This window comes from Dreissena polymorpha, chromosome 5 (genome assembly GCF_020536995.1).
Source record: "Dreissena polymorpha isolate Duluth1 chromosome 5, UMN_Dpol_1.0, whole genome shotgun sequence".
In the NCBI taxonomy this organism is placed as follows: domain Eukaryota; kingdom Metazoa; phylum Mollusca; class Bivalvia; order Myida; family Dreissenidae; genus Dreissena; species Dreissena polymorpha.
In genome coordinates this window covers 54611050-54683138 of record NC_068359.1, presented here as the reverse complement: position 1 = coordinate 54683138, position 72089 = coordinate 54611050, and the positions used below count along the sequence as shown (strand labels likewise).

The 72089-nt window shown below is 34.6% G+C and overlaps 3 protein-coding genes and 1 pseudogene across 4 annotated transcripts in view; 1 reads left to right on the top strand and 3 right to left on the bottom strand.

The window, feature by feature from the left end:
• Nucleotides 1–9715, bottom strand: part of LOC127881310 (uncharacterized) — a 17536-nt gene extending 7821 nt beyond the window's left edge. The window contains exons 1-2 of one of the 2 annotated variants that reach the window (XM_052429064.1): nt 9613–9715; nt 7103–7181 (exon numbers count right to left, since the gene is read on the bottom strand). In XM_052429064.1, the coding sequence (XP_052285024.1) occupies nt 7103–7181; nt 9613–9633 (100 nt within the window). In that variant the 5' untranslated portion in view covers nt 9634–9715. Of the gene's footprint in view, nt 1–7102; nt 7182–9600 lie in introns of both variants that reach the window. The other variant, XM_052429063.1, reaches the window with a different exon arrangement.
• Nucleotides 9716–27097: 17382 nt separating this feature from the next.
• On the bottom strand, nt 27098–27709 carry LOC127831236 (uncharacterized). The gene has a single exon (XM_052356221.1). It carries the CDS (start codon nt 27707–27709, stop codon nt 27098–27100), a length of 612 nt encoding a protein of 203 aa, XP_052212181.1.
• Nucleotides 27710–30034: 2325 nt separating this feature from the next.
• LOC127881319 (uncharacterized) lies at nt 30035–60413 on the top strand (annotated as a pseudogene).
• Nucleotides 35129–37120, bottom strand: LOC127881311 (uncharacterized). The gene is made up of 2 exons (XM_052429065.1): nt 36980–37120; nt 35129–36581 (listed from the first exon to the last, which is right to left on the bottom strand). The coding sequence occupies exons 1-2, from the start codon at nt 37108–37110 to the stop codon at nt 35144–35146; spliced, it is 1569 nt and encodes a 522-aa protein (XP_052285025.1). The 5' UTR covers nt 37111–37120; the 3' UTR covers nt 35129–35143.
• Nucleotides 60414–72089: the final 11676 nt, after the last annotated feature.

Sequence of the window (72089 nt, the reverse complement as noted above, 5' to 3'; positions counted from 1 at the left end):
TCATTATTTGCTGAGAAATAGCCCGGACAAGCATTGCACTATATGTACAGTTAATAGAAAATTTCAAAGGGCCATAACTCTGTTAAAAATCATCCGACCAGAACCCGCTGATAATATGCACATCTCCTCTTGGTAGTGAAGCTTCCCATAAAGTTTCATTGCATTCCGGTTGCTAAGAAATGGCCCGGACAAAAATTGTGCACGGACGGACACACGGACAGACGAAGCGGCGACTTTATGCCCCCCCCCCCAAATTTTTGGGGGAGCACAATAAACCTACATAATTTACCCTAGTATAAATGGAGCTGTAAATGGAATCCCTCCATTAATCTACTCTTGGAGACGTTTCTAACGCAACACTTCTCAAACTTGAATATCTCAGTTATTAGTTAAGAGTTTGATTACAATTTTACATTTGATCATTTTACTACATTTTGAGTAAGTTCACGAAAACATCATTCATCCTTGAAGATAAGACGCTTTAGCCCGTGGGGTGTGAATAGTTTCATCTGTTTTCACGTTGAAATTGTGAATCCCAATATTATTTGAATTTTATTTTAATTTCATCATTTTTGGTGGGTTCATACACCAGGATAACAAAACTTGTTTTTAAAAATGTATTACTCATATGAATATTTAAGAGCGCAACAGCGCATTTTTGCAAATTGCAGGTTATCTGCAAGAGTATTGGAGAATTTTCTAACGCAACACTTTTCAAACTTTAATATCTCTCTTATAAGAAAAATTTTTCATTCAAAATTTTAGATGTGATCATTATTCTTTATTCGGTGAATGATTACGATACAATAATTCATCCGTGACGATCGGACGCTTTATCACGAGGGGTGGGTAGCATGCGATTAGCCAAAATGCGCGGTTGCGCTTGTGAATATTCATATAAGTCATACATTTTAAAAATGAAGTATATGTTTTCTTGGTGTAAGAATCCACCTTTAATGATGAAATTGAAATGAAGTTATAATAATATTGCGTTATTTAAAAGTTACCAATTGAACAGTCTATAGACATGAGTACGGAAGCCCTGGAGTGACATTTTTTGTTACGTGTTATGAGTAATGTGTTATTACTTATTTGTTATTACTTATTAGATATGCTCGATTGGTCATTATCGGCTCGGGTACTACTTGCATGTACCCCGGGTACTCTTAAGTATACTTACATGTATTCCGGGTACGGTAATTATCTTTAAACGTACCCGGTCGATATTAGACTGTACCCGAGTTGTTTTTCTGCCCTAAATCCGATGTTTTAAATTTAACTACCAATTTCCACTGTGAGAATGTAAAAACGTCTAGATTGGCCAGCGCGTATATTTACATCTTGCAATGTTTTACATTTGCATCGTTGTAAAGTCTGTAATCTATACGCGGTGGAAGCGACACAATTATTTTTCGTCTTAGCGAGGAACAAATGCTGTGCTTACAGGCCGGAAACCATTGTGATATTACTCACACGAAATTTAATCCTAGATAAAATGTCTGGGTAACAAACTGTTGACTACCGGTTAAATGTAAATATTGGTTCTTCTGGTGCAATAACGAAAATAGTCAACTTCGGTGAATAAAGTATGTATCAAAAAAGATATTTGTATCATAAACTGTGGAATATTTTACCGAAATTACATTAAATTTGTTGTATTTCTCAAGTAATTTTCATAATATGGGTTTTCACCTGATTTTGACTTTTCAGGACACATTCTTTCCAGCGTTGCTAGTTTTTCATAGTTTTCCTAGTTTGTCCTAGTATTTTTTAAAGTTTCCTTTTTCCTAGTTTTTACAATTTGTGTTAATTTAATATCACCTGGATATGTTTACATGTATTCATAGTGTTTTAAATATATTTGGGTTTGCTGTCAGGGTTTTTTTTTACTAAGAAAGTGACGCCGATATTCGGCGTCTTCCCCTACCAGAATTTTTCCCCTTAAAATACAATTTCCCCACCAAAAATATCATTTTTCACCAAAATATAATATTTTCTCTCAAAGAAATGTTTATTTTTCCTTGGGGCATTCGACAATTATCCAATTTGCACCATGTACAACGAATTCGCGCTCTCTCTCTCCAGACGAACACACAACATCTGGGAATCCCAGTTATTCTAAATAAAGCTCTTAAATAACGTCATGTAAACTGGGCAACTAATCGTAATAATCATGTGACTATTTTACTGGATACCGGTCTTGCGCGAGAAGGGTGTTTCGTCAATTAATTACCGGAAACCAGTCGAATTTTCATCCGGGCTATGTGCAAGCCGAGGTATAAACGTGAAAACAGAAAAAAATGTCTCACAATTAGCGTTCTTACACAAACAAAATAAAACATTCGAACTCGGAAGATACTGAACGCATCGAGGCATTTTTTAAGAAAGAATCATCGAAAACCGTTATAACCCAGCAGGATTCCGAGGTAATCAACATCGAACATTGTGAAAGTGAAAGTAGACAATCGGCAGCTGCCGCTCCTTTCCCTTCCAATACTGTAGCAAATCAAGATCGTCAACTCATTCATCATGAAATTGAAATCACAAAATTGACATCGTCCCCCGGCCCCAGTACAAAAATATAGTTGAAAACATTTCCCATTATTAGATCTACACCTGCAACTTTATTAAGGACTTTGACTTTAATACCTGTTCAATGTGTTTAAGAACAAAAAGGACAAAGACAAGTCTCTTTTGATGAGTTATAGACATTGAAATGAACAGTTTTTATTTTTTCCCCTAATATCTCTCTTTCGCACTCTTTTTTTCCCCTTTCACCCAGCGTCCAGCGTCTTCCCCTTTCTCTAAAAAAAACCCCTGGCTGTAGGTATGCATTAATGGTTTATTTTCCTAGATATATTTTCTTGGCTAGAAAAGATAGACAATAATCACGATCCCCTGTCAAAATGGTGTTAGATCCCCTGCCAAAATTGTGTAAGGCAGATTCTGGGAACTGCTTTGCTGTGTATTGCTTTGTGTGTTGTTACAGCATATCATTTTCAAATTCTGGCCTGTTTCAGTTACTGGGCCATGCAGATGGATCAAAACATAAGAAATTGGTAAAATTACGCAAAGATAAAGGCCAGAAACAACTATTTAATTCACCAGGCAGTCAACAAGAAGGTAATGATACTGAAAGGAAGGGGCATACTGTCTTTCTAAAGCCTTTATCAATTAACGATCAAAACGCAAAAGCAGAGGCATAATGGGCAATGAAAGTGGCATCAGAAGGATATTCCTACTCATAATGTGATGAAATAAGCAACCTGTTGAAGGCGGTGTTGTCTGGATCATTTTCTGAACAATTCATAATGAGCAAATATAAGGTGTCATATCTAATATCAGATGGTCTTGGTCCTTAGAAGGGGTATTGTGAAAAGGTACAAGTATCAAAGAGTCAATTTTCAATACAATATGATGAAACAGGCAATGCACAGGACGAAAAGCAATGTGATGTTCATAATAGAGTTTGGAATGAGGAGAAGGGAGAAGTTAATGTTATGTTCCTGAAAAGCCTCGTGTTTCGACAGGCTAAAGGCGAAATGTTATTGCCCTATTTCTTTTATACTATAGAAGCTAGAGACTTGAAACTTCATAAATGAAGATTTTTTTTAGATGTAGTGCAGTGTGCATAAAATGTTACTCTGCACCTGTTATTATTTAAGTTATTGCCCTTTTTAATGTTTATACTTGATTCTTATCAGGTTTTTCTCCTATGTACTATAAAAGCTAGAGACTTGAAAATAGAAATTTAGATAGATATCAATGAGAGAAAGTGAAGTATGCAAAAGATGTTACTCCGCATCTATTTTTCTTGTCACTACAAAGTCGCTTGGACACTTCTCCGTCGTCCGTCTGTCTGTCCGTCACAAATCGTCTCCGGAGCAAAACTCCTTTAGTATTGAAGGTATTGACTTCAAACTTTATACAGTGATACAGTTCATTGAGGAAAACGCTGTGACAAGAAGCCATAACTCTGGGTGGTCCCATGTTTGAGTTGTCTCTGTTTTGAGTTATCTCCCTTCGTTTAAAAACCGGAGCATTTCTGGAGCATAACTCCTATAGTATTGAAGGTATCGACTTCAAACTTTATGCAATGACAAGCGACACATGTGATAACTAATCGCTCTTATTTTTTTTATTATTTATTTCCCTTTGTTAATTTTCATAGTTTATATTTGTCCGGGCTATTTCTCCTATATTATACGATCTTTAAACTTGAAACTTCATTATGTAGACAGATGTTATTGAGAAGAAGAACAGTGCACAATAACTGGAACTCTGGTTCTCATATAATTTAGGTTATTGCCCTTAATTTCTTTACTATTGTTAAGGCCATATTTATTTTACTTTGCAAGCTATGTACTTGAAACCGGAGGGGACTTAATGGTTTGCGCTCTGTGTGTGAGTCTGTCACACTTGTCTGTATCCTGCGATAACTTAAAAATTTCTTCATTTTTTTGTTCATGAAACCTAAAACATGGACAGATGGCAATATGGAAATTATGCACGTCATTTCATTGTGTTCCTACGTCATGAATTCTAGTTGTTATGGCAACAAATAGAAATATTGCAGAAAATGGTGGATCCTGCGATAACTTATTTTTTCATGCAACCTGAAACATGGATAGATGGAAATATGGAGATTCATTTCATTTTGTTCCTACGTCAAGAATTCTGGTTGCTATGGCAACAAATAAACTAGAAATATTGCTGAAAAGGTAGGTGACCATATTGCTTGATAATAGTCTTGTTATATGGCAGATTTTTTGGGTAAGAAGTGCACTGTTAAGAACTGTTAATCTGCATATAATGTTCATTTAATTTTGTTCAACTTGTTAACAAGTTCAACTTCTGAAACACCGTTAGCTTCAGTTCAAATGCATCTTCACCTGAAAGATCATAACTGTTGACAAATATTATAACAATCTTACACTGGCTTCCTGTACATACCAGGTAAATCTTGCTCGTGGTATACTGTTTAAGGCGGTAACGAGGCTCTCCCGAGAGCTAGATTTTCCTGGTATGTACCGCAAATAGTGTTTGAATGCTTTTCTTGCATATTGTTCAAACACGCATTCATTCATAAATGTTCATTTGATGTCATAAACGTGCGATATGTGACGTCATAAGAATATTTATGAATACATGAATAACGTCATTTAACGCGCAAGACTGAAGAGTATTCTTACAACAGCGGAATGTAAGATGGGGTTTTCTAGCACTGGTGAAAACGGCAGATAACCCGGTCTGAAATGCAAGAAATATTCGTTCTTTGCTACACATCCGACTCGCGGAGGTCATGTTAGTTGGTTTCAGGTCAACCGGTAACATGCATCATCCATCGGTAATCCAGGTTTAATTATTACATGTACATTTGATGAAATGTAGGAACGGAATGCAGAAGCACATTGGCTGCACATGGTATTGTGAAGTGATTTTTTTTCCATAATTTTCTTCTGCCTTAAGACGCCATTTTGTTTGACTCGCATGTGTTATCATCTAAACGCTTGGTAAATACTTTGCCAAATAAGCAAGCGCTTTTCGATTAAGACTCGAGTCAAAACGGCCTAAACAAAACAGGATTTTTCATTACGCATAGAAGACGGCTTGAATTGGGTATCGGCGATTTGTTTTGCGTCCCGGTACGCACAGCTTTTGAAAAAATGCGTATCGACCTAATTTTTTTGCGTATTTACGCAAATACGCATCTTATCTGTAGCTCTGAGTGTACTACTGACTTACGAAATTCGGCGAAAATGAACTTTTTATATTCGGAAATATCATAATTCGGTTATCACGAAATAATGTTGTTGTAAAAACTGCAAGTGGGTAACAATTTTTGAAAGCAAAAGTAACCGGACAGTAAGTCCGACGATATTGCATATCAACGTCAGCCTTTTTAATTGTTCATCGGCAATGTCCGACGGGCCGACGGGCTTTCGCCATGTCTGGGTCACGAAGTGTCATTGAGATGAAGCAATACATATGGTTTCCAGAGTATTTAGAAGCTTTTTCTTTGATTTGACAAAGTGACCTAGTATTTAAACCCTCGTTTGGAATTTACCAAGATATCAATTTGACAAATGACCCAGTTTAATAAAGATTGGACGAAAAATGTGGTTTCTAGAGTGTTCACAGACTTTTCTTTAAATTGGCTTAGTGACCAAGTTGTTGATCCCATATCAGCCTATATCTAATAGGGACAACGTTTCACAGGATTTTCATAAAATTTGAAACAAGAAAAGTGTCCACACCACACGGATACCCCCAACTGTAATTGTGTCACTACATAAAAGCATAACTGTGTAAATGTTTTTGAGATATACATCGCATTTTGCATGCACATAACATGAATGCACGTATCTTCTTGTCAACTGCAGAAAAAAACATAATGGTTACTCTTTGAAATAGAGAGCATACACCATGTTGAATGTTTAAAACCTAGTTTTTGGCACGCATGGCCTGTGTTCGAACTTGGCCTAAAGATCATCTAGATAAAACTTGTAACCAAATACATCAATAAAACTCACTTATGTATGTTTATATGTGTAAATATTTTCCCCTAACTGAAACATACACTTTATTTATTTCTTTGAATCATGCTGTTCACACTTTATTTGCCCTTTCATAAATGTATGAAATGTATGTATATTATGTATGTATATTATCATGTGTGTGTGTGTGCGTGTGTGTGTGCGTGCGTGCGTGCGTGTGTGTGTGTGTGTGAATACAATAACATGAAGACCGTTATGCTTCAAATAAACTGCCTTATATATCTAGGACATGACAGCATGAAGTTACTTTTTACCTTAGGATTGTGCAAATAAGGCCATACAAGCTCCGGATTAATGTAAAAAAAAATCCCCAATACCTCCTATGAATATACAATACCATTGAGCCATTGATATTTCTAGGATTATGAGATAACATAAAGTATACATCACGAGGATTATGGAAACCACTGACTAACTTTAAAATATCTGAAAAAAGTCTTCGTATAATAGCTCACCGGAAACGCGATTTAATACTTTCAAAATCCTCTCTTTTGTTGTCAGTGGAGTGACATTTTCGGTAGAAACCGCACGATTAGCTCACTTACCGTGTTTACGAAGCGTAACTTTGTCGTTTTCAAACTTGTCTGTTGACAAAGTAGAGAGTCCTCTGGTTGTTGGAGAGTCCTGTAAATAATATAGGCACTCAAGATTACGGGTTATGTTACTACTACACATGCTAGAAGCTGATGTTGAATTGAATACAAAATGCCAAGTATTGCGTTCAATAATCTAATCCAGCCCCTTACAGTCTATTGACTACAACTAAAATAATTAATGATTATGCAGCATTAATTTAAGTAAAATGAAATTTTAATCAAAATACTTTCTGCAAAGATTTCATTAATATTATCAATTGCTTCGAACTAGGTTAAATATTGATCTGTAAGATATATTAACATTTTAATAAAGATGCCGGTCATATCTTAATATTTATATTAATTTAAATCATGGTATATAATAAATATGCACTGCGCGATAGCAATGAATTTAAATATATGCTTCACATAGTGCATAAGATAGATTTCTAAGGATAGTTACTTTAGTTTCGTTTGCATCAAGTTAATATCGTGTCTTCCTAAATAGATATATAGAGGATATTTGTTGGATTCGGTGGAATATCGATTTTATTTCACGAGTGATCATAGAAAACAATATTTTCACGAGTGGCGAAGCCACGAGTGAAAATATATAGTTTCTATGATCACGAGTGAAATAAAATCCATATTCCATCGAATCCAACACATTTTCTTTTTATTTTATGCTTTTTTCACCGTTTATTTACATTGTAAATGAGTTTAACAGTATTATTTCGCTGGATTAATGACGTAATTTCGTCTAAAAAATGACGTCATTTCACAGTAAAACAGTGTTTTTCACTGTTATTTTTCACTGTTTAAAAACTGTGGAATACCAATTTTATTTCACTGATATTTCTCTATAAACCACCGGACAGCATAAAATAAACATATATACATCATATATTTACGTGTTACTAGACGAGGAGATTACACCAAGTAATTGCCAATTGCTTGTTTCACTAATTAGTCATCTCTTGGGTAGGCGTGTGAAGCCCATTAATTGTTGTACAATTTCATGTAAATGACAGTCTACCGTTCATGTACGTCCGTTGCATATGTCTTATTACGTCGTGACCTTTAGACACGCGATTGTGCACATTCTTCCGTCGGAAATTGCACACGTCACGATTGAGTGTTTCAATGTATATTAATATATGCATTTCAGTAGGGGATCAGTTCACGTTAGACAACCGACCAGATAGGTCCCAGTTACTTCTTGTCGCGGGGCCGTTAGGCCGCCGCATAGATCTTGTTCATGATATTTTACGGATATTGGAAAACGTTAGAGTTTATAACAAAACAAAAATAAATCGCAATAAAACTTGAAATGGACTTGTGTTCGTTATTGTGTTACACCGATTATGCGACATATGTTATCACTATAAAATTAATCCTGCATTTCTCAAAAAGGATAGAGCTATATGTAACGGATAAGTGTGTATAACGCTTAAATACTAAATATTATTTTCCAATACCACCATAGACAACAGTCGTGCAAAAACAGTATTAATTGACACATGTGTTTTAGGGGGGGGGGGGGCACACAAACGACTAAGAAAGTGTACCTGTTAAGAAAACTTTGATCGTTTAAGAAAGAAATCTGCATTTTGAAACAGGAATTGATTTTCCTTTATTAAAATTAACGTGGGGAACATCAAGGCCCATAATTCTGGCCTAAATTGACTCTCAGATACTAAAGTGATCTGAGCTGGAATATAATTTTTCAAGATTATACTGGTGCAAAGAGTAAACCGTGTTGTTATAGACAGAAGTCATCATGGATGATTTTGATGATTTCTTTATCTGCTTCAAACAAAAACTTTAGATTAACCCTTTGAGCTCATTTAAGGGTACTTATAGTTTTAATAGTAGTTGATCTTATTTATTAAGCAACAGTTATATTACAGCAATAAGTATGTTCAGATTGAATAATGCACTACCAATTTTAGCACTCAGTATATCGAAATATTGAGAAAAAAAAGCGACAAGTATATGAACTTCACTGAAACACAAATTATACTAGAGACCTTATGTATGACTAGTGAGCCGTGACTTGAACGAATATGATATGATTACTTGTATAAGGTCTGGTATCTATGTTGTCTTTTATTAATCATATGTCTGATACCTTGATATGAGAACATATATGACATCAGTTAATTGTAGCTTGTGTATGTTACATGTATGCTTTTGGGTAAATATCATTATCATAGTTGACACAAATTAGTTTACAATGTGCAGATTAAAAGCTTATGCATCGCCGCTTTTTGGAACGGTTCATGATTTAAAGATAGGGGTCAATTATTTCGTATTTAAGTTACAAAAGAATCCTTTAAAAGTTAATTAAACGTTTTCACAATATTAAACAAGAGAAAGCTATAATGCGGGTACAAAGCATTATTGAATGGAAAACTATTGCAATTTACTAATTAGCTGTTGGAACATAACACATTTTAAATATTTACCGTCATATTCACCTCATTACCGCTCAACAGCATTTCTTGGTCATTAAGATCTTTTTGAATCTCATCATATTCTTGTTCCAATTGCGCTTTTTTTTCAATCAACAGCTCAAGTTGGTGACTGAAAACGCAACAAAACCTTTTCGATAGTTGTCAATACTTATCAAGCATAAACTTATATATTTCCATGTGGGGAAAAATGTCATAGATGTGTATGTACTTGAGTGTGATGCGAGGTCATTCTGTTTATAAATATATACGTTTATTATACAAGGTTATCTATTCGCTTAAAATGCTGTTCATTGTTTTTGTCGATCTACATCTTATTGTTCGATATAGGATGCAGATCTATGTAACGTTTGAACTCTTAAAAGGTAAAACATATTTGTAAAGGTTCTAACTCACAAACGGTCACGAATCACGCTAAAAATTCCAAATTACTTATGTTTGGCAAAATATGTGGTTTTTTAATCCCTTTAAACGTAGATACGTTTGGGTTTCTTACTTATAATCAAATATAAGCAGTTTATTTAATTAATTCACTGGCTGCGCTTCAATGCACAGGCAACTTAAGCTTCGCTTTTTTTATTGTATCCACTTAAGCAGGACTATCAATAGTTAATATATACTGATGGCGGAAAAAATGTACACCCATGTTCTAAATCGACATATTGCTGACACCATAATATCCATTGTCTGTACCATAATTGTGTTAACCTTTACCTTGCTAATCAGCTGAGTCAAGCGAGAGGGTATCGCGTTGTATGTTTCAGCTATTTTCCATTAAACATAAATTGAATTATTGTGTAATATCAACATTCTCAAGTAATTATTTTTCGGTAAACATTATAACTGAGTTAATGTCGAAATGTATGAAAACTATACTTTATAAATATACATGTTAGAATAAAAGTTAGGTTTTAATGGTCAAATTAAAACTTTGATGAGAATCTCTTTTTGTAATGCAACAGCGATTCCAATAGTGAACGTTTGAAACAAAAGAAGGAACAAACCTGGGTTCACTTCTGACGCCTAAGGTCACAGCAGACTTACGTCTCAGTACCTCGACAATTTCGTTCAATGTGCTGCAATGATACAACAGTTGGGGAGTATTGTATTCATATGTTTTCGTTTATTGCAGGTTTAAACGTTGTTTATTAATTTTTAGAAAATTCGGGTTCGATACAAAAGCGCATCAGTTTGTTGTAAATAGAGACGATATTATGAAATCTTACTTCACTCTGTTTTGCAGTACTTTTTCCTTCTTCTTCAGGATGATACTGTGTTCTTCTTGTGTTTCAATTCTGTATAAATTTGATAATAAATGACATGCATCACGTGCAGATAAAAAACTTTTAAATATTAATGTTACCGTAAATGGTTCAAATATGGTAATATGGTAATGTTCTTAAACTTTTATTTGTTTAAAATGTCTAATATAATAATGCAATATAGAGCTAAACCATCACATTTCGCGATTTAAAAAACTGTTACAAGAAATATTCAAGCAATTGTTTATTTATGATAATGCCAAAATTTTAAAGCGTTATGATATTAATACAGTATTTTCATGCGATATTTACTGTCGTTGCAATTTGTTTCTTTCCTCTTTACTGAAAGACTTCACGGACCTAGAAATGTAAAGAATAAATAACACAAATATTAGTAATTATTATGTTTATAATTAAAATTCGTTATTAGAATAATAATAATAATAATAATTATTATTATTATTATCCTTCTTCTTCTTCTTCTTCTACTTCTTCGTCTTCTTCTTTTCCTCCTCCTCCTCCTCATCATCATCACCATCATCACCATCATCATCGTCATCATCATCATCATCATTATCATCATCATCATCATCATCATAATCATCATCACCATCATCAAAATCACCATCATCAAATATAACATAAAATTGAAGACATAACTCTTTCAAAACATTTCAAACTGTATCAAACTGTTGATAAACAAGACAAATGCTGTACTTTTATGTAAAAAGAAAAGGCATTACACTTTATTATTAGTTTTACTCAACGTACTGCAAATTTAGTTTTTTAATATCTTCTTCTCTGCGTGCTATGTCCATTTCCTTCACAGAAGCTTCAAATTGTTGTAGGTGGGTCAGTTTCTTCACAAAAGTTTCCTTGTTTTTCACACTGATCTTTCTCATGTCTTCTAATGATTTTGCTATCGGTAGAAGTTCCCTAAAATCAATAATAACCACCATGAACATAGAAAAAGATTTTGATCATACGTTGCATCTGCACCAATGTTCAATCAGACTCTTATGCAAATGGTTTTGCTTATTTTAGCAACTCGATAGGATACATTAAACTTATAAATGTAATTTATTTGTACTTACAATAGAAAAACTCAAAGTTTTCGTTAAATGAAAACTTTTGGTATTGAAAATAAACCGCGTATATTAAGAAATACATGTAATGCATACTTTCAAATTCTACTTAAATTTGTTTAAGATCATTTTCCAGTTTAAATAATTGAAACTAAAACACGAGAAAGTTGAGTTTGGTGAGCCTTGGCCGAAAGCTTGGTCGCAAAAAAATTGGGAAAAGGTTTTGCCTCTTAGAAAGATGTCATTAAATTACAAGCGCAATCATTTTCCTCTACTAGTATGTTGCACATTTTATTAATAGGCGTCAAATGAAGTTTTTTAACTGGGTATGTATTTTTTTTAAATGTGTGTGTAAGTTCTTATTTATAAATTTAAATTTAAACTAATTATGTAACACAATAAAATTTAAAGCCACCATATTTCGATTCAAGATACCAGGTATCAAAAATTTCAGTTATTTCAGAAGTTATCAATGAATCTTTTAGCTAATTACTGATGTATAAATTATTTATATAAACAATTAAAAAATCAACGCCAGCATCTATTTTTGTTAAACACAGGAAAATATCGATTTCCCGCCATACCATGGTATAACCAGTCTATATCATATATAAAGAAGTGAAACTCCAGCTGCTGGAGCAGTATTGAATTTTCATTAAAAACAATTAGTTGGTCCTTTATTTAAGGCAAGTGACCGATTGCCCAAACAGTACATAACAGCACAATACAGCACAATACAAACCAACATAAACACAAAATATGAATAAAGCTGGGGTCACCGCCTTGGAACGGTCAATGCAAAGCATTGGGGGTTTAAACCTGGTTATAGAGCGCTCAACCTCACACTTGGCCCAGCAATATTCATAATACATTCAAGTGTAAATAAAATTTAACGTCATAGCATTGTAACTCAAATTAAACAATAATAAAAGGGAATTAAAACGCATTCAATTTAATTACTATTTAATTACTCAATTGCATTGAAGATACAAGAGTAACAGAATTACAACTTTTTGACGAACGATCAAATAAAACTATTAACAATTGTCAACTACATTCCTTCTTTATAGAAAAGATTTGAGAATGTAGAATCATAGAGTTAATATCTCAGATAATCATCGCGCAAATACAGGAAGAAGCAGCAATAATGGGTGTACAAATTCCATATTACATAGCTTGGTTGTTTATGTGACTGCTAAACAAATTAAAAATAATTAAATCAAACAAGAAACGCCTATCAGAGAGAAAATATAAATAAAATGGAACGTTATAAACCCAATGACCTATGCATGTAGATTACAACTGGGAAAGTCGGTCGTATGACGTCACAAAAATCCATAATGACATAATGACGTGAACAAATTCCAAGGGCAGTACTAAATAAAAATATTAATCGGGCTGTGCTACTAATAAAACAAGTTTACGTGATTTAATATTAAGAAGCAAATGAATACAAATGGTAATTCCATTAAAGCGACATTAATGGAATCAAACAGTATATAGGTGTTTTGACAACTGAAGACAGAAATGATTTGATGTACGATTTGAGTCCAAATGTAGTTTACATGCAGATTTGTTCATACGACACAATGACACAATTTTATTCAACAGTGACAAATGCCTATAATGTAGTATTCATGCAGATTTGTTCATACGACACAATGACACAATTTTATTCAACAGTGAAAAATGCCTATAATATCACTAATGATTCCAAATTTTAAGGGAAGAAAGATATAGTGAATCGAAAACCATCAAACACGTGTTTTAAGTACATAAGCATCGTATCCTTTTGATAAAAACAAGTTAATTAAATTGAAAAGTTTAATATGAACATTTGGTTTAACATATTTTAATTTGCGGACACGCTTCAAAACATCTCCGTAAAATGATGGATGGGAGATTCCATTATTTAAATGCCATTTTAAAGAAACATTATATTTTGAAATTAAATCACCATACTTGGAGTAAAATCTAGCAAATTTAGTTCTTAAGTTATGATACAAAAAGCCTTGTTTTAGCAATTTTTTAGTTAATATTAGATTACGATCATTAAAATCTTTAATACACGAACATGCTCTGGCATAACGTACCAACTGCGAAATGTAAATACCATAGGAAGGTCCTTTAGGTATGTTGCCATCTAGAAACGGAAAATTCACAATTTCAAAGTTAAAATCGTCCCGTTTGTCGTATAAACTAGTTTTGATCAAATTATTATTAATAGTTAAATGTAAGTCTAAATACGCAGCGTCTGTATTGGATATACACGATCTATTTAAGACTAGTTCTTTTGGGTAGATTTTGTGAATATATTGTTCAAATAATGGATTATCTAAATTAAGTATGCCATCAATGTACCTACTAGTAAGGTTAAAACAATTAATCAAATCTACTTGCTTAGTTTCAGATAATTCTAACATAAATTCGCTTTCATAACAATATAAAACAAGAGCACCGCTTTGCGGGTGCAGACCGCTCATCTATTTTCTTTTTAAAGGTGAAGGGACTCTCATTTTCAATCACAAAGGAGGGAGGAGTGGAGTGAAGAGGGGTGTATAGTGTGGGGGTGTGGACATTTATTACATTATCTTCCAAAAAAGCGAAAAAAATAAAATAAAAAAAAATCGGGGGGGGGGGTTTGGGTGCGATGGTTGGACGGTATTTCAAACATAACCGTTTTAAAAAAAAATGGGGGGGGGGTATAGTGTGAGGGTGTGGTGATAATTTGTGAGATGATCTTAAAAAAAAAAAAATTCAAAAAAAAAATTGGGGGTGGGGGGTGGGGTGGGGGGGGTGGGGGGGGGTGGGGTGGGGGTATAGTGTGAGGGTGTGGTGGTCATTTGTGAGATGATCTTAAAAAAAAAAAAAAAAAAAATAAAAAAAAAATACGGGGGGGGGGGTTTGGGTGCGATGGTTGGACGGTATTTCAAACATAACCGTTTTAAAAAAAAAATGGGGGGGGTATAGTGTGAGGGTGTGGTGATAATTTGTGAGATGATCTTAAAAAAAAAAAAAATCAAAAAAAAAATTGGGGGGGGGGGTGGGGGGGTGGGGTGGGGGGGTGGGGTGGGGGTATAGTGTGAGGGTGTGGTGGTCATTTGTGAGATGATCTTAAAAAAAAATAAAAAAAAAATAAAAAAAATTAGGGGGGGAGGGGGGGAGGGGGGGGGGGGAGGGCACGGGGGATGGTTTGGGTGAAGTCTATTGTGGTATGTCAGGTAAGAGTAGTTTCATCAAAGTATCAATCAAATCTAATCATAAATAAAGAAGTTATGGCAATTTTAGCAAAATTTAATAATTTGACCTTGAGAGTCAAGGTCATACAAAGGTCAAAGTAAAATTCAAGTTGCCAGGTACAGTAACCTCATGATAGCATGCAAGTATTTGAAGTTTGAAAGCAATAGCCTTGATACTTCGAGTGGATCGAAACACAAAATTTAACCATATATTAAAAGTTACTAAGTCAAAAAAGGGCCATAATTCCGTAACAATGACAACCAGAGTTATGCAACTTGTCCTTTTACTGTACCCTTATGATAGTTTGTGAGTATTCCAAGCATGAAAGCAATATCTATGATACTTTAGGGGTAAAGTGGACCAAAACATAAATCTTAAGCAAATTTTCAATTTTCTAAGTATAAAGGGCCCATAATTCCGTCCAAATGCCAGTCAGAGTTACATAACTTTGCCTGCACCGTCCCCTTGTGATAGTTCATAAATCTTGCAAGTATGAAAGCAATAGCTTTGATACTGTAGGAATAAAGTGGACCTAAACACAAAACTTAATCAAATTTTCAATTTTCTAAGTATAAAAAGGGCACATAATTCTGTCAAAATGCCAGTCAGAGTTACATTATTTTGCCTGCACAGTCCCCTTATGATAGTTAGTAAGTGTTGCAAGTATGAAAACAATAGCTTTGATGCTTAAGGAATAAAATGGACCTAAACACAAAACTTAACCAAAATTGTCAATTTTCTAAGTATAAAAAGGGCACATAATTCTGTCAAAATGCATGCCAGAGTTATCTAACTTTGCCTGCCCAGTCCCCTCATGATAGTAAGTAAGTGTACCAAGTTTGAATGCAATAGCATTGATACTTACTGAGAAAAGTGGAACTAAACGCAAAACTTAACCAAAATTTTCAATTTTTTAAGTATAAAAAGGGCACATAATTCTGTCAAAATGCACGCCAGAGTTATCTAACTTTGCCTGCCCAGTCCCCTCATGATAGTAAGTAAGTGTACCAAGTTTGAATGCAATAGCATTGATACTTTCTGAGAAAAGTGGACCTAAACGCAAAACTTAACCGGACGCCGACGCCAACGCCGACGCCAAGGTGATGACAATAGCTCATAATTTTTTTTCAAAAAATAGATGAGCTAAAAAGGTCAGCTATAAGTGGCGCACAATTAGTACCCATAGGAACGCCAATAATTTGTTTAAATATTTTACCATTAAATTCAACAAACAAGTTATCCAAAAGAAAAGTAAGTGCTGCACAAAAGTCCAGACCAGTCCAAATGATGTAATTATCTAATATCTGATTAGTAAAAAAAGCTGTTTTAGTGTTTAAAGCTAGATACAAACATTTCTCTCTAGCAAAAGTTTTTTCAATCAAAGAAACAAGTTTGGATTTTATTAAAGCGTGAGGAAGCGTTGTATATAGTGTCGAAAAATCATAAGTACTTACCTGCGACACCTTATATTTTTTATTTTCAATTTTATCAATAACTTCTAAGGTGTTTTTTATTGACCAAAATAGGTTAATATTACTATTTTCATAAACTTTATTACAAAATTTAGCTATATGATATCTAATAGCACTCAATGCAGATGTAAGATACACTGATAATTGTTTGGTGGTACAAGACACTGAATTAGCGATAAAACGACTTTTATATGGCGTCTTATGTAATTTAGGTATCCAGTAAAGTGATGGCAATTTCTTGTCGGTAATATTGACTATTACATTTAACTTTATGCATTGGGCAATATGGTCGGTAATAATTTCATTAGGTAGCTTATTGTACTCACAATATGATGTAGTTTGTGAAAGTTCTTGTGAAATAGTTTGAACATAAAACACTCGTCATATTATGATAACATTATTAGCAGCTTTATCAGCAGGAACTAAGACGAATTTAGATTTTAAGTCTTCAAGCAATTTACAGAGATTTTGTTTATTAAATTTAGGTGAATGTGGTAGGGCCAAAGGATGTGTATCATAAAAACATATTTTATTCATGGCCATACTAAATATTTTTGTTTTCCAATCATTGAGTGCAGTAATTTCAGCATTTTCCTTCCTGCACCATTTAGTGCAATAATCATGTAAGGAAGTTACGATATTCTTAATGCAGTCATCAAAATCAACAGGAATAGGCAGTCTGTACTTAGGGCCTCTGCGTAGCAAATTTCTAAGGTTTTTATTTTGAATGAAATTAAGGTCCCCAGTAATAACATGTCCAACTGGACCATATATATATTTAGAACTAGTACAGTCACATAATATGTCTTTTTTATATATAACAGCCGATAATTGGAGAACTTACCTACAATGGTCTGTGGATATTTGAGATTTTAAAATTTCACATTCCTTCATTTTCTCTTCATGTAAGTCCCGTTTCATTTGAATTGTTTCTTTCTGAAACAAGTGCCACATATATAGCCATTATTTGCTGTTGATATAATAGGTATAGAATAAAGGAGGCGCCAATGTTCTCGCACATGCATCATCGAATTAACGGAAGAAAACGTGCATCTTATGTCTTTTCTATATTGATAAATTTATAAATTTCATTCTAGTAGTCGTCCAAACTGATATGAAAGGCATAATATTGCCGTATGAGGTGTCCGCCTAGCGACCAGGAGGTCCCGGGTTTGATCCTTACGCACGTAATCTCCCCCTAAATATCGCATGTTGTGGTTGTACTAAGGAAACGGAATAGAGAGCGCCTCAACAAGCCTTGGTCTTTGGATGCAGTCGAACCAAAAATTTGTGAGTTAAATATTAAATGAATAAATAACACACTTTTTGTTGATGTACTTGTTTCACAAATTTGATGACACAATTGCCGTAGCTGAGTGGAGTTAAGCGATCTTGATACGGAATCTAAAATATTAGTCGTCACGATTTTTAAACGGTTCATGAACAACGATAAGTGTCGGGTTAGTTTTGACGAGCTATAACAATTGTTTTTTTGTACAGATGTGTCTATCTACCTGGCTAGCATTAAAAGCTGCTTCCAGAATACAGCTCCTTTCACACAGACGTCGGTAATGAAAATCCTGATCTTTGAACATCTTTTCCGCTTGTCTCAATGATGACTCAAACATCGCTGTTTTTTCCTCAAGCGAACGCATATCACTTGGTTCCTTAGAACGTATATAAAAATGACATGACACGTGTCCGTGTGTCCATTTGTCAACTTTATATGAATAAGAAATTTCCTAAATTCGTTTTGGTCCGTTGATTTCTTCAGCCATGCGGCCTTTTGAAGTGTTTTTAACTAAACAATCTCATCTGAAACCCCATGGTGTTAATGTTTAATATTTTGTTTGTACCATAGTTGTGTAGCATCTTCAAAGCTGATTAAAATTATGCTCCCAAGAGCAAAAACGAGCTCAGCCCCGAAGATCACCTCTTAAATATACACTTATACAAATATATGGAATGTCTTTAAATTTTCATTTTCAGAACCTTAAAGGCTAAAGGATTTAATGCTCAGTGTGTAGCATCATCTAAAAGCCATGAAAAAGTGTTTTCAAATTATGTCCCAAAATGTCAAAACTGTTCACGCGATTAGATTCACCAGTTTTCAGTTTTCGTGTATATATAAAACCCTGTAAAATCGTCATACCTCAAAGCGCAAATCACAGGTCTTTCATATTTGGTATGTAGCATCTTCTATAGGTATTCCACAAAAAATGTTCATAAAATATATCCCTAGATCCCTCTTTGAAAACCTTTAAAAATCAACATGTCTAAGATCTCAACGCCATGGCTTTAATATTCAATATAAAACAAAAATATACAGGTCGGCTACACAGTTTGTAAAAAATGACTTTGGGTACACTCCGGTTCACACAAGAAAACTTTACCGGGAAAAGCGGGGGGTTAAATTATGACAGTTATACAGCAAAATACTTATTTTAAATGAATGCGACATTTACCGTTGTGTTGGGACACATAGCGGCATTAAAATTTGGCGACATTAGTACGGCCAATGCGTCAATGCGGCAGTATGTTTTGCGATATTTAGCGTTGGACGTGACCTTGAGCATCAGCCTTGTGATGTATAACGCTAAGAGCGCCATTAAGCGAGTGTGGAATATTTGACGTTGCTAAACATAAACAATACACTGTAAGGCGTAAGATTGATAGAACATTAGTAGTATTTCACGATAATGAAGAAAGGCTGTATTATATGGCGATGGTCAACAGATTAATTAGTAACATTTCAAACAAGGGCTGTTTGTAAAACATGCATGCCCCCATATGGGCTCTCAGTTGTAGTGACAGCCATTTTGTAAATATGTTTTTTTTCACTGTGACCTTGACCTTTGACCTAGTGACCTGAAAATCAATAGGAGTCATCTGCGAGTCATGATCAATGTACCTATGAAGTTTCATGATCCTAGGCATAAACGTTCTTGAGTTATCATCCGGAAACCATTTTACTATTTCGGATCACCGTGACCTTGACCTTTGACCTAGTGACCTCAAAATCAATAGGGGTCATCTGCGAGTCATGATCAATGTACCTATCAAGTTTCATGATCCTAGGCATAAGCGTTCTTGAGTTATCATCCGGAAACCATTTTACTATTTCGGGTCACCGTGACCTTGACCTTTGATCTAGTGACCTGAAAATCTATAGGTGTCATCTGCGAGTCATGATCAATCTACCTATGAAGTTTCATGATCCTAGGCCTAAGCGTTCTTGAGTTATCATCCGGAAACCACCTGGTGGACGGACCGACCGACCGACCGACAGACCGACCGACAAACCGACCGACATGTGCAAAGCAATATACCCCCTCTTCTTCGAAGGATGGCATAATAATAAAGCCTTACCGTTAATGTTGTGTCCGAGCTTTGTTCGCGGAGAGCAGACATCTTTTGTCCAATCGCGTTGTGACTATCCGACAGTGTTTGACACTAACGGTGTCCGGTAGTCCTAGACTCCTTAAAATGAAACTCGGACTCCTTGTTTTGTGTCAAGGAAGTCGGTTTGACTCCTTCAAAATCATCTTTGAATCATAAAAAAAAATCCCTTCGTTTACTTATTCGTTTCGCAAAATCAGAATGCCTTCACAAATGACATCTTACTAAGAATAGTCATAGTGGAACACTGTCTATAAAATCTTTAAGCTGCAATTGTTTATGGTCACAATAAATTTCACATTGTACATTTTGCACAAGGCAGATTTTAATAACAAGTAATTTCCGCACACTTCAACCAATACGCGAGAAGCGGAAGAGTTGTTCTTAACAAGGAAGATTATAGACAGCTGGGGACCGTTTCTTAAAACTACGTACATTCAAAAATCATGCGTAAGTGCAAAACGTTCAGTTAGTAGCGTTTCTATAAACTTCGTAAAATTACGTGTGCTCAAAGGCTCACGTAACTCAGTAATTTAGCGTAAATATGGCGGCGTATGCACCGATATTTCGGAGAACCGAACGTAGACTACAAAATCTACGAGCGCAACATCATTTTAGTTAATTTAAACCTTTATCTATATTAAGCTCTTGTTAAGGCATGGGAAGATACTGTAACGGAAATCCTGCGTTGATTGTGCAGGATCTATTGTGTACGATTGTGGATTGGAGTTTTGCTAAGAGGAAATTTTACATGTTCGAATCGATTGTTGTTATGATTTGTTCGATTTTCCTTTTGACAATTTATTCAACTTTCGTTTTGAACAAGGCTTTATCCATCACAAGACGCCAAGTTGAACTCAACAAATGTGACGTTTGCTGAGTGATAGAATTGATTCCGGGATTAGTCTATAACGATGCGTATTTACACAGTTTTAACAGCACGCATATTTATAAACCAAAATCGTATTCACCTCAATAAACACGACTATAGAGTACGAATTAAGATTAAGCGTTCATGTCAGGCTTCGAAATATGTTGACTATAGATAAATCGAGCGTGAATCACGTTACATATAATTAAATAATGTTTCGTATCAACAAGAGTCAAATTTTAATTTATATAAAATATAAATAAAAACAATAACAAATTAACCCGCGTTTTGTTGCATTGCCATAATAGTTCCGATATGCATTTAAGATTTTAATAAAGTGAACAGTATATTCTAATCCATGAATAAAAGTTAGATATACAGAATACCTTACTAATATTTATATAATAGCGTAAATCTTACCTCTAGTTTCACTGCTAATATGATTTTCAATTTCTCCCGAGCTATCTTAACTTGCGATTTGGATCAATAATAAAACACACACATAACTGGCTAAATTAAAGTCGGCATAATTATCGCCGATTATCACTAGGAATTGTCCGTTTAAGAAAATAAGATTTTCTTTGAACTTGCTGTTTGCATCTAAAAGTGTAACACATTAGTAATGAAGGTGTTGTAAACTACGTGGCGGCCATATATATATAAGATCCAGAATTATTGAGAAATATATAACCCGTTCATGTGTCAGAGTGGATAATAGTAGTTGCTTTTTTATTCGTTAAATTGGAAAGTATACCGGACTTTTTTTGGCGTTTGAAATATAGTGTTTTATATCGTGTAAATACGTATTTCTTCACGAGTGTTAATTTCTTGTGTGTTGACATTAATTCTTTGAGTGTTGTGGTATGGCCTCCTATCCTTGTGTAGGATGCGTATTAGGAGGTGCGGCCCCGCCAGCATGCAGTTGAGTGCGACTGGTGCAACCGATGGCAACACCGCAAACGTGGCACAGGTAACGTTTTCCAAATGTACTATATGCAATTGATGTTTACCATAATTATAAGGGTTTATGGACGTTTCGTGCCACTACCAGTTCGTGCCACTGATATTTGTGTTGAAAAGGGGTAGACGTTTCGTCCCACTGATAACATATAGGCGGATAGGTGTGAATAATGCCGTAATATTCATAGAATGATACTCATTTATCACAATAATAGTTTTGTTATAAAAATAAGTTTATTCATAATAACAATAATAGTTATAATAATGGTATTAATAATAATTATTACAAATAACATTTTATTACATTTTAATTTTATTTTGAGGGTTGACGTCGCATTCATCGGCGACGATTTCCTGGTTGACGACGTGCGGGTGGGTGATGCGCGTCACATCATCTTCGCGACGTCCAATCAGCTGAATCAGCTGAAGGAAGCCCGAAGATGGTTTATCGACGGGACTTTCAAGTTGGTATAGACCCCCTTTTACCAGCTGTTCACGATACACGCCTTCGTGAGGAAGGGTGACGACACCGAACAAGTGCCGTTGGTGTACGTGCTGATGTCCAGGCGTACGAAGGAAGACTATGTTAGTGCGCTGACATCCATCCACCAACGCCTGGAAAATCTACTGTCGAGTGGGTCATGCTTGACTTTGAAGCAGGTAATTTGATGAGTATTATATGAGTACCTTAATTTTTTGAAATCACGACAATATTAAGTCCATCGATTTTAATTGATTTTAAACTTATCAAGTGATGTATGACCTATACTATTTGTATGATTTCACACCTATACGGTATTATTCACACCTACCCGCCTATATATTATTCAGTGGGACGAAACGTCCAATGCCCTCCTACACAAATTTCAGTGGCACGAACTGGTAGTGGCACGAAACATCCAGCACCCATTATAAGATACCAAATAATATGTCAAAACGTCTATTTTTAAGAGAAAAATCATTTATATTTTACTTAGCTTCTGTCGTTGTGTAAAACTGCGATTCATGCGATTTGCCAATCCAAAGTTTGTCAATACATAATGTATTGAATTGTAACGTGAGTGTCTTATTATGTGCATTGATGCGTAGGCATTCACAATAAGTTGAAAGAATTGAAAAGAAATCGTGTTGAATTTCAAGGATCTAAATGCAGCTCTTTAATACGATGTGGAAATAAACTGCAAGCAACAGTGAGAGCCCACGTCACCGCAAGGTATGACACAAGACAGCAGAACTATATATAAGTACCAATACTAACACTATGTACTAATATGTCCTCCGCGAGGGACGTTAAACGGGGGTGCAGTGTATCGGTGCTATACACCGGGCACTTAAAAGAACCAGGGGCAACTCTGGAATCGGGGCGTTTCCTGTATCCTGCTCGAACCCCCACTAACACCTCTCCTGGGGCGGAGAGCACAACAACCACACTTGGGTAAATGAAAGCTAGAATACAGGCCATAAACTATAATACTATGAGTTTTACAACATAATATAAAACATAAATAAATCATATGATATAACAATGGCATTCTTAGATCATTTATTTACTTTACCTATCCAATTATAATAGCAAATATAACATAACTACAAAATAAATACATCCCAGCTTGATACATGGTCTGGATGTTAGGCAGGCGGGTGGGAAAGAACGATGGTGACTCCGGGTGGGGCTTTGGGGGGCTCCATGGTTGGTTCTTGGCTGATCTGTTGTCGCGCGCAGCGAGAGGGTGGATGAGGGTGCTTGTCTCGAGGGTCTTCAGCGGTTGGGGGCTTGGGCCGGGGCCGTATGCGGGCGGGGGAGGGGGGGCTCGGGCTCGCTCGGCGTGGGTGCGCTCGTGCGGGGGTGGCGTGTTCTGCGATCTGGGAACTGCAACGATATACAGTCCTTCACGACTGACCGATGACCGTAAATAACCGACAGACACCTCCTCTTCCGCTCCAGACAAATGCACAACAATCACATACCCCATACTATACACAACCATACACAGATCACTATCAAGGGAACCGGAACACACGGTCGTGGCACTCTCATACACATCACTCGCTATGAGTGGGGGTGTGTGAGAGTGTTATGTGTGTGTATTCCGGGTCTTACTTACCGGGTGGTGATGGGATGTGGGTCGCGTTGAGTGTCTTGTACATTAGTAGTGTGCGGGACACTCTGCGGGATCCGCACCTCATCACCACCATACGGTAGAGAGCACATTGAGGTCTCATTGGCCAACGTGCACGAAACTCTCTTAAAAATAAAAATCATTTGGCGTACACCCGGGCAGACGGGGTAAATTTGACCTATTCTGGCTCAAAATTAACCTTTATCCCCTGATAGGTCACAGGGGCAGGTCGGGCTATAATAACCCAAAGACCTATAGATAACACAGATTGGAAACTTCGCGCCTTATCGGGCTATCTCTCGGCGGGGTCACGTGGTCGAGAAACCGATAAGAACACTGAGGATCAGCAGACGATTTATTCCATGAATCAATCGAAGTAGTCCGGAGATAGCCGGTGTATCACGATTGCGATAAGATAGCGACGCGCCAGTAGCAACGGCTACGATTATCGAGCAAAGTTATGCGAAAATTTTACGGCGCTATGAAAGGCGGTTGTAACTTGGTAAATAATGATCTGATCATTATAAAATAAAGTTTCATAGAAACATGAGTAATTGTGTTGTTTTTTTTAAATAAAATCTCGATTTTATTTACCTACAATAAGAATTTATAATGCCGCGATCGTTGAAGAAATAGCGCTAAGAACTTCCAAATCGCGGCAAGAATGCTGTTGAATAGTTTATTTGAAAGGCTTTTGCTGATAAAATATTCTTGTATAATTTGGTATTTCAAACAGTTAAAACCTTATACAATATTATTATTTCAAAACGGATAGATATATGTGGACACATAGATCTATGTCTCTGATTAAAACAACATTACAGTATAATAAATGCTATGATCGTTCGATCCAAAAACGGTTTCAGTTAGACTTATTTCAATATTGATTGTGTAGATTAGTTCAATTGTTTAATTCTCTTTTTATTTAGATCTTATTCATGAGTTATAGGTTATTAAAGTTTTGTTTGTAATCCAGGTTTTTTTTCTTTTGGTAATTAAATTAAGCTTTCAGTATCGTGGGCTAGGATTTCGCGAAAAGAAAAAAACAACATTTCACGCGCGTGTTAATCGTCGGATCAATTAGCGAACTGAAGAAGATGCTTTGTGTGTTTTTTTCTTTATTCTTGAGAATTAATTAAAAGAAGGGATCCTAACTTCAATTATCAGTTTGCGTTGTTGATTGATTTTAATTGTGTGATCAGTGGCCGCGGCCGGCGAATTATAGTCATCTCACAGCTTTTGTTTGTGTTTTAATAGTAATCTCACAGCTATCTGTTAAAATATGTTTGTATATTAACTTGCATGTTTAACATTGACAGGAAAACTGGTAATACTAATAAAAGATATTAAATGAGAATTTAAACCCATACATTGTACTTTTATCTTGTTTTTTATTCATACCAAGATAAACATATTACCCAGAATAAAAATCTTATTTCTTCGATTTGAGGTGAATAATGACGAAGTTTTTCACAATGAATCAAAGCACCTTTGACGACATGTGTGTATAATAGGGTAAAAGAGCTTAAAATTGTACCATCTTTGTATAAGGCCAAAATCCTTTAAAATGAACATTTTCCTCCAGATTAGTTTATTCATACCTAGATTAACATATCACCAAGCATAAAAATCTGACTTAAACTATGTTGGAAGAAAAATGAAAAAGTTTATCAAAAAGAACTAAAACACGTTTGACAGCAATCTTGTACAACAGAAGAAAAGAGCTTAAAATTGTACCAACATTGTATATGGCCAAATACTTTAAACTGATTATTTTCTTCTGGTTTGTTTAAATCTATACTTAGATTAACATCTTGCCTAGCATAAAAATCTTACTTCAACGATATGGGATGAGAAATAGAAAAGTTTGTCAAAAAGAAACAAACCACTTTGGCGACAGGTGTGAAAAATGATTGAACGGAATAACAGTATAAAATAGTACAAATTGTACAAAGGCAAAATCCTTTAAAATACCTCATTTTCGTCTACTTTTTATAAATCATACATAGATTAATATCTCACCTAGCATAACAATCTTACGTTATCAATATGTGATGCTTAATGAAGATGTTTAAAAAAAATGCTTCGGGCCTTTCAATTCTTTTTAAACGTGTGTGAAAGCCTTCCACATCGTTGTTGGTTCTGACATGTAACCCGTATATACACCAACTCTGTATTGGGAAGGTCAAAGACTGAATCCAGGTTGAGTCAATGTAATTGACAAGTTTCCTCAGAGGTTCTGTGTTTGCACGCTGCGCGAGGTTCCTGAAAAGAGGTTCGATCTGACTAGACGGCACACCCCTGGTCATTACACCCACCAAGCCTGGTCATTACACCCACTAAGCCTGGACATTACACCCACCAAGATATTGATTAGATTAGAAAGGTGTTATCAACTTATGAACCACTAATTGGATTCGTCATGTAAGATGACACTGATGAGATTAATGGTTGCTCAAATTATTTAATGACTGTAACAATATGCATCTAAATAATAAATACTTTTTTTCAAGAATATACAGACAGAAAAAACTTGAAGAAATAAAAATAAAGATAAATAAAATAAATATTTAGAATAAACAAAACACAATCTTAATTCATATACATTTATTTTTATTTCACCATAATGTAATAATATGCATCTACATCATAAATAATTTTTTCAAGAATATACAGACAGAAAAAACTTTGAAAACAAAATAAAATAATGATAAATACAATAATTATTTAGAATAAACAAAACACAATCTTAATTCATATACATTTATTTTTATTTTACCATAATGTTATAATATGCATCTAAATCATAAATAGTTTTTTCAAGAATAATCAGACAGAAAAAACTTTGAAAATAAATTTCAAAAAATTATAAATAAAAAAAATATTAAGAATAAAAAAAACACAATCTTAAATTTATACATTTCTTTTTATTTCACCAAAATGTAATAATATGCATCTAAATCATTAATACTTTTTTTCAGGAATATACAGACAGAAATAACAAAACTAAAATAATATTGCCAAGAAATCCCATTTCACTTTAAACAGTATATACACTTCCTACTAGTGAGATTTCACGATTCTAGACAACACTATTATCAACCAGCTGGTCAATGTCCAACTCAGCCTCCAGTGCTTGTTTTCTGAGTGCAGGTACAAGTTTGTAGAATGTCAGTGATCTACCACCAGAAACGCCATTCAAACGTGTGTGAAAGCCTTCCACATCGTTGTTGGTTCTGACATGTAACCCGTATATACACCAACTCTGTATTGGGAAGGTCAAAGACTGAATCCAGGTTGAGTCAATGTAATTGACAAGTTTCCTCAGAGGTTCTGTGTTTGCACGCTGCGCGAGGTTCCTGAAAAGAGGTTCGATCTGACTAGACGGCACAAAAGGAAGCACAAGTAACTTGCGGACATAATCCCACAGGTCCTTGCGCTCCATATAGGCTGGACCAAGCCCCACTGCTTGTACATGGCGCCACACAGACTGTGCCCAGTGGAATACGCATCCTTTAATTTCAACGCGTGGAAAGACATGTCTTATCGCTCCCCAGGATCCTGCCTCGAAGTCGACCACAAAGCCTTCCACTGAATAGGCCCCCAGAATTGATTTGATCTCACCCAGTACCGCCACATAATCTTCTTTCTTTCGCCGAGACATGAGAGCAAACAGGAGTGGAATCTGTTTCATCTTTCCATCAAATTGGATGAACCCATGGATTGACATCAGCTGCCCTCCGCGAAATGGTCTGTCTACAATATGTGGAGGACAATATGACAATATTAAAGTATCATACATTAAAATTGAATTGTGTATCGTAATCAAGATGCATTTTTCAAGCTTAATCATCTTTTATCCTTTTATTAATTTAAGATGTGTGATGTCATAACAGCTTTCCTGCCTCAATTATAAAACATACTAGTAGTTAAATAAAATAATTGCCATATGTATTGGTACTATTAAAATCCCCAAAGCCTGGAAGAGAATATACAATTAAATAAACACTTACTTTAAAGGTCCCGTCCATAAACCAGCGCTGGGTTGACCGTAGTATTTCCAGTTGCCTTGGTGTGGAAAAGAGGATGTGAAATAGAAGTAACATATTGTCACAGTATGATATATAAAATTTTACTGCATACTTTAAAGTGACAGTTGTTTTATTAATTATAATATCATTAAACTTTAAAGTCAGAATTGATAATGAGGGATCATTGAAGAAATCCTTTTTTATATTGAAACACAATTAACAGGAATCTGTCACTTACTGTAGCAATCAAAGCATGTTTTCACAGTTTATGGGAGGGCCCTAATTGGCAATAGTCAGTGTATCTTTTATGGCCCCTAATAAACAGTTAGAGGGTCTTTGTCTGGCCCTAATGTGGCCCAAATAGGTACAATGTTTATCTAAGTGGCCCAGTGTTTGGCCCAGTGTTACTGTTAGTTTTACAAACTGTGTTTCATAAATGATGACACAAAACTGTGTCAATGATTTAAAACACTAAATTGGGGCATGAGTCTTAATGCAACATAAGATAAACTTAATTATTTGTATGACAACAAAAATATATATTACATGTATAATCCCTCATGTCTCTACCCATTTCCTTTTTCCTGCATAAATACCATTCTGTTACATATCATATCATATTTTTAGAAAAATTATATTTTTGTTAATAAAATGTAAATCATAAGACCATTACATTGAATTTTATTTATGTAAAAATAAGAAAGTATTAAATTAGGATTCCAAACTTTCCACATGATGTAGTTGGTTAAAATGTAACAAATAGTTTCTAATTACTAATAATCAATGGATATGTTTTTATAGAGACTAATAATTATATAAGTTATATAAACAGATAAAACACAGATACCAAGTTATACCCAGTAATGTCCATAAGACCATTAAATTGAATTTCATTTATGTAAAAATAAGAAAGTATTATTAGGATTCCAAACTTTCCACATGATGTAGTTGATTAAAATGTAACAAATAGTTATCTAATTATTAAAAATTAATGGATATGTTTTTATAGAGACTAATAATTATATAACTTATATAATTGTGTAGGTTAAAGTTTATAAATGAGTATTAACAAAAATAAATTGGTCAAGAATGGGGCAGCTAATAAGCTTAAACCAAGTTGGTGTTTTAAATTATTTATCAGTTACAAGACCATTTGATAAAAACGGAAAATGCCCTAAGGTCCAAAATCGCATGATGTCATGGAGCTCAAATGATCTAGAATGTTTATAATAGGAAGAAGAAAATGACTTACCAGTATCACCACATCTAATATGCTGCCATAATCCACAATTATCACATGAAACAGCAAAATCAGAACTATTAACACGCTTTTTTTTACAATTTGAATCAATACACCAAAATATTTGTTTTGGGGGCATTTTGACAGAGTAACAATATATACCTATAGTATGATATTCTCTAAAATTGTTCTGGTATATATGGGGACAATGAGTAAAAACAATTTGCATTGAGTATTTGTCTTATTAACTTTGTTACGTTTGATGTTTTGATATTCTTTTGCCACGACATAAAGATGCAATATTCTTTAGAATTCATAAAATCAAACAACAACATCTTCAAATGAATTTTAATAATAATGGTGTGAACAAACTCCTTTAATTTTAGGTGTTATTATTACACTTTGATAATTAACAAATTATTTGAAAAGATCAAATAAAAATGTTTTTCACACCAAAAAATTGTTATTTCCCAATTAACACTGCACATCAATAAGACAGACATTCAGACAAACAAACAATAAAAAACACTTGGACAGACCCCCATTGGACACACATTAAAGCAGAAACATCATTAATCAAGTGAAGTGTGCCCCATGGTAGGTGTGATCACACCTGAGGAACCTAATCAATTATGTTTACATCTTGGTGGGTGTAATGTCCAGGCTTGGTGGGTGTAATGACCAGGCTTGGTGGGTGTAATGACCAGGGGTGTAACGTCCAGGGGGTGTAATGACTGGACACCGATGACGTAGGGCAAACAACACAATTTCCTCGTAAACAAAGAAAGCCAACATGAGTTTGGTAAGATATTTTTGTGTTGTACAATATTTGTTTTTACATGGAATTGCATCATGCATACTTGCTTTAGTTTATGTTTCATTTTCTTGATTAAACTTTTGCCTTGATTGTAATTGCGACTTTGCGACATACTAATTTTAAAGAAACCTATTGCAACTGTCAATTCAAGTTAGTGTCCATATATTTTCGGACATTGAATTTTAAAAAACTGTTCTTATGTCTAGAAAAATGCTTCTTCATAGGCATCGTCGAATTTAGCGGTTGTATAAATCATTTATATACCCGTAAAATAGAGCAAGTTGGTAATTAATAATTGTCGAATTTATCCGTTGTATAAATCGTTTATATACCCGCAAAGTAGAGCAAGTTGGTAATTTATAAATATGGTTTCATGAATTTGGTGCAATTAAATATCTGTTTTGAATAAGTATGTTCATGTACAACTAGAAGTGCTGTCAGACGAACCATGCATTCTACAAATACAAGTGCCACAAAGTTTGGTCACCTGATTCAGATGGGATTAAAATGTGTTATCTTTCAATATTCACTTTAGACGTCATCATCAAGCTCAAACAGCATTATTGACAGTCCTGTGCGTCTAGGAAAAAGGAGAGCCTCCCAAAAAAGAGCATCCCCAAGCACAAGTGCCACAGAGAGCCCAATTCGACCAGGTCTATATAGGTAGCTGCTTAAAAAACTTGGCGATGGGCCCTTTTTGTCAATTTTATGGACAATACACGGATTAACAGTTTCCAGGAAGCCTTAAACGGCTGATTGCAAGTGCCCGGATGTACGCGTAAAAATTATCGATCCGCCATCTTTGCAATACGCTAATCTGTTAAAAGTTGTTTCCAAAGATAAATAATGCGTGTCAGACGGCACAAATTGCAATTAAAATGGATGATTTGAATAACATGACACTTGAGAATTTTAGATTATGGTCTTTGAAGGCTTTAAAAGTGTATTTGTCGCACAGAAACCTGTCGGTGAATGGAATGTCGACGAACTGTCAGCGAGGTAAACAAAAACAACCGTGTTTTTTAGACTTATTTTCGGTATGCTAATGATTTCTATTAAGTATTTAGACCTTTGTTGATACATAATATTGATATATGTGATAACTTTTAGCCGCTATTTAAGTGTGAATGCTTAAATCTGACTCGGTCAACCCATACACTACAGTATGATGATACTGGTTGTAAACAGAAGTTGGACACTGGAAACATTTGTTTTTTGTCACGCTTTGCAGCATTTCTGTGCTTGATTATTTCCTGCTATGAAGTAAAAGACTTAAAGCTATTAAAAACTCTGCAACTTGCTTATTCAGCTTTGTTGGTGTGTTATTTATTTATTTATTTTTTTAATTATGTCTTTGGTATAAATATACAATGAATTTTGCTCTTTTACAGAGCATTTTGCGCATGGGAACAGAATCTGCCGGTGAACGAACAAGCTGAACAGGCTGAGCAACGTCTTCTTCAAGAGTACAAGCACAAGCTTTTGGTGGAAGATGATGTTTTACCAGACCCATTCTCACTCCACACAGGTTGGCAAGGAGAGAAGACAGCTATCCACAAGTGGCCATCCGTGTATCTGGTAGACATTGCTAAGTACCTGAACAATGAAACTCACAAAGAAATTTTTGATCGGCTTCTTAATGAGTATAAGGAAGGAAAAGCTCAAGCTACTTCCATAACAAATGGGTGCAGGAAGTGTTTTACCATGAGATACGGCCAAACAGTGACAAGTGTATACTAAAAGCAAAAGTGTGTGCCATCCATGTCAGTAAACAGTAAGAAATATGATGTCTGGGTTGTTGTTAGAAAGGACAAAGATGATGGAGAGTCAGGAGGAGAAATAGTGTCTGCCTACTGTACCTGCACGGCGGGAATGCATGGTACTTGCAATCACATTGCCGGTGTATTGTTCCGGATGGAAAATGCTGTGAAAACCGGAGAGACCAAGACATCTAGTATGAAGTCTAGATGGAATGTGCCATCCGGTAAACCTCAAACTAAGGATGCAGTTGCTGTAATGGATGTGACATGGAAAAAGGGCCATTACAGAAAAAATCCAGCCGAGGTTGAAGACGAGAGGCGAAAACATTCCCTAAAACTGAACTTCACTCCGCTCAACAGGAGACAAACTGAAGAAGTCAAGAACATTACAAAATTAAAGAATGACTTATACAATTTAGTAAAAGAAGATGTCCCAAACTCCTGTTTCATATTAACAATTGAAAAGCGGCACATAACAGCTAAGGTAGACCCACAAATGCCCCACTCTTTGGGTGAGATTGCCAACAGGCTTGACCCAGAGGCATCAGATCTAAGGGGAGAATTCCTGCAAAGAATAGCAATAAGCAAAGAACAATGTGGTGTTTTGTCAGAGGCTACCGTCGAACAGTGGAACTCAAAGGCATGGAATGAGCACCGCAAAGGACGGGTAACAGCTAGTTTGTTTCACCGAATCAGCAGCAGAGTTGACACATTACTTAAAGATAGCTCGGCTGACCCGACTAAGTTAGTTGATGCTATACTTCGTCAAAAAGAAAGTCATCCAACCACTGCCATGAAACACGGTCTGTCCTTAGAACCCCATGCCAAGAAAGCCTACACGCAAGTGATGAGAAAAAATCACAAGAAATTCAAATCGAAGAATACGGGACTGCTTGTTTCCTCTGCCAACCCATATATGGTTGCAAGTGCAGATTTGGAGATTGAGTGCCAGTGTTGCGGAAAAGGTCTTTGTGAGATAAAGTGTCCAGAGTCCATTAAAGACACTGCTCCAAGCTCTTCAAATCAAGCATACTTAATTGAAGAAAGTGGGAAAGTCCAGGTCAGTAAGAACCATGCGTACTTCTACCAAATTCAGGGACAAACGGCAAAACATGGTAGACAGTATTGTGACTTGTTTGTGTACACATATCATGGAAGTGTCACTCTACGTGTTATGTTTGAAAAAGAATTCTGGGATGTTTTGGAGGAGAAGTTGTCCTGGTTTTGGTTATCACATGTCTTGCCAGCCTTGTTGAATTAGAATTGCAACGACAACAAGACAACAGACAATACTAAGGAAAACCCTAAAACCCCAACGAAGATTCAGACACTTAGTTGCTCTCACGCCGTCTGCATGGCACTTGAACCATTATCCCCAAAAGACAACAGTAAGAACATCCAGCAGCCTAAGAAGCGCCGTAGACTGAACAAAGTTCCCATATATCTTTGTGGTATGTGCGGTCTTGACTGTGTAGATGAGCCTCAGTCTGAAGCAGACCAGTCAGTCAGTTGTGATGTTTGTGGAGTTTGGGTGCACTATATTTGTGCACAGGTTACTGACACCCATCTTGAAACTGTTGATTTGTGGTCATGTGGAAAATGCTCAAAATAATGATGGCCAGTACTAATTATTGATGACAAGTGAAATGTAACGCGTTCTGGAGTGGTGTTCCATAAACATCTAAGTCATATCTTAAATAACGTCGGGTCAAAATTACAATGTTGTGTATTTCTTTACTAAATAATGAAACACACGTTTTTTTAATATAAAAAATGATGTTATTTTCATGTAAATCTTGATGCCAAACTATTGCAATATGAAATGAAAGACTTAAAAAAAATTCCCAATTTAAGGATAAGAATAAAATTTGACTTGAGATGCTTCTGGAATACGACCCCAGAGATAGATTGAAGATGATAAGTGTATGATAGAGACTGTTTTAATACCTGTTCAGTTATAGATATTGATAATAATTGTGTAGTAAAAGATGCTGTTAATAGATTGTCCAGTTATATACTAATAACACATTTCAATTCAAAGATGGTGATCATATAATATTTATGTCTTGTCAAAGATATTGATACTTTTTGTAGAAAGCTTAGATACTGATCATACATGTAGATTGTCTGGTCCAAGATGCTGATAGCAGTTTTTTAGTCAAAGATGATGAATTGATTACATTAAGTCAAAGATGCAGATAATAGAATATTGATGTCTAGTCAAAGATTCTAAAAATATATTTACATTTGTAGATTTGTCTAATTAAAGATTATGATCTTATATTGTCTAGTCGAAGATGCTGATAGTTGTTTTTGAGTTAAAGATGTTGATAACAGATTGTCTAGTCAAAGATGCCGATAATATCAGCCGCGTTCTGAGAAAACTGGGCATACTGCATGTGCGTTAAGTGTTGTCCCAGATTAGCCTGTGCAGTACGCACAGGCTATTCTAATCAGGGACGACACTTTCTGCTTTCATGGTTTTTTTAGTTTCAAGGGAGTCCATCTTTACCGAAAATCAAGTTTAGGAGGAAATTGTCGTCCCTGATTATCCTGTGCGAACTGCACAGGCTAATCTGGGACGACACTTTACGCACATGTAGTATGCCCAGTTTTCTCAGAACACGACTCATACATGTATATTGTAGAATGTCTAATCGTTTGAGCTGTTACTTGTTTTTATTGATATTCATAGTAACTACAGTGCTTGTAAGTACATTTACATATAGCACAGTAATTCAAACTGTCATAACTTGTTCGATTTTTATCAGTATTTGTGCTTGATGTTTATTGTTTTTTTAAAAATAAAGTTATTTCAAGTGTCATTGAACTGAGTTGATTCGGTTTTCACATCCTCACACATGTAGATAATGCGTTAAAATGAATTGTTTGATTAAAAAAAATAAGAAGGATAGGTTGGCCTAATTTTTTCTTGATACAAGATTGTAGCCTTTTAATTTTTTTAACAGGGGTTTAGGGTGGGAAGGAAAAACTAGGTAGGGTCGGGTTACAGGAAACAAACAACTTTTTTTATACGCCTAAGTGCTGAAGATTATTTCATTATCAATTTTCGCAAGGTGTGTTGAGCTACAAATAAAGATGTAAGCAAAAAAACAACGCTGTATGTTCAGTCTTTTACGCTTTTATAAAGACAATGCTATAAGATACTGACATAGTAGTTCATCAAAATTAAAGTAGACAATTGTTGCACAACTATACATTTACAACTTCACTATTGTAATTTACACATACAATATCTCATTTTCTGTCTCTTAACATTTTAACTTTTATAGATGGGTTCTTTGAGGTTGTACAAGGCCACACATACTGTCACAATATCATCAACATGTGACAGTAAAGAAATTTGAATTTCATTGGCTAGGATTTTAAAAGTCTTCATTCTTCTGATAACTTGTTCAATGAGAATTCGATGATTCGCAATATGCTTAGTTTTTGCAACACATGCACTGGACATTTGTGACTTTCCCCTTCTTCCAGGGGGAACATGTAGTGATATACTTCTATCGGCACACTCATTGCTAATGTTAAAACCTTTATCTGCCATTATCGTTTTGTTCATCGGCACCAAGTTCAAAAATCCACTGTCTAATGTGAAGGCTTTGTCTGAAATTCTCCCCAAGTATGCCTTTGAGACAAATATAATTGTACTGTTTGGTGCACAAGCAACTAACAATTTCACTGTATTGTGATGTTTATAATCAGACCATGAATTAGATTGCAGAAACAAATCTTTTGGTGTCTCAATAAACAACTCTGTACAGTCAATGATTGAATGTAGGTCAGGATATTTCCGGAAGCGTTGGGGTTTTGAGCTGATCAGTTCCTCTTCCTCAGGCATGAAGATCATTGACTTCAATATAGAACTTGCACACCGAAGCCAAGCGAAAAATATCCTTGAACATAGAGTTTCAGAAATATCAAATCTCTTTGCTAGGTCCTTATTTAGCAGCCCAAGTCGTAATTTTATTAATACCATCAAGAACTCACCTTTTGATGATACTTTTCTGGATGGACCAAAACGGGCTGACAATGTGGATTTGAATTTTCTGACATTTTTGGCCATAGACATAACACCAGTCCACCTTCTTGTAACAAATGGTGAAATAAACCCATGTAATTTGTTAAACAGAGACTTGTTTGCTAAACCAGTGTAAAACTGAACATCATCGTCGGTCTTAAGTATTTTCTCACTGTACACAGTGTTCTTCAGCCTGTCTATTTTTTGTCTATGTATGCACACCTCAGCTTTCAACTTGGCAATCTGCTTGTTCTGTTCACTAATTTGTAAACACAGAGCTACAAACACAGCCAGAAAATTAACAAACCATGGAAGTTTGTAAGTGTGGGAAAGTAATTCAACCTCTGGGTCATCATAAATAGGTGTTGCAACAAGATTTTCCCCAGACACATGATCATTGTCTTTTGAACAAATTTTTCTACGCCTTTTCGTATGTTTTGTGCTAGTCGCCTCAAACTGTATCATTCTCTTCGCTCGTTTCTCTGCTTCGTCATATCCCATGCTGACAGTGGGCAATGGATTGTTTTTGGTTGGTTCTCCATCTGTGAAATGATCCGAACAAACTCGACTGTCTTTGCCTGGTGACCAGAGTTGTCCACTGCCCTGACGTCTTCCTACCAGCTGTTTCCATTTTTCCCTTTGCTCTGGATTCTTTTTCTTTGTTAGGAAAGTGAATAGTCTGAAATTGAATTTAATATAAATTTAACTAATAGGCACAGACAATTTTAATAGTTGGCCTGCCAGCAACAGACCTATTTTTATGCGTTTCAATACATTCAAGATCTGCATGGATTCAAATGAGTGCATTCCTCATAACACAGTCTGTATATAGTACAACTACCTTTGGTCAAGTCATCATTTATCAACTGTATACGTACGAGTATCACCCTGTAAAATGGCGAGATAGTCATACTTCTGCTGTTAAATGAACTTGCTTTTGCTATATTGTAAAACATGTGAGATTAATGCTCTTAATTTAATGACTGCCTATTCTATAACATGCCTGAAAAAATCGTAGAAATCTTACCCCACCCACATTTTCTGAAAACGATACATCAGCTCTTAATCGTTTATTACCTGAATGGCGGATCGCATTTACAGTCTCTCTCTTTGTGCAAACATCCACAGACGTCACACAGTTTTTTCTTCCATTTATTTAACCAGTATGCTCCTTTAGAGCAGTTTTGAACGCAACATGTTAAAGCCATAACGATATCCAACAATATTTTTACTCGCAATTCAGGCGGAGTAACTCTTCAAGGCAAGTTGGTTTTGCGCATGCGCATTGCGAAACTGTTAATCCGTGTATAACAGGGATTTCAATTGAAGCAGAATCCTGCGTTTTGATGCAAGTAAGCTGCAGTTTTTTTCCGTTTTTAATCCTGCACAAAAATAGCTTTACATCATTTTACTTCCAAAAGAAAAAAAAAAGATCTTTGTTGCTACAAATAATGCTTTTTATTAACCAGGTTTTCCGAAGGAAAAAACTGGTTATTAGATTGGCGAATGCGGGCGGGCTGGCTGGCTGGCGGCTGGCTGGCGGGCTGGCGGAATAAGCTTGTCCGGGCCATAACTATGTCGTTCATTGTCAGATTTTAAAATCATTTGGCACATTTGTTCACCATCATTGGACGGTGTGTCGCGCGAAATAATTACGTCGATATCTCCAAGGTCAAGGTCACACTTTGAGTTCAAAGGTCAAAAATGGCCATAAATGAGCTTGTCCGAGCCAAAACTATGTCGTTCATCTTCAGATTTTAAAATCATTTGGCACATTTGTTCACCATCATTGGACGGTGTGTCGCGCGAAATAATTACGTCGATATCTCCAAGGTCAAGGTCACACTTTGAGTTCAAAGGTCAAAAATGGCCATAAATGAGCTTGTCCTGGCCATAACTATGTCATTCATTGTGAGATTTTAAAATCATTTGGCACATTTGTTCACCATCATGGGACGGTGTGTCCCACGAAAGAATCACGTCAATATCTCCAATGTCAAGGTCGCCACGACTAAAAATAGATTTAAAAAAAAAAAAACTAACAAAGGGGGTTAATTTTTTTTGGTCATTTCAAAAGTTCAGTTTGAGTTTTCTCCCTTTATCAGATTTTTTTTTCACAATGAAAACCTGGTTTTGTGACAATTTTGTCCCTTGTTTGAAATTGTTTTAACCATGAATATGACAAATAAGCTATTACAAAATATTAAACTTTCAGAAAATAACACATTCAAAATTACTTGAGTGTTTTGACCCTAAGCATTTTCATTTTGACCCCTTATAGTTGGCAAAGGCAGGTCATTTCGACTTCTGGTAAAATATTTAAAAATATTTTGTACAAATGCCTTTTGACTTTTTCAAACTTTATTCAAAAGCAGTGAATTATTATTGCTACATGCATCTTATTCATTTGTAAAAAAAAAATTACTATACAACTAAGTTTTTTTTTTGTAGGTGAAAACTTAAATTTAAAGAAAATTTAAGGTACTTTTAAATACATAAATCATACATAGTAGTATGTCAATTGGTACGAAAAAGAAAACACCACAAAATCAAGTAATATGTTCATTCATTTATTTTTTTAAGGAAGGGGCAGAGGAAAGGGCAAAGGTCCGGCTTCCGAAAAGGCAAAAAATCTGTTCGGGAAGCTGATCCAAATAGGGATGAAGTTGCTCTTTCTGTCATTCAAACAAGGAAAGACAGATTTCAAGTAAGTATTAACTAGCACATAATATGTGTAGTTGATCTCCAAGTTTTGTGATAAGCATGACCTAAAAATCTGTGAATTATAGTGTCTATGAACTTTTTAGACTGAAAAATATCATTGAGGATAAGTGCAATGCAAAGGAAACATACCATACCTCTTATAGATTTTTAGCTATCGCCTTTTGCAAGTTTGTATACTTTTATTTTGCCTGAAGCATAACTTGAAAAATTACTGATATTAACTTTTCACATCATAGGATATACAAATTTATTTAAGAGAAGTTTAGTGCAAAAAAAACATAATAAAACTACATTGTATTCTTTGAGTAAGTGCCATTTTGAAGTTTTAATACTGGCACTTGGATTTTGTCTGGAGCGTATCAGGAAAGTGTAATCTATTTCTGCTACCAGTGGCAGTCAGCAAGGCATCCGTGTTCTATGGACGCTTTTCTAGTTTTTAAAATGATTTTCCAATTTTATTTACTATTTATAACATTATTGTTTATTTTCTTACAGTTTATTTTCTTTTCTTTAGGAAGACATGAAGACCATGCCAAGGGAACAGCTTGAGGAAATAATATTGGGGGTCCTAGATGAGAACCCTGGTCTTATATTGGACTTTCATAAGCCAGTAGCCAGGGGTGAAGGTGGATACCATCCACCTGAGGGTGCTGAGTCACCAGACTGGTGTGTGTGTGGAAAATGCAGAGAAATGCCAACCCAGGCAGAGCGAATATGATGCGAAAAGGAGCCAAGACACTGCTTTTCTCTACTGCCTGTAAGTGACAAATGTTGTCTAAAGGTTTTAATGATTAAAGAACATAACCTCTATGTCAACTTGCAAGGTACAGTACCCTCATGATAGTACAGGGTTTTTTTACCTTATATAACAGACGGTTTTTTTTTGTTTTTTTTTTAATAGAAAGATGGGTCTCATGATTATAACATTTCAATTCTATTTCAATTTAATCTTGCCAAACGTAATAAATTATGAAAAAAAAAAAAACAATGAATATAGTGCAAACATGTACACATGTATTGTAATAATGAGAGAGTAAGTAAACAAATCCCCCAAAAAGGGGAACGCCGCGAAAATTCCCACGCGCACAATTTTTCCCCAAAGTGGAAAATCCCGCGTAAAATTTCCCCCACATAAGGGCTAAAGGCCCCTTCCCCCACTACCCAAAAAAACCCCTGTAGTATGAAAGTATTTGAAGTTTGAAAGCAATCGCCTTGATACTTTAGAATTAACCAAATGAGGGGTTAGAGCCAGAAAGTAATAAGTACATTTTTCAAATAGTGGAGAAAAACGCAAAAGAAGGTTTGACAAACTACAACTTTTATTTGAATATGAATATTAGCATAATATTATGTTACAATATTAGGTAAAAGTATTGTTATGGCATTAGAAACATCATAGAATTGCATACAATATTTAATGCTTTTGTATTCAAAATAGCACTTACTTCATTATGACATAAAGGTAAAACTTATATATTTTCTGTGTGCCACTGTGTTAAGTGCACTTGGTGCTTCTTAGCATACGAATAGTACCCTGCTTTTCCTATGTCATACAGGTCTAAGTGCCCTTAAGGCAAAACAGCCCTGTGCTATGCATCTATTTTGAGAGACTGAACGAAACATGTGCACTTAGCACAAGTTCATATTAATATTCATAATACGAGATATTATTATACAGAAGTACATCATTATTTTCTTTTGCATTCTAGATTTTAACAGTACATACACATGCAACAATACATATACTTCAACCAGTATGGACTTGTTTGTCTCCAACCTTCACAATGGAAGAAAGTCAAGATTCAAATTTTCTATTCCACATTTGAATCTTCACTTTCTTCCATTGTATCTGGTTCTGGAAGACTGTCCCTATTTGTCTTATCATATGGAATATCCTTGAAATACTGGTCATATTCTGAAGGAATTATTCATCAGAGCAAAGTGATAGCGGTATTTTTTCTTTGCTACTGTAATTGGAAGTTTGGCATCATACAAGGGTTTTAAGTCACATTTTATAGAAGGTCCTTTCCTTGAGGATTTAAGTTGCACACACTGAAAACTGGTGTCATCAAAACTGCTCTTAAAAAACACATGCCCAGGATAACTTTTTTGCAGTTTTATTCATGTTATTTTTGTCCATAAAACGTTTTGTCCACTTACATTTACAACGTTTAACGGTAGTACATATTTGGCTTCATGTTTAATATCTAAAAAGTCATAGTATTTCATCGTCACTACAACATACGGATTTCTTTTTCGTGCAACCTTCACAATTGTTTCTCACTGGCTTAGTACATATACCGATGTAAGTTTCTTTGCTCGTTCTATCGAAGCATGTACACTATCACAACTCCATCTGGGTATGTCCACTTTCTAAATACTTTTGTTCAATAGTGTCTCTATGTTTTTACATTTCTCTTAAGCATGCATCAATGCAACAGCAACAACCCTATTTCGATTTTGACCACAACAACAGTCAGAATAAAAACAGACATTCTTTACTGTGATAGGAAGAGATTTCATGTAAGTCAAAAGACAAGTTCCCTCTTCACAAGAGCCCAGTTTTCCTTCAGTTTCATTCCACAAAAACCATGTCGAACTTGCGTTTTGTAAATAATAAAAGGAAAGATTGTAACAATTGAGCTTTTTTAGCTCACCTGAGCGATAGCTCGGGGTGAGCTATTGTGATCACTCAGCGTCCGGCGTCCGTCCGTCCGTCTGTAAACAATTTGTAAACATCTTCTTCTACTAAACCATTGAGCCAATTTTAACTTAATTTCATGTGGAACATCCCTAGGTCATGGGACAAAAGAATTGTTAAAAAAAATTTGATCACATAACCAAGATGGCCGCCATGACCATATATGGCAAAAACCTTAAAAAATCTTCGGCAGAAACCGCTCATTAGATTTTCAAAAAATTTCACAGGGATGACCTTTGAAGGCTCCCCTGAAAAAGTTGTTCAAAGAAATTTGATTCGTCAAAAAACATGGCCGCAGGAGCTCGTTGAACTTTGCATGTTTATTCATTTTTGCCTATTTTGTGAAAACTTTCAAAAATCTTCCACATTTTTCATGCAATCTGTATGAAATTTGGTCAGAATGTTTATCTTGAAGAAATCTGGGTTGGGATTGTATTTGGGTCATCTGGGGTCAAAAACTAGATCACTAGGTCAAATAATAGAAAAACCTTGTGTAGACAATAGAGGTTACATTTTACATCCAATCTTTATGAAATTTGGTCAGAGTGTTTGTCTTGATGAAATCTGGGTTGGAATTGTATATGGGTCATCTGGGGTCAAAAACTAGGTCACAAGGTCAAATAATAGAAAAACCTTTAACAGCATAATTAATTGTTTTTCACTAAGTGTATTATAATAATTTAAAAATCAGATTAAAGAGAATACAATTTTCTTTATTATGGTTTTTATTTCATGAAAATCCATAAAGGATAAGTGTTATTAATCGTTGCTTAATTATTGAACAATGCGAAATATCGGTATTGATTTTTTCCTGACATGCAGTCCCAGATATTAACCGCTTTCAGCTGTAGACTGTGCTTCAATACATCGCCGTGTTATTGAGCTGAAAAATTGATACGCAGTCGGCATACACACCGGTCATCGAGACAAATTACTGAACTGAAAACAAATTGTACATCGTAGCGGCTTAAATAAACAATTACATCTGATTAAAGATTAAAGATTGCTGCCGATTTAAATCAATTTGAGTACTTTTTGCATATATTTAATGCCGAATGAAAGCTGTGTTTAGACTCAAGTTGACAAAAATGGCAACGAGATAATTGCCTGTTGGATATAAGGTGAAAGATCTTGAAGGCGCATAAAATAAGTTGCGCTGGGAATGGTTACACGAGAAAGACTACACTGTAGTCTACGGGCGGGGAGTGAACTGGTTGAGAAAAGTGGAAGCTCGTGGAAAAGCGATTTGAGAAGTTTGTAAGAAAACCCTTAATTATCAGTCTTGTGGGAAGAAGGCATTTCGTCTCCACGCAGAGGACCCTAATCACAGAAAGAATATAAGAACCATCAAGACCAACGAGGTAGGGTTTTTATTTTTTTTAAACTAACACCCCGAATTTGGTCGTATTTTCTGTTGCTAAAGTTTATTGTTTAGTTTTTTTTGCATAAAAAATCGGCAAGATAGATCTAGCAAATTTGCCAATTTTTTTATTAATAACGTTTGATTCATTGATTGTGAGCTTTTAAAATATTTTGACCTTTGAATAAAGCATAAAACAGGAAAAGAATTTTAACAGTAATTGAAAATACGATCAAATACGCCATTTTTGCTGACTGGGACAGGTCTTTTTTAGTTAAATAAAATGTTTTATTGTCCCCAACATATGAGCCCAGCAGCAAGAAATGTTTTTTTTTACTTTTTGTAAAACAAATATGGGCAACCTACCGTAACCCAAATTCGACGATGTTCTATTTTTATCGATTAAATGGATGATTATTGTCTTGGAATCATTTCAAAGTAATACAGCCGAGTTTAAAATTATTATTTTGTGCTATTTAACATTTCATTATTTCTTTAATTATTTGCTAAATATTGCTTCATGTAACCATTACATCGTCGAATTTGGGTCACACCGGGATACAATTATTTAGCATTCAAACAAAACGATTGGGATAAAAACTAGGGGAACCCATGCTGAAATTTTCAATTTTAACTGTTGCGCAGAAGCCACCATACCCAATTTTCTTAGGTGAATGTGGAGGCTTCTGGAAGCATGATTCTGTGAATATAAATGGTGACAAGCATTTGATTCTGCATTTATTAAACATGTATTATTGACTTTAAAGTATGTGTGAAATATATAATAATTTGTAACGACTGTTACAGGTTTAACCGGGTTCTTCAAAAGCAACACCTGCAGTCGAGTCCATGCCAGACGGTGGGTGCATGTGAATGAATTGCCTTTTGACTAACTTTTGTGTGTTCCTTATCAAATACATGAAGATTTTCAAATATATGTGTATGTTGTTTTTTTTAAGAAAATAGAATCACCAGAACAGGTACAGGCACCCTTTTAATGCGTCGAATCCAGGAGCTTCCGGGGGCCTCCGGCCCCCTTGTCCCCTGGACCCACTGAGGGCCCTGCGGCCCCCTGGCCCGCAGCTTTAAGTTTAGGATTTTCAAAATATCCAACTTTGACTTCTGCACATGCTTTGCTAAAACTTTGGCTACAGTTTCTAAAATTTGGCTACACAAAATTCCATTTGGCTAAAAAGTTGGCTACAGAAATTTTTGGGCCAGGGGAGCCCTGTTTGGATTGTATTTGGGTCATCTGGGGTCAGCAACTAGGCACTAGGTCAAATAATAGAAAACCTTGTGTAGACTATAGAGGTCACAGTTTTCATCAGACCTTAATGAAATAGAGTCAGAATGTTTGTCTTGTTAAAATCTGGGTTGGGATTGAATTTGGGTCATCTAGGGTCAAAAACTAGGTCAGATTTAAAAAAAACTTTTGTAGACAGTAGAGGTCACAGTCATTAAATCTTTATGAAATTTGACCAGAATATTAATCTTGATGAAATCTGGGTTGGGATTGTATTAGGGTCATCTGGGGTCAAAAACTAGGTCACCAGGTCAAATCATAGAAAAACTTTGTGAAGACAATAGAGGTCATAGTTTTCATATGATCTTAATGAAATATGGTCAGAATGTTTATCTTGATAATATCTGATTTTGGATCGTATATGGGTCATCTGGGGTCAAAAATTAAGTCACCGGGCCAATTCTAGTAAAACCTTGTGTAGATGAAAGAGGTCACAGTTTTCATCACGTCTTAATGAAATTTTGTCAGAATGTATTAATTAATAAAATTTGGTTTGGGATTGTATATGGGTCTAATAAAATTTAAGTTTATGAAGCAAGGTTAGTCAGGTGAGCGATTCAGGGCCATCATGGCCCTCTTGTTATAATAAACTTTACTCACAAGAGAACATGGAATCGGTAAAACAGCCTCTAGATCAAATGTTGCAACATGGTATGACTTGTCTTGTTTTGCACGAGACTTATCCAACTTCTTTTTATCTCTAGCTCTGTTTTTTCTTTTGATTTCGTATTCAAAAGCAATTTTCAAATCGGTGTTAGCTCGCCTGCTATCTCCTTATTTCTATACACAGCGCACGTCTGAAACTGGTCCTTGTTGGTTATATGGAATGAATAGTTAAACTCCTCACAGAAAATTGTACGATACATTGCACTTGATATGTATTGCCTGCCTGTTTCTTTACAGTTTTCTTTGTATAATTAATACAATTTACTAATATTTAAATCAGATTGTAGAAAACGCCTTTTAGTGTCTTGGCATGTGTAATGTGCTTCTACAGTAGGAAATGATTCTATATGATTACCAACATCTTCTATGATTGCATCTGGGGTTTTGTTATGGGGAGTGTGCTTTCCACGCCTGTCAAAGGAAGCAAATGTTCCTGAAGATAGTGATTTCAGTGCTGTATCTATCATTCTGCCACCAATAGCTAACGTCTTTTGGAAGAAAGCTTTGCAAACACATTTCATACATAAGTGATATACTCTGGAAATAGCTCTGCCCTTTGATGAGTGTGTCCTTACACGACTCGGCACATCCCCCGTTAATGGCAATTGTAAAATATTGAAAACAATCCCTGAATTATGTGAATATGAATGAGGTTGGATTAAAATATATCCAGATCAGACTATAATATTTAATACTTTGTATACCCATTGTCTGGTATAAAATAATTGTAACATAGGTTTTAACTCAAATTCCTCATGCATAATACTAGTATGGTTACTTTGTTTAAAATTATTATAATGTGTGTATTATAAACTGGTAGGAGGGAAACTTTTGTTCTCCATTTTATGTGCGTGAATTACATTTGGAACTTGAGTAAAATACCTCCTTGTTATACCATTCGACCCTAACATATTGACTGATTGCAGCGCTCCAGCTAGGATATGAAAAGGGCAGGGGGGCTTTTTTGTCAAAAGGGCTCTTTCGACGCGCAGTATTTTGTCAAAAGGGCACTTTCGACGCGCAGTATTTTGTCAAAATGGCACGTTCGAGCGCGCGGGTGTTTCTGAAATGCTTCCTATTGCATGTTAATTTATATGTTATAAATAATTGTATTATTCCCATTATTATTAAACCATTCAAATATAATGTCTACAATGAGGATTAAACTAATTACAATGTAATAAGAAATTTATGAATTATCATATGATGTAAAAAGAAATTAAAAAAAATTTTGTTTTGTTTTTAAGGGGGGAGCGGGGGGAGCAGGGCGGAGGTTTGGAGGGGCCGGGCGGAGGTTCGGGAGGGCAGGATGCGGCGCCTTTCGATTTAGGCCAACTGGAGCACTGGATTGTATTCATAAATGTAGCATTATTTGTGTTAAATTATATTTGTATGTTTCTTATTGGCTTTTGTGGTCATGTCCTTCATTAAAATATAAAGAACACCTATGTGGTAACAGTGATACATGCGTAGTAAAGTATAACACCCTGATGTGCGTGATGCTATTCAAGACTTAAGGTAGACATAACTATTACTCTAAGAGAGATTGGCAGGATGTTACATGCTGAGAAACATGCTGATAATCATTCATTGCTTAAACAAGTGATCTACGTAAATTGATGCGGGGGTGTTACGAAAAAAGATCATAATCATAGATAATGTTCTAAGTTCATGAGGTCCTTCCGGAAAAGTGCTTGCATTATGTGGAGACCCATAGTGTGTCCCACCACTCCTACCAAATTTAATTACTAGACTCATGAAAGTTGAAACGAATTTTAAATTAAAGCTTCAGTTTCCAGCTACATATGTATTTAGGTTTTACTGAAAGTTATTCAATTTTGGTGTGGTCTTATGCTGTGGGCGGGGTGGGGGGGGGGACTGGATTGCCCACAGGAAACCCACCTGTCCGTTATAGTGACCACCTACCAAACTCACGTGCCCTGGGAATGGGGATTGAACCCCGGTTGCAGAAGTGAGAAATGCATGTACCAACCACTGCGCTAACCGTAACCGGACAGCCTTGTAGATAATGAATTAAAATAAACCTATTTAAATTGAGATTTTGAAAATCAGGTCAATGCCTTTGCTGCATAATACAACTAAATCTGGTCAACGTATTTGCTGCATAAAACAATTAAACCAGGTCAATGTGTTCGTTGCACAATAAAACTAAGTTAGGTCAATGTGTTTGCTGCATAAAACAATTAAACCAGGTCAATGTGTTCGTTGCACAATAAAACTAAGTCAGGTCAATGTGTTTGCTGCATAATACAACTAAACCAGGTCAATTTGTTCGCTGCGTAAAACAACTAAATCATGTCAATGTGTTCGCTGCATAAAACAACTCAATCATATATGAATATGATTTCTGCATAATACAACCAAATCAGGTCAATGTGTTCACTGCATAATACAAATAAATCAGGTCAATATGTTTGCTGCATAATACAACAATCAGGTAAATATGTTCACTGAATAATGCAACTAAATCAGGTAAATGTGTTCACCGCATAATACAACTAAATCGTGTCAAATTGTGTTTGCTGCATAATGCAACAATGAGGTCAATGTGTTCACTACATAATACAATCTGATCAATGTGTTTGCTGCAAAATGCAACAAACAGGTCAATGTTTTCACTGCATTACGAAACAAACAGGTCAATGTTTTCGCTGCATATTGCAACAAACAGGACAATGTGTTCACTGCATAATACAACTAAATTAGGTCAATGTTTTTGCTGCATAATACAACTAAATCAGGTCAATGTGTTTGCTGCATAATGCAACAATCAAGTTAAGGTGTTCACTGCATAAAAAAACTAAATCAGTTTAATGCATAATACAACAATCAGATCAAATTGTTTTCGCTGCATAATGCAACGTTCATGTCTATGTGTTTGTTACATAATGCAACAATCAGGTCAATGTGTTTGCTGAATAATGCAACAAACAGGTCAATGTGTTCACTGCATAATACAACAATCAGTTCAATATGTTCACTGCATAATGCATCAAACAGGTCAATGTGTTCACTGCATAATACAACAATCAGGTCAATGTGTTGTTTTTCATTAAACAACTAAATCACTTGAATGTGAATGCTGCATAATTAAACACTCACTTCAATGTGTTTGAAGCAAAATGCAACTAAATCAGGTTAATGTATTCGCTGCATAATACTTCTAAATCAGGTCAATGTGGTAATTGCATAACACAACTAAATCAGGTGAATGTGTTTGCTTCATAATGCAACACTCAGGTCAATGCGTTGGCTGCAAAATGCAACAAACTCAGGTCAATATGTTGGCTGCATAATACAAAAATCAGATAAATGTGTTCGCTGCGTAATGCAATCAGGTTAATGTGTTGGCTGCATAATACAAAAATGAGGTCAATGTGTTATCTCTATAATGCAACACTGAGTTAAATGTGCTTCCTGCTTTATACAACATTCAGGTCAGTGTGTTCTCTGCATAATAAAATTAAATCATGGCCATTCGTACCTTGACAAAGAAATTAGTTTTTACAGTTATGTATGCATTTGATTTTTCGTTCATTTGCTCTTCTTATTGATATCCGAGTTTTTCTAATTGCAGCGTTTTATCTTCCTCTGATATATTGTTTAAGTGCTAGAAGGTAACAACATTGCAGGGCATAGACTTAATTTTTGTAAAATAATGCATGTCATTTACCCACAATCTATTTCATTACATTTCTATTTGATTTATTGTTTTTTTAATAACAAAAAATACATCTGGAGCAGTTAGGCAAAACTTCTGTGTAATACAAATATAAACAATCAATAGGAAACATCCTTAAGGGTATGGCAATTTAAAAAAGTGCTATGTTGCAGATAATATTATAACATGTATATTGCCTTTCTAAGTTTTGCTTGTCAGAATGATCGTGGCAGTCCAACTAGTGTTTTCCGGTCAAAATTAGCTATGTTTGTATGAATCCGGAGCGAAATATACATAGGACAATTTGTTAGTTACTATCTGATATATCTGTGAAGTTTCAACTCGTCTTTAATTTGGTTGTTATTGTATCTATGAACTATGATGTACATAATAGCAATACTTAACTATCGGTCCTTCACAGTCAACATTAAAGTATGCCCTTTCGTTTACCAGATCTGCTTGCCGCTCCTCACAAGTAGTTATTTCCGTTGATCTTGATTGTGACACCAAATTGTATGTGGTACTTACAGTAATATATTAAAAGTAGACCCAATCCGAAAATATTGTGTATGCCCCGCTATTGACTGACTGAGAGGTATATAATGATTGACTCATCCTTCCATCTCTACATGGTTAACACAAAATGACACATTACATAGAATATCAATTATGTTTTCTACAAAGCTTTCATACTTGCATGGATGTTGTCCTTGAACACTATCAACACACCCACTCTAACCTTACCTCATGTTGCTGTTGACGCTGACCTACATTCGGCTCAGACTAATGCAAAGTCCAATCTCTTGTTTAATCCTTTTCCACTTAGATACATATTTGTACACATTTGTAGTCTCTTACAAAATAACATTAAATTAAATTCCTATTTAACAAGATGCAAGTTGTAAAAGCCTCTTTTCAACCCTTAGATACTGATTAGCAGCGAACAGCATAAAAACCTGAACAGTCTGCGAGTTACTCGCAGGGTTAGAGTTAGAATGGTATTTTAGAACTTTTCTTTTTTCGTCAATCTGGTTGACTGCCCCTTCAAGGCTAGTGACTAAGTACTGACTTCACAATACTGATCTATACATCGTATCTTAAAATCTGTTTCTTGTGCATAGTATGCTGTCTCATCATGTGTTTTTAAAAGTCCTTTTTTAGACAGAATTTCACTACCAACACCCTACCAGCTCGCATGGAAATATGTATAATAGGTGCCCAATATACATAATTATGTATCTTTATCAAGACATGGCTGTGGGGAAAGATTCGTGCTTAATATCATTCAACATGTATTTCTATGAAGTCAGTCAAGAGCCACTAATTCAGAAAACGGATGCAATTTTTATTAATTGCTATTTCCAGCAATCCACTATTTAAGTACTCACAGTCAACAAGGGTGGGTGTTGACCTTCTTGTTTTACTGTAGCTGTCTTATCCAGAGGTTTTGACCTAGATTCCTTTCCATACTTGTATGCAGCGAGAAAATTGATGGCAGATATAATTACGCACATGTTCATGTTTTTTGTATGTTCATGCTATTTGCATCTTCCTCCCATGTCAACATTAGTAGATTTCACACAAACAATCTGCCTTCCATGTAAACTGAAGTAGATTTTACGCAAACAATTGAAGGCCACAATTTACTGTACATGAAATATTAATGCAAGACATTGTTTAATCTATAAAAAACACTTTAGTTGGCAATTTTGTTATGCTCTCTTCCAAAAACACTTGTAAATTTAACATTCAGACTGGAGGAGGATGAATGGTAGATTGTTCTCAAATGGTTCAATACAGAGTCATGAATGCATACTTTAACCACTAGTTATGCTCCCCTTTGAAGAAGAGGGGGTATATTGTTTTGCACATGTTGGTCTGTCAGTCGGTCCATCCACCAGGTGGTTTCCGGATGATAACTCAAGAACGCTTGGGCCTAAGATCATGAAACTTCATAGGTACATTGATCATGACTCGCAGATGACCCCTATAGATTTTGAGGTCACTAGGTCAAAGGTCAAGGTCATGGTGACCGGAAATAGTAAAATGGTTTCCGGATGATAACTCAAGAACGCTTAGGCCTATGAATTTTGATAGGTGATTGATCATGACTCGCAGATGACCCCTGTAGATTTTCAGGTCACTAGGTCAAAGGTCAAGGTCACAGTGACCCTAAATAGTAAAAGGGTTTCCGGATGATAACTCAAGAATGCTTAGGCCTAGGATCATGAAACTTGATATGTAGATTGATCATGACTCGCAGATGACCCCTATTGATTTTCAGGTCACTAGGTCAAAGGTCAAGGTCACGGTGACCAATAGTAAAATTTTTCTCGGATGATAACTCAAGAAAGCTTATGCCTAGGATAATGAAACTTCGTAGGTAGATTGATAATGGCTGGCAGATGACCCCTATTGATTTTCAGGTCACTAGGTCAAAGGTTAAGGTCACGGTGACCCAAAATAGTAAAATGGTTTCTGGATGATAACTCGACAAGAACGCTTAATTATGCCTAGGATCATGAAACTGCATAGGTACATAATGATCATGACTCGCAGATGACCCCTATTGATTTTCAGGTCACTAGGTCAAAGGTCAAGGTCACGGTGACCCAAAATAGTAAAATGGTTTCTGGATGATAACTCAAGAACGCTTATGCCTAGGATCATGAAACTTGATAGGTCGATTGATCATGACTCGCAGTTGACCGCTTTTGATTTTCAGGTCACTATATCAAAGATCAAGGTCACAGTGACCTGAAATAGTAAAATGGTTTCCGGATGATAACTCAAGAACGCTTAATTATGGCTACGATCATGAAACTTCATAGGTACATTGATCATGACTTGCAGATGACCCCTATTTATTTTGAGGTCACTAGTTAATAACTAGAAGTGTTCTCCTCAACAAGGAAGATTTTATTCATAATGAGAAATGTTTAATTGAAACTTGAAAGTGATTTTTGAAAGACAAACTCAACTTAACAATACCATCATTGTGATTATATACTAGTATATGGAAAAAGTATTTTGAGTATGAAAACCCACCAATGGTTAAAGAGGTTTGTTTTTAGAACTATTAATTTGTACACTTATTATACAATTTTTAGCAAGCTCCACAAGGTACTTTGCAAATTATTTGTAATTGACTGACATGTACAGTTTAATCAGATATAATACATACATGTGCTATGTTATCTCCTAGATCATCTATGGCAGTATAGTACTTGCATATTTCTGCATATAAATTTTTTATCATTTGTTTTCAATGGTTTTTATACCTCAATATAAGCAATAATTTCCTTTTGCCTTATTAAAATGGCATGAGCAAACATTTTGGTTCAAAAGTATAAAGTGGATTTTAACAAGTTTACAATTCCACTGCAATTTACAGAATCATTTTTAACTTTGCTTTAATTAATTATCATTCTTCCACCACCCTTACCCATTGTATGTAGACAGAGTTTGAAATTAAAGGTTATTTTGCGACAAATCATGTGGTTATACTGCAATACATTATGGAGTTTTTCTGCTATCAAAACCTGTAATAAATTAATTTTGTAGGGCTTTTTTCCTTCTTTGCGAGTGGCCTGGGTCAGCCATCTCACGGTTTTGATGCAAGCATTTCACAAATCTAATATATCCACACTATTTTACAAAACCAGCCTTTGTAAGTTGTTTGACATTTAACAGAAACAGACATTTTATATTCAAAAATACAATTCATCCGTCTGTATGTCACAAAATTTTTAGAGCTATATCTCAGAAACTATTTAAGTTTTTTACCATGAAACTTCATAGGTGTCTATATATATATCAATGAGGAGAAGGGGGATATCAATTCAACGAATTTGCTTGTTGTTAAGGAATTACAAGTATGAAACTGGTGAAACCAGTGTTGTAACGTTAGTTCGGCTAAAAAACCACACCAGTGCATTGGACCGTCAGTAAATTGAATAGTAAAACTTTAGATCCTTTGTTTAAAAAGTCAGCATGGGGATCCAGATTTGTTTGAATGAGGAGTCACTTTAAAGATATCACAGTAAGATTTAAGCATGCACTTTTACAATGGAAATACCTTGAATCAGAAAGATCATGTGACAAAAGTGAAAACACTTGAGTAATGAAGTACTGGCAGAGAGCGAGGCAAGGGCAGCAATTTGGAGTAGATTTTCGTATTCTTATCCGTTTATATGTGTAAATATTCTTTAAAGCTTGAGTAATTTCTTTTCAAATAGATTAAATTGCTTTTTCATGAAATCCATTTTAATGTCAAATATTGTTAATATGTATGATTTATAGGGAATTCTATGCGCATGTGACATGGCACAATTGTTATTGACAAAGGTTTTAAACTTGGAAAAATTATATGGCTTACATTTCTCACACGAGAACTAAAATTCAATGTATAAATAATGTGTCTAGCCATACAACAGAAATCACATAGACAAACATTTTAATGTTTGTCAAAAGTATTGACTATGGATCATTGAAGATACAGTTAAACCTGTCAGAATTTAGTTGCGCATATAATGTATGATTTTATTTTTCGAAAGCAAAAGTGTCCAGCCAATGAAAATATTTTACTATACCTATGCATAAAAATCATCATTTAACAATTTCTACAAGTGTGTGAATATTGTTGGTCAAATTTTTAGAAGTTTGTGACTAAATTTCTCACAATTTTGAAATTTGTGGGATTTTTTTTTCAAATAAATTGAGCGTCTTACTTTTACTTCACAAAAAAGGAAAGAGAGCCCTCTGTTGTCATGGTAATTCAAGAAATTCCCAGATGTTCAGTTCAGTAAAATGTGCCTCCTTAAAGGGATCTTTTCACGGTTTGGTAAATTGACAAATTGAAAAAAAGTTGTTTCAGATTCGCAAATTTTCGTTTTAGTTATGATATTTGTGAGGAAACCGTATTACTGAACATTTACCATAGTCCAATATAGCCATTATATGTATCTTTTGACGATTTGAAAACCTAAAAGTTATAAAGTGTTGCAACGCGAAACGATTGAATAATTTGGAGAGTTCTGTTTTTGTCGTTTAAATTTACGAAACTACGAAGATTGCTTATATAAGGTATAAAATACCAATGCTGTGTATGCTCAGCGGAATAGCCGAGAGGGCTAATGCGTTTTTACTTCAGACTAACTCCAGGACTCCAGGGGTCACTGGTTCGAGCCCTGGTACCGGCTACTTTTTTTTCCTTGTTTTAATTTATTCTTGATTTTTTTCTGGAGCTTTTAAGATCCAATGTTTACATTTATAAATATAAAGCATTTAATGACAAACTTCAAAATATGCCAAAATCTGTGAAAAGGCCCCTTTAAATATGTGATATTGGAGACATTTGGCAAACATATCATTTCTGCATTCGACCCAGTGAAACCACATTTAAGTAGTAAAATGTTCATACATAAGTTACCAAACCTGTTTACTTGGTATACATTTTGCATGTAATTTCCTCAAATAATCTTAATGAACCTGACAAAAGTTATTATAATTTAAGTGTGTTGTCGTCATGAAAACACATGTATGTATTTTTTTGTGGAAAAAGGGCATATTATGTATAAACAATCATGTTAGATTTAAAATTATATATAGCTTACGTTGTTTGTTAAGGTAATAACCAACGGTTTCTGATGCTTGTTATTAATTCCTATTCATCGGAACTCCAAACTGTTGGTGATTACCTCACGAAGACAATTATCAATTCGCTTCAAATAACTCATGTCCATTTTGTCTGGGTAAACCAACAAAACATGCAAAGTTTAATACTTTCATGCCATCAAAGTCGGGACCTACAAGGATTTCATTACAGTTCATGACACCGACAGCAAAGTAGAGCAAAGTTACAGTACAAGTCTAATAAAGCAAACTCTGATTTTCGGTTAAGGCCAAATAAAATATTAAAGTAAAAATGTTTATCTCGACAATATTTAAATCAAAGTAAAATTTGGGCCAATTGATATCAAAAACCTGGTCAACAGGTTAAAGGTTACCCTAAAGTTGTAACAACTGTAGAAGATACCCTTATGACTAAATGTTGATCACATTTGGTAAAAATTTGTATCATCACAATATCACAACAAAGATGAAATCTAAGTAAAGTGTATTCAAAACTTAGGTTACCATAATGTCAAATATAAAAAAAAGCTAATGAACACTATAAATGCTTTGATTGTTTTAACTTAGTCAAATGAAATATAGCCTGAATGGTTTAGGGTCGCATGGGTTATATAGATTTTATAAATATCAACAATAAAAGTTGAACATAATATTCAACATCGGCGCATTCAAAATGCAATGCCAATAGGTTTCATATTATATGTATTGACTAACATCCTTGTTAATTATGATCCTGGAGTCTTTACATTCCGCACTCCAGGGACAACATCCTTTTAAACACATCGATAGACCAAAAACTACTTATAACTTATTATATTCTGAACCACCTTGTCACTTAGGTTATGTAAATTGATGCCTATGTTGTAAATGCATAGTGATTCTCTACAGCAGTTGTTTAAATGTGAATGCAGTGGTAAAAGCTGGTCACAAAACGAGGTTCACATAATTTGTATAACAAAATAAGGAGATTTACCGAGACTTACCTAAGTTGAAGGTAGATCACAATTTTATTGACTGCATACTGTTAAATCTTCTGTGCTTTAGTATTTGCCTTGCATCTTGTATTTTGGTTTTCTACTGAGAGTCTAAGCTAACGTGGTTATTGGCTTCTCTTTGTATTGTCTACAATCAGCTTCAAATCTCCACTTCAACCACTGGGAAGATTCGAACAAACCTTTACATAAATGATCAATGGGCGATCCTCTATCAAAGTTGATCAAAACGTTCCAGTAAGATGCATGTATTGATCATCAGTAGTACGGTGGCATATAGGTGACATTCACTCCTTTTTGTTAATCACTCCTCTTGTTTTACATTGCACTCCTCTTTTTTCTATCTCGTTCCAACGACATACTTACTTGAGAGAACGACCTACTAACTCGAACTCAAGGGAACAGTCAGCTAAGTCGACTGAACGATATAGAAAAAACAGGAGTGCACAACTAAATGAAAGAGGCGTGCAATCAAAAAAGAGCGGTGCAGTAAATATATGAGGGGTGCAATTTAAACAAAAGAAGAGAGCATTTTAACTATCTCAAGGGAACGACTTACTAACTGGTGGGAACGAGTAAGCTATGTTGTGGGACAACTTACTAAGTTAAGGGAACGATCGAGATAGAAAAAAAAGAGTGCAAAACTAAATAAAAGAGGAGTGCAACGAAACAAAGCGCGGTGCAGTAAAGTGTTTAATGCACTTCTCCTTTATTTAATGCACTGCTCTTTTTTCATTGCACTCTTCATTTATTTAGTTTTGCACTACTCTTTTTTGTATCTCGTTCTAGTTAGTATGTCGTGGGAACGAGATAGAAAAAAGAGGAGTGCAGTTTATAAAAAAGAGGAGTAAATGTCATCTCCATGTCACTGTACATCTAAATATGATTGCAAACATGTCTGTATAAATTTAGTTTATTCTCAATCATTTAATATTAACTAGTTATATTTGTTTCAAAATACATTTAAGCATATTGATATATTTAACTTTGCTTTGAATAATTGTTCATTGTTTTTTTCATTCTGCCTCTTCTAACTATGTTAAGGATGGCCCCCACCTTGCCTCTGTACTGACCTGTGGGTCAATCTTATTGTCATATGGGCTTGAATGGCCATGGAAGGAAGAAAGTGTAAGATTTTGAAGGGACTTGTTCACATATTTTGTGAGAAGGTTGTAAGAAGGTTGACTGACATAAGTCAGTGATATAACTAAAAGAAATTAATACAGCAACAAATTTAAATTAAACAAAAACAGACATATACCCGTAACTACAAATTATACAAATATATAGCAGTACATATTGTATGGTATCGTAATATGCTTTTACTGTTTTTTAATCTGTATATTATTTTAAGTAGGCATGTTTTAATAGACATGCGTATCTTTGTTTAATATTTATTTTATGTCATTTCATAAACTGTATTATTTCTGTTTTAAACCGAGACTGTACGATTTTGTCAAATATATATGAATTTATATAAAACGTGTAAAAACGTATTATACATATATTTCAATATAAACTAAAATAAAAGTTAAGAAGGACATGTGTCGAAAAATGCGAAATAAGCCTGATATTTAATTCTGAAATTGACAATGTCTGTACAGTCGAATTCGCCAGCATGTATATCATGCATGTACAATGTGAATCTAAATATTGTTTTACGGATCATTTTAATTTACTGCAACCATATCTATTCATACGACACAGGAACACTAACGGCGAACCTAATAAAAAGATGAATGCTTCGGTTATTGTAGGAAAATATGTACGAATTATATTCGTCACAATCGGCTCGGGGCGCTTATTTGTCTTTGCTGCATTTTATGAAATTCGTCTTCAATGTATATTTTTCTTCCCTATTTTGCGTTATTGTAACATATTTTAATCAATATATTACAATTTAACACATACAAAAATCGTAAAGTCTCGCTTTAATAATATTTGTTAAAATAAATTGCGAACTTTTTAACCAATTTATGTAATATTGTTCCATCTGTAAAGAAAATGACACTAACACAGGGCATCAACAAGACGATGAAGAACGTGTCCTTTAAATATTGCTCAATCTATGTCAGTTTGCAACATGTATGGGGAAAAATTGTTGCCTTGTTTTACAGATAAGGGATTTGATTACAGAACATGAATTGTTCAAATTTGAAACATTTTAGTATTTTAATTATAATAGACATCTTTTTACACACAAATATAATACCTTAATTACTTACCTTTTACTGTAAATGTAGTTTTCTTTGAAAACAAGTTTCTATAAGAAAGAACTTTCAATGAGAAAGGTGTTGAAACAATTATATTATTTTACCATCTTAGTGGGAGAACAGTGTCTTTTATCAACATAAACACCGATAAAGTCATATTTCTCCCTATCTAATTACCCATTAGCACAATAGTTTGTGTTTCCTGTTGATATAAACCAAATACAGTAATTCCTTTACAAGGTAAGGGCTTCATATTTTATTTTTTTAACCTTGAATAAGGAGCACAACTGGCTTATGTTAAAATGATTTAAGTGCACTTAAATCATTTTGGCACATGTATTACCTTTCAATATGTATGAAAACATATTGTGCCAAAAAGACTTAAGTGCTATTAAAGCTTTCTTGCAGTCATGAAAAGGATATAAAGCATTCTGGCATACAAGGGATTTGTCGATAAGCACTTAGTGCACCTTGGTTCTGTCGGATATACTATGTTGTATACAAGATATGATTCCAGGGAATAGTGCAAATTGAAGAGTATTGGAATAGCTTTCTAAACGTGCAAAAGTGATTTTTGATAAAAAGTGCACTTACCACGTTCTGGCTCTAACCCCTCGAAATATTCAAAGTTACTACATGTAAGTTGAAAAGGGGCAATAATTCCGTCCAAATGCCAACCAGAGTTATGAAACTTGTCATGTACAGTCCGCTTATGATAGTTAGCGAGTGTTGCCAGTCTGAAAGCAATAGCTATGATACTTTAGGAGTAAAGTGGACCAAAACACAAAACTTAACGAAATTTTCAATTTTCTTTGTATAAAAAGGGCACATAATTCTGTCAAAATGCCAGCCAGTGTTGAATGCAATAGCTTTGATACTATATGAGAAATGTGGACCTAAACACAAAACTTAACCGGACGCCAACGCTCAGGTGATGACAATAACTCATAATTTTTTTCTCTAAAAAAATAATGAGCTAAAAATGGCTACAAATGACCAATAACAATTGCATGTGTATGTTGACAAATCATGACACAATAATGATTTTGAAATTAATTGTAAAGTTGTTAATTTAGGACTTCACAGTTCTTGTGCTGGACCCTGCAGTACTGAGACACGCGAGACTGCAGCGAAGGGACATTCTTCTGCTGGATGATGCAGATGAAGAGGACCTGAACAAGGACAACAGACATGCTGCCTACAGACAATATATACTGTGGGCACATGGAAGGTTTGGGGTAGGAAACAGGAGAGTTATACCATCATGCTGTGTTTGGGCCATCAGAGACAAGTACCCTAACCACTTCCAAATTGATGTGGGTTTAGTTCCTGCCCATCTTGTTTGAAAAGGTGTGGCATTAACCCTACATACACCCTTACAGCTTTAAAAGGCATCAGGTTGAATTATGGTCATGCAGGGTTTGTTTTCCTTCTGTAGCAAGGGCCTTATAAAGGCCCCTTCCCTAAGGGAATTTCGTTAAAAATCATGTAATTTTCCCCAAATTATAGGCTTACTTTGGGAAATGTGTTCCCCTTTTTCATTTTTGTTGAAAAAAATTCCCCAAAATTGAAGGCCATGCCCTTTTTCCAAATCAAGAAAAAAAGCCCTGTCATGCATTGCAAAACAACAAATCATCAACGTTTTATTTACGAAACAGTATCATTTTGAATAAAACAATATAATAAAGTATTAATAATAGTGATTTTTGGTAAATTATAAAATTAATACAAATTTTCTGTCTTGTACATTTGTCTCCCAATGTTATAATGTTAACCCTTTACATCCTGGGAAATTTGTCGTCTGCTAAAATGTCGTCTGCTGAATTTCTTAAATTAGCATTTTCTTCGATTTTTTGTAAAGAATACTATCAGAATAGCAAACAGTTTGGATCCTGATGAGACGCCACGTTCTGTTGCATCTCATCTGGATACAAACTGTTTGCAAAGGCCTTAAAAATTCGGTTCCCGCACTGAAAGAGTTAAAGTATTTTTATTTTATGTTTATCTAAGTTGACTTACTGTCTCTGGTAAGATTGTAAACTTGCAAACTATCTAAGAAATTGGACCATTAAGCTTTAACGTCGGTCAGTCTCTTTTGATGTTAACAAAATTTCTTATTGCAACTTAATTATTGAATATTGTGTAGTTGTTTTATACCGCTGGAACAAGACACTGATTTTGGCATCGATACCTCATAAGTCAAGGTCACAGGTTCATTTTACCAACTTTTTCTGTGACAGCCTTGTCCAAGTGTGGTAATTAGTTTTGTTGTCCCACTTCATAATTTGTATAGGTGTTGCATTCAACAATAAGACCCATATTGAGTTTGGCGTTGATACATTCAAGGTCAAGAAAAATTGTATTGTTAATGTGTATTACGATGTTTATCGACATGATATATGACACCCTTGTATGAGTGATATTGCAAAGTTCTGTTTGACTTTCCGTCTTCACATTTTGTATAATTTTTGTTTATGACAAGACAAAAGTACCGGTATCCATTTTAGTGTTGATACACCAAAGGTGAAAGTCATATTTTAATTTCAATATATATATGTATTGTGTCTTAGTGATAAATCTCATTCTTGGTATGGAAGTTGCATGTAACTAGTTCTGTTCAGAGGTCAAAGTCATATTTTAACCTTTCAATTTTATAACACATAACATATAACAGCTGTACAATGTATGGACATTTAGGGGAAAGACATGTTTCACAAACATTCCTTGTTTATTTCATATATCCATTTTACTTGTTCGCAATTTAATTAGTAACACTATTTTCTGTGTGAATAAGTCCATGTATGTTGTATTAATAGCAGTATGTTCAAACTGTGTTAACTTTTATGTAATTGATACACATTTATGGGTAGAACAATTTATATATGTGTTGCGTTCTGAGAAAACTGGGCATAATGCATGTGCGTAAAGTATCGTCCCAGATTAGCCTGTGCAGTCGGCATAGGCTCATCTGGAAAAACACTCCGCTAGTATTTTTCGTTCAAAGGAAGTCCCTTCTTACCAAAAATCTTGTTAATGGTTAAAGTGTCCTCCCTGATTAGCCTGTGCGGACTGCACAGGCTAAACTGGGACAACACTTTACACACAGGCATTATGTCCACTTTTTTCAAAACGCGACACATATGATGCATGTATATGATATTTGTTATAGAGTACTTTATGCATTAAATGAAAAAACAGCATATAAATAAGTTTGTTTATTTTTATTGGCAGTAAGAATATCAACATGTTAACCAATACATAAGTATATCTGCACAGTCATTACAAATAACATGCAATTTCAGTAACTTAAGGCAGAACATTCAAGTATCAAACTGCTTTGCAATTGCTTCTGACTAATTTAAGTAATTTTATCTAGTTTTTTTTTAACGCTGCATACAAAGATTCAATGCTAAGAGCATATAAAGTCAAGGTGATGCGCTCACATGTTTTTAGAAAAAATATTTTATCATCTTTACAAAAAGATTGAAAAACCAAAGATTGGCTCATGTGTTCAAAATGTTAATTCATATCCATGGTCTATGTAACTATGTTTGAACTTCGGTTTTTGAGTTAGATTTTGAATGAAATTATGTAAAAAAAAAATGAATACATTTCCACAGAAACCAAAAGACAATGGTTGAAAAATATACATTGCAATTAATTCTGTATTCAGTCAGCAAGCAACAACAATAAAGGCTAACATAAATGATAAAATATGAGTTGTCTTTAGAACAAAATAATTACTGTATATCATGTCACTTACATGCAGAAATAACTTATAACATATTAAATCATTACACCAATTAATACTAGAGTTGCGACACCTTAAGGGTTTCGCGGGATGGAATGAGTGGAGAGTTCATATCAAATTGAAAATCGATTATTTCAAAATAAAAAATTGGTACGAAAAAATATGTGGGCAGTGGGTACTAAAAAAATAAAAAAATTTGGGTACGAAAACAAATTTGAGTACGAAAAAAAAGGGTACGAACAAAATAAAGGTACGAAAAACTATTTGGGTAAGAAAAAAATGGGTACGAATAAAAAATTAGGTACGAACAAATTTGTGTACGAAAAAAAATTTAGTACGAACAAATGGGTACGAAAAAATTTGGGTACGAACAAATTTGTGTACGAAGAAATAATGGGTACGAACATAATATGGGCAGGAAAAAAAACTAATTTGGTTACGAAAACAAATTAGAGTACGAAAAAATAAAGGAAACGAAAAAAAATAGGATACGAAAACTATTTGGGTACGAAAAAAATGGGTACAAATAAAAATTTGGGTACAAAAAAATCTGGGTACGAAATAAATATGGGTACTAAAAAATTGGGTACGAATTTTTTTATTTGGGTACGAAAAAAATGGGTATGAAAAAAAAATTGGGTACAAACAAATTTGGGTACAAAAAAGATTGGTACGAAAAAAAAATTGGGTACGAACAAATTTGGGTATGAAAAACATTTGGGTACGAAAAAAATGGGTACGAAAAAAAAATTGGGTACGAAAACAATTGGGAACAAAAAACATTTGGGTACGGAAAAAATGGGTACGAAAAAAAAAATTGTTACGAAAAAAATTTGGTACGAACAAAAATTTAGGTACGAAAAAAATGGGTACGAAAAAAAAAGGGTACCAAAAAAATTGGGTACCAAAAAAATTGGGTACCAAAAAAATTGGGTACGAAAAACATTTGGGTACGAAAATAATGGGTACGAATTTTTTTTTTAGGTACAAACAAATTTGGGTATGAAAAACATTTGGGTACGACAAAAATGATTACGAAAATCGAAAAATTGGGGTATGAAAAATCTAATTTGAATAGTCTAGCCCGTGAATTGTCTCCTGGGGGTGAATTGTCTTGGGGTTGCTATTAAAGCTACATGTACTTTCGGCCAAGCCACGTGTTTATAGCGATTGCGCAATAAAAAAACCACTTTTTCGTGATTTAATCAAAAACTAGATTTTTCCCAGTTATAACGAACAGCCAAAAGGTAGATCGCGTTATATGTACTGTTAATGGAAAATTTCATAGGGCCATACATTGTAACTCTGTGAAAAATCATTTGACCAGAACCGGCTGATAATATGCATGTCTCCTCTTGGTAGTGAAGCTTCCCATTAAGTTTAATTGAATTCCAGTCATTAGTTGCTGAGAAATAGCCCGGACAAAAATTGTGCACGGACGGACAGACGAAGCGGCGACTATATGCTCCCCCCTTAAAAAATTTGGGGAGAACATAATAAAGAAGTTGTGGCAATAAAAAATGAATTTAAAGGTGGTACGCAAACTTTAAAATAGATTTATCAATTATATGCTTATTCTTAGTGAAAAAAAGGCCATAATTGTTACAAAATGCTTGATACAGTTATCTGCTTTTGTTTATACATTGGGGTCATGTTGGTTAAGAAGCAAAATACATGTATGAAAGCAATATGTCAATGGACATAGGAAATATATTCGAGGTGGTACGCAAACATTCCAATGCGCGCACCTACGCCGGGTGAGTAGGATAGGTCCACTATATATATTTCATATATAATAGTCGAGCTAAAAAGTAAATATACTATAAACAACAAGCTTACCTCAATCACAATTTTAATGCAATGCAGTTAAACAATAAAGTTACAATGATATGCCAGGGATTGAAACTAACTTTTTACTATTGTGGGCAACCATCTTTAGTATTTTGGTTGCCCAGATAAAGAATAACGAGCCCAGAAATATGAACATGTGAATATTATTATACATTTTTTTTAATAAAATAATAAATAATTATATACATTTGCTGACAATACACATGTTCAATGCATGATGTATTATTATGAGCCTGAATTGAATCATGTCCTATTCCTAAATAATGAATGTTATTTAACTAGTATTGATCCATGGTGATCAATTGTTTTTCAATTTTTATTGCACTGAATTGTTTTAAGATTTAAAAAAAACAAGTTTACCAACTTTTGAAATCGAGTTGCGCAGGCCAAAATCTACTTGCCCCGGGCTCATGGGAAACCACTTATTTCCATCCCTGTATGCTCTTCATTTTCTGTTCTTCCATCCCATTCTCAAAATTAATTTTAAAGCACAATATTTTTTAATAACATTTGTATGAATTACTAACCATTATCACCCAATACACAATTTTACAACGCTGTAATCGTGTCGTAGAGATTTAGTTTACTATTATCAGTGTTCTCTTTAAATACCGGCAGCCAGCGATTCTGCCGGTTACATTTACTCTTACATTTACATGACGGCTACTTTTCCCAATATATATCAAGTAAATGTCATAAATACTTTTGTTTTACTGCATAGTTGCCGGCCATATAACTGGCTACTCCATTTTTTTTTTGAAAAACACTGAATTATGCATGACAAACACACAATACTTAAAATCTTAGATTCGTTTTTAAAATAAATTGACACTTCCAGCTTGTCAACATTAAAATCCAAAGATTCAAATAATTTCCCACGAGGTACGTCAACAATTGCGTAATCAAATGAATGAAAAATAAAAGTAAAGAAAGCCGGATTTTACATAAATTCCAGGTTGATAAACACAACAAGGTAAAGGTACCTTGTAGTCGGTGAGATATAATAATAATAATGTAAGTAAGGCTCGTACCCTGGGTACAGTAAATATACTAAAACGTACCCGGGAATTTTAACACTAAATCGGTTGTTGTCGGGTATTTTGTAAAAATTAATTATGTTTACATTTATGTCAATTTTCTGTTCAATGGCATTTATATTATCAAAACTCATTGTTAAAATCAATAATGTGATTTAATTTTAAATCTTAAATTGTTTAAAGTCGCGTCATTGTATGACGTCGTTAAGTATAATATTTTCCGTGACATCGCACGTTCACTTTTTACCGTCATAGATTATTTAAAAGAAACATTATTTGGTTTGCAAGGTCCGTTAAATGGGGAACACCATATTTGGAATTTATATTATGTTTTAACAATTAATTCATGCTGTGTAATAAATATTGTATAAGATATTTCGATATTGATTGAAAATGTTTCAAATTGTTATTTATGAAACCTCTTATTCTAATGAGTGTATGCCATTATATTATACTTTGAAAAGCATATCTGTTGTACTATAATCTTATTATTCATTTTTTATTGTTAATTTCATTTATTGTAGAGAATCGTCAATGTTACATCTAGTCGCCAATGCTTGTCGTCAGTGTTAGTCGTAAATGCTTGTGATGATTGTCGTCAATGTTAGTCGTCAATCCTTATCGTCGTTATACATGAAGGAAATAAAAGCAGAAACAGAGACGTATTCTTGATTACTTGCTTATTCCTACGGCGTCCTCTCAACACTCAAACTAAAAAGCATGTTGATGTAGATTTTTTAAAAGAGAAGGTTGTTTAAGGTAAACAATATTGTTTTACGTTATCTGTAGCATGTTTAACGACATCGGATTTTGGGCGGATATACAACTCGGATATAATCTAATATTTGCGGGTATGTTTAAGTTTATTTACCGTACCCTGGGAACATGTAAGTAAAGTTAAGAGTACCCGGGGTACATGTACCGGTAAGTAGTACCCGAGCCGAGAATGACCAATCGAGCCTTAGTAAGTGGTTGATGGTGTATGGGATAACATGCACTGAGGGTGTATATTTTTCATGAACAAGTCTATTGAAGGTGTTAGAGATGCATTGATCCATAACATTAAAAAGGGTAATTTACCACGGGCTTATTAAAATTAAAACGATGACATTTCATTGTACCAGCTGTTTATTGTTCAGTACTGTAAGCTTGCAATATTTTAAATAATGTAAACAACTTACCTTGTATTAAGTTGGCACATTGTTGTCAGGTGAAGAAACTTTTTATACTTATTTCTGTTAAGTTGCACTGGCTGAACCAAAAGAATTATGTAGTCGTTTCTGAATAATCACGAAACAACCTACTAATGCATATATGCTTGCCAGTTACTGAGTTTGTGCATTTCCATTCATTATATTATCGGCCTTGGCAAACAGCGTAGACCCAGATGAGACGCCGTGTGTTGTCTGCTATTTCGTTACGCTGAAGATTTCCATATCCATGGGTGTTTTTGTGTCAAATGTTATGGTTTTTCAATAGATCGTATACTTATCTACAAAACAGCGAATTAGCGTTCACTTTACATCATTTTTAATAATGTTATTTTGTTAATACTTTCTCGAGTTCTTTTCGAACATGTATAGACGAGTTAATTGTTATTGTTTACATTCGGGATTTTCCGCGCATGCGCACTGACTGGTTGGCAAAAACACTGGTTACAGTAACGTAAAACATGTATAAAGAGCTTTTGTTTAGTCAATAAATTGATAATAAATACGAAATAAACATTAAAACTCTTTAAAAAAAAGTGCAAATATAGCATATTTATTACCAAATAAATGTATATTCACAAATAAAATTTCCTCTTCATAAAAATACGAAGTAGTTATTAGCATAGAGTAAACGTGATCGGAAGACTTAATACTGACAATTCCACAAAACAAAACAATAAATTAGCCGTATTCTTTCTTATAATAAGACTTGAATAAATTATATTTAAACACTAATAAAACATATTTTAATTGTATTATAATTTTAAGTGGTGTGGATAGTGTTTTATTTCATCAGCGATCAATAGAGTCAGAGGTGCATTTAATCAATTATAAAAAAAGCCCTAAAAAGCGGAATACAGTTCTATTTTTAAATATTGTGGTAATTTTCTTTTACATTGAATGAATTTACGTTTCGTTTACATTGAATGAATATAAATTCAATTTACCATACAAACGGAAAAACCCTGCATATTAATTACCCAAATGTAACTGTCTTTGCATGTATATTGAAATCTCTATTAGTAATAAGGAGTGATAAAAATATAGCATTTTATGATAGATGCATATATTTAATTTATCTAACGGCCCCTTTTGTGACTGCTTATGTTCATGATCGTGTTTCGGACCCTGCAGTAATGTACAATCTTTACACATAATAGCGGAGTTAACTTTTGCCGGTACCCGTTAAATACCTTAATTGCATAGCAGTAAAATTGCACAATATTTAAATGTATAGTTATTAAACAATGTATTATCAAGTTTAACTGGCTAATAAATATATACACTCGTTCCCGTTAATACATTTCCGACAAATGTCTTCATTTTTGTTAAAATATTTCATAAAAAATTAACTTATCAGTATTTTTAGCTTTAAAATGTGGCTTAAATGATTGCTCAATATGCCAAGAGATGACATAGAGGTATCGTGACTTATGTTTACTGACCAGACACTCGTCTGCAACATGTGGTTTATGCAGGGGTCCAAGTGTAGGTCCCTGGGTTTATGACACCATGTTTTCTTTGTAATTGTCTGGACAGTATCCGATCATAACGAGATAATCGGTTTGTGATAACAAAGGTGCAATTATGCACCGGGATATAAATGCTGCAACAAAGAGTGCCAAAATTAGTGTGAACAATAAAATAAAACAATTACATTAAATAAAAGAATTTATTGAATGTGTAAGAAGGTAAGTTTTTCCAGACACATAAAGGTTCAAATCAGTTACCCTATGTCGCGTACATACAATTGACCTATTTGTTGTTTGTTTTTATCCTTATTTGTTTTCGTTCATTAAATTTAATTCATTCTAAAAGAATTATAATTTCTGAGAAGTTTTTAACTAAAAATGGTCGCGATGAAGTGCCAAGTAGAGAGATTTTTGTTTAACCACATACCGAGCTCTTAGATTGTGTTCCACTCCCGAGTTCGTTGTCAGTAAAAACAAATAATAATAAAAACAATAAAATCGTTCCAAAGATGCATTTCCTTGCATGCTAATGTTTTATTCAGACATAGTTAGTAAAATTATATTCGATATTGTGCATGATTATCATTAAAAACGAAGATTTCGTCAACCTTCTCTATATGCGCTTATATAAATTGCACCTCTTTTGCCAACCAGTGGGCGGAGTCTAAACTTTGCAGGTGCGTGTGACGTCACGCGTTAACTCGTCTATTAGCAGCCATTGAGTCTTGACGCCGTCTGCTATTTCGAACGATGAAGATTTCCATATCCACTGGCGTTTTTTTATGTCAAATGTTAGTGTTTTCCAATGGATCGTATACTTATCTACAAAACAGGTTCACTTAACATCGTTTGTGATGATGTTTTTTTGTAAATACTTTCTAAGCGTTCATTCTGACGAAGTCGGCCATGTTGACGGGTGTGAAGAAATACCGAAATTCCCGTAATTACCAAAATTTCCCCAGGAATCCCCGAGATCCCACGAAATCCCCATTAATGTTTATTATTTATCGAAAAACTGCGTATTTTAATATAGATTGTTGCGAAATACACTGAAATCACTAATGAAACATTGTTTTTATCAAAGTTTGATTTCGGAGATTTCGGTAGGACTTCGGTATATTCACATACCGCATTTTGTAAATCCGGTTATGTAGAACTTGCGAAATCTTTACGTGATTTAATAAAAAAACTTGATTTTTGCCAGGTATAACGCCTACGCCAACAGGTAGATCGCATTCTTGTCCATATACATGTCAAATTTCAGCAAACGTGCTGGGCCAGTTTTCAAGAAACCCAAATCGCAGTGATTCTCGCCAGCTTAACGAAAGTTAGCCCCCTTTATCATTCGTTCGATTGAACGTCATCAATGATGACGTCCAATACATCACTCATTCCATATCATTCACAACTCAACTGAGCTATTGCTAATCTGGGTTCTGTCTACTAGAGTTGCGACACCTTAAGGGTTTCGCGGGATGGAATGAGTGGGGAGATCAAATCAAATTGAAAGCCGATTATTTCGACAAAAATTTGGGTACGAAAAAATATGTGGGCAGTGGGTACGAAAAAAAAATAATTTGGGTACGAAAACAAATTTGAGTACGAAAAAAAAGGGTACAAACAAAATAAAGGTACGAAAAACTATTTGGGTACGAAAAAAATGGGTACGAATAAAAAATTAGGTACGAACAAATTTGTGTACGAAAAAAATTTGAGTACGACATATGGGTACGAAAAAACTTGGGTACGAACAAATTTGTGTACGAAGAAATAATGGGTACGAACATAATATGGGCAGGAAAAAAAACTAATTTGGTTACGAAAACAAATTAGAGTACAAAAAAATAAAGGAAACAAAAAAAAATAGGGTACGAAAACTATTTGGGTACGAAAAAAATGTGTACAAATAAAAATTTGGGTACGAAACAAATTTGGGTACTAAAAAAATGGGTACGATTTTTTTATTTGGGTACGAAAAAAATGGGTATGAAAAAAAAATTGGGTACGAACAAATTTGGGTACGAAAAAGATTGGTACGAAAAAAAAATGGGTACGAACAAATTTGGGTACGAAAAACTTTTTGGTACGAAAAAAATGGGTACGAAAAAAAAATTGGGTACGAAAACAATTAGGAACAAAAAACATTTGGGTACGAAAAAAATGGGTACGAAAAAAAAAAATTGTTACGGAAAAAATTTGGTACGAACAAAAATGGGTACGAAAAAAATTGGGCACGAAAAAAAAGGGGTACGAAAAAAATTGGGTACGTAAAATTTGGGTACGAAAAACATTTGGGTACGACAAAAATGATTACGAAAATCGAAAAATTGGGGTATGAAAAATCTAATTTGAATTGTCTAGCCCGTCAATTGTCTCCTGGGGGTGAATTGTCTTGGGGTTGCTATTAAGGCTACATGTACTTCCGGCCAAGCCACATGTTTATAGCGATTGTGCAATAAAAAACACCACTTTTTCGTGATTTAATCAAAAACTAGATTTTTCCCAGTAATAGCGAATACGCCAACAGGTAGATCGCGTTATATGTACAGTTAATGGAAAATTTCATAGGGCCATACATTGTAACTCTGTGAAAAATCATCTGACCAGAACCGGCTGATAATATGCATGTCTCCTCTTGGTAGTGAAGCTTCCCATTAAGTTAAATTGAATTCCAGTCATTAGTTGCTGAGAAATAGTCCGGACAAAAATTGTGCATGGACGGACAGACGAAGCGGCGACTATATGCTCCCCCCTTAAAAAATTTGGGGAGAGCATAATAAAAAAGTTGTGGCAATTTAAAGGTGGTACGCAAACTTTAAAATAGATTTATCAATTATATGCTTATTCTTAGTGAAAAAAAGGCCATAATTGTTACAAAATGCTTGATACAGTTATCTGCTTTTGTTTATACATTGGGGTCATGTTGGTTAAGAAGCAAAATACATGTATGAAAGCAATATGTCAATGGACATAGGAAATATATTCGAGGTGGTACGCAAACATTCCAATGCGCGCACCTACGCCGGGGTGAGTAGGATAGCTACACTATATATATATTTCATATATAATAGTCGAGCTCAAAAGTAAATATACTATAAACAACAAGCTTACCTCAATCACAATTTTAATGCAATGCAGTTAAACAATAAAGTTACAATGATATGCCAGGGATTGAAACTAACTTTTTACTATTGTGGGCAACCATCTTTAGTATTTTGGTTGCCCAGATAAAGAATAACGAGCCCAGAAATATGAACATGTGAATATTATTATATTTTTTTAATAAAATAATAGATAATTATATACATTTGCTGACAATACACATGTTCAATGCATGATGTATTATTATGAGCCTGAATTGAATCATGTCCTATTCCTATATAATGAATGTTATTTAACTAGTATTGATCCATGGTGATCAATTGTTTTTCAATTTTTATTGCACTGAATTGTTTTAAGATTAAAAAAAAAACAAGTTTACCAACTTTTGAAATTGAGTTGCCCAGGCCAAAATCTACTTGCCCCGGGCTCATGGGAAACCACTTATTTCCATCCCTGTATGCTCTTCATTTTCTGTTCTTCCATCCCATTCTCAAAATTAATTTTAAAGCACAATATTTTTTAATAACATTTGTATGAATTACTAACCATTATCACCCAAAACACAATTTTACAACGCTGTAATCGTGTCGTAGAGATTTAGTTTACTATTATCAGTGTTCTCTTTAAATACCGGCAGCCAGCGATTCTGCCGGTTACATTTACTCTTACATTTACATGACTGCTTCTTTTCCCAAATATATCAAGTAAATGTCATAAATGCTTTTCTTTTACTGCATAGTTGCCGGCCATATAACTGGTACTCAATTTTCTGGAAAACACTGAATTATGCATGAAAAACACACAATACTTAAAATCTTAGATTCGTTTTTAAAATAAATTGACACTTCCAGCTTGTCGCCATTAAAATCCAAAGATTCAAATAATTTTCCACGAGGTACGTCAACAATTGCGTAATCAAATGAATGAAAAAAAAAAGTAAAGAAAGCCGGACTTTACATAAATTCCAGGTTGATAAACACAACAAGGTAAAGGTACCTTGTAGTCGGTGAGATATAATAATAATACAGTTAGTAAGGCTCGTACCTTGGGTACGGTAAATATACTAAAACGTACCTGGGAATTTAAACACTAAATCGGTTGTTGTCGGGTATTTTGTAAAAATTAATTATGTTTACATTTATGTCAATTTTCTGTTCAATGGCATTTATATTATCAAAACTCATTGTTAAAATCAATGATGTGATTTAATTTTAAATCTTAAATTGTTTAAAGTCGCGTCATTGTATGACGTCGTCAAGTATAATATTTTCCGCGACATCGCACGCTCACTTTTTACCATCATAGATTTTTTTTAAAGAAACATTTTTTGGTTTGCAAGGTCCGTTAAATGGGGAACACCATATTCGGTATTATGTTTTAACAATTAATTCATGCTGTATAATAAATATTGAATAAGATATTTCGATATTGATTGAAAATGTTTCATATGTTATTTATGAAACCTCTTATTCTAATGAGTGTATGCTATTATATTATACTTTGAAAAGCATATCTGTTGTACTATAATCTTATTATTCAAATTAAATCGTTAATTTAACAATGCTTGTCGTCAGTGTTAGTCGTAAATGCTTGTGATCATTGTCGTCAATGTTAGTCGTCAATCCTTATCATCATTATACATGAAGGAAATAAAAGCAGAAACAGAGACGTATTCTTGATTACTTGCTTATTCCTACGACGTCCTCTCAACACTCAAACTAAAAAGCATGTTGATGCAGATTTTTTAAAAGAGAAGGTTGTTTAAGGTTAACAATATTGTTTTACGTTATCGGTAGCATGTTTAACGACATCGGATTTTTGGCGGATATACAACTCGGATACAATCTAATATTTGCGGGTATGTTTAAGTTTATTTACCGTACCCAGGGAACATGTAAGTAAAGTTAAGAGTACCCGGGGTACATGTACCGGTAAGTAGTACCCGAGCCGAGAATGACCAATCGAGCCTTCGTAAGTGATTGATGGTGTATGGGATAACATGCACTGAGGGTGTATATTTTTCATGAACAAGTCAATTGAAGGTGTTAGAGATGCATTGATCCATAACATTAAAAAGGGTAATTAACCAAGGGCTTATTAAAATTAAAACGATGATATTACATTGTACCAGCTGTTTATTGTTGAGTACTGTAAGCTTGCAATATTTTAAATAATGTAAACAACTTACCTTGTATTAAGTTGGCACATTGTTGTCAGATGTAGAAACGTTTTATACTTATTTCTGTTAAGTTGCACTGGCTGAACCAAAAGAATTATGTAGTCGTTTCTGAATAATCACGAAACAACCTACTAATGCATATGTGCTTGCCAGTTACTGAGTTTGTGCATTTCCATTCATTATATTATCGGCCTTGGCAAACAGCGTAGACCCAGATGAGACGCCGTGCGATGTCTGCTATTTCGTTACGCTGAAGATTTCCATATCCACGGGTGTTTTTGTGTCAAATGTTATGGTTTTTCAATAGAT

What these genes read in the sequence shown, in the direction of transcription:
- LOC127881311 (XM_052429065.1), bottom strand. Translation starts at nt 37,110, where the DNA reads ATGGCTTTAACATGTTGCGTTCAAAACTGCTCTAAAGGAGCATACTGG. An exon ending in AAATGCGATCCGCCATTCAG is followed by an intron (nt 36,582 to 36,979) that starts GTAATAAACGAT and finishes ATTCAATTTCAG; the next exon opens with ACTATTCACTTTCCTAACAA.
- LOC127831236 (XM_052356221.1), bottom strand. Translation starts at nt 27,709, where the DNA reads ATGAAACAGATTCCACTCCTGTTTGCTCTCATGTCTCGGCGAAAGAAA.